General features: G+C 38.4%; 1 protein-coding gene and 1 pseudogene across 3 annotated transcripts; both read right to left on the reverse strand.

The window, feature by feature from the left end:
- Positions 1 to 12766: 12766 nt before the first annotated feature.
- Positions 12767 to 23334, reverse strand: LOC100847153 (UDP-glucuronosyltransferase 2B31-like; annotated as a pseudogene).
- An 8185-nt stretch (positions 23335 to 31519) lies between these two features.
- On the reverse strand, positions 31520 to 52675 carry LOC100140261 (UDP-glucuronosyltransferase 2B17). Of its 3 annotated transcripts, none has more exons than XM_015471665.3 (6): positions 51921 to 52675; positions 50958 to 51106; positions 44572 to 44667; positions 38881 to 38968; positions 34963 to 35182; positions 31520 to 32160 (listed from the first exon to the last, which is right to left on the reverse strand). In XM_015471665.3, the coding sequence occupies exons 1-6, from the start codon at positions 52648 to 52650 to the stop codon at positions 31881 to 31883; spliced, it is 1563 nt and encodes a 520-aa protein (XP_015327151.1). In that variant the 5' UTR covers positions 52651 to 52675; the 3' UTR covers positions 31520 to 31880. The 3 variants fall into 3 exon arrangements, with proteins under 3 accessions (XP_015327151.1, XP_002688369.2, XP_015327152.1); XM_002688323.6 differs by having other exon boundaries at positions 44536 to 44667; XM_015471666.3 differs by lacking the exon at positions 44572 to 44667.
- Between the last annotated feature and the right edge of the window lie 19414 nt (positions 52676 to 72089).

Genomic DNA, 72089 nt, shown 5'->3' on the forward strand with positions numbered 1-72089 from the left:
CAGCACCACTTGTTAAAGTGATTGTCTTTAATCCATTGTATATTCTTGCCTCCTTTGTCAAAGATAAGGTGTCCATAGGTGCGTGGATTTATCTCTGGGCTTTCTATTTTGTTCCATTGATCTATATTTCTGTCTTTGTGCCAGTACCATACTGTCCTGATGACTGTGGCTTTGTAGCAGAGCCTGAGGTCAGGCAGGTTGATTCCTCCAGTTCCGTTCTTCTTTCTCAAGATTGCTTTGGCTATTCTAGATTATTTGTATTTCCAAACAAATTGTGAAATTATTTGTTCTAGTTTTCTGAAAAATACTGTTGGTAGCTTCATAGGGATTGCATTGAATCTATAGATTGCTTTAGGTAGTATACTAATTTTCACTATATTGATTCTTCTGATCCATGAAAGTGGTATATTTCTCCATCTATTTGTGTCACCTTTGATTTCTTTCATCAGTGTTTTGTAATTTTGATATATAGGTCTTTTGTTTTTTAGATAGATTTATTCATAAGTATTTTATTCTTTTCATTGCAATGGTGAATGGAATTGGTTCCTTCATTTCTCTTTCTGTTTTCTCATTGTTGGTGTATAAGAATGCAAGGGATTTCTGCATGTTAATTTTATATCCTGCAAGTTTACTATATTCAGTGATTAGCTGTAGTAATTTTCTGGGGGAGTCTTTAGGGTTTTCTATGTAGAGGATCATGTCATCTGCAAACACTGAGAGTTTTACTTCTTCTTTTCCAATCTGGATTCCTTTTATTTATTTTTCTTCTCTGACTGCTGTGGATAAAACTTCCAAAACTGTGTTAAATTGTTGTGGTGAGAGTGGGCACCCTTGTCTTGTTCCTGACTTTAGAGGAAACGTTTTCAATTTTTCACCATTGAGGTTAATGTTTGCTGTTGGGTTTATCATATTTGGCTTTTATTATGTTGAGGTATGTTCTTTCTATGCCTGCTTTCTGGAGTTTTTTTTTTTTTTAATCATAAATGGATGTTGAATTTTGTCAAAAGCTTTCTCTGCATCTATTGAGATAATCATACGGTTTTTATCTTTCAATTTGTTAACGTGGTGTATCACATTGATTGATTTGCAGATATTGAAGAATACTTGCATCCCTGGGATAAAGCCCATTTGGTCATGATGTATGATCTTTTTAATATGCTGTTGGATTCTGTTTGCTAGATTTTTGTTAAGGGTTTTTGAATCTATGTTCATCAGTGATATTGGCCTGTAGTTTTCTTTTTTTGTGGCATCTTTGTCTGGTTTTGGTATTAGGGTGATGGTGGCCCCATAGAATGAGTTTGGAAGTATATGTTTCTCTGCAATTTTCTGGAAGAGTTTGAGTAGGATAGGTGTTATCTCTTCTCTAAATTTTTGGTAGAATTCAGCTGTGAAGCCATCTGGCCGTGGGTTTTTGTTTGCTGGAAGATTTCTGATTACTGTTTCGATTTCTGATTACAGTTTCGATTTCCATGCTTGTGAGGGGTCTGTTAAAATTTTCTATTTCATCCTGGTTTAGTTTTGGAAAGTTATATGTTTCTAAGAATTTGTCCATTTCTTCCAAGTTGTCCTTTTTATTGGCACATAGTTGCTGATAGTAGTCTCTTATCCTTTGTATTTCTGTGTTGTCTGTTGTGAGTTCTCCATTTTCATTTCTAATTTTGTTGATTTGATTCTTCTCCCTTTTTTTCTTGATGAGTCTGGATAATGGTTTGTCTATTTTATTTATCTTCTCAAAGAACTAGCTTTTAGCTTTGTTGATTTTTGCTATGGTCCCCTTCATTTCTTTTTCATTTATTTCTGCCCTCATTTTTATGATTTCTTTCCTTCTACTAACCCTGGGGTTCTTCATTTCTTCTTTTTCTAGTTGCTTTAGGTGTATAGTTAGGGTATTTATTTGATTTTTCTCTTGTTTCTTGAGGTAACCTTGTATTGCTATGAATCTTCCCCTTAAGACTGCTTTTACTGAATCCCACAGGTTTTGGGTTGTTGTGTTTTCATTTTCATTCGTTTCTATGCATATTTTGCTTTCTTTTTTGATTTCTTCTGTGATTTGTTGGTTATTTAGAAGCATGTTCTTTTGCTCCATATGTTTGTATTTTTAATAGTTTTTTTTTTTTTTTTTTTTCCTATAGTTAATTTCTAATCTTACTGCATTGTGATCAGAAAAGATGCTTGGAATGATTTCAATTTTTTTGAATTTACCAAGGCTAGATTTATGGCCCAGGATGTGACCTATCCTGGAGAGGGTTCCGTGTGCACTTGAAAAAAAGGTGAAATTCATTGTTTTGGGGTCAAATGTCCTATCAGTTCAGTCACTCAGTCGTGTCCAAATCTTTGTGAGCCCATGAATAACAGCACACAGGGCCTCCCTGTCCATCACCAACTCCCAGAGTTCACTCAAACTCATGTCCATCGAGTTGGTGATGCCATCCAGCCATCTCATCCTCTGTCATCCCTTTCTCCTCCTTCCCCCAATCCCTCCCAGCATCAGAGTCTTTTCCAATGAGTCAACTCTTCGCATGAAGTGGCCAAAGTATTGGAGTTTCAGCTTCAGCATCAGTCCCTCCAATGAACACCCAGGACTGATCTCCTTTAGGATGGACTAGTTGGATCTCCTTGCAGTCCAAAGGACTCTCAAGAGTCTTCTCCAACACCACAATTCAAAAGTATCAGTTCTTCAGCGCTCAGTCTTCTTTATAGTTCAACTCTCACATACATGCATGACCACTGGAAAAACCATAACCCTGAGTAGACAGACCTTTGTTGGCAAAGTAATGTCTCTGTTTTTTAATATGCTGTCTAATTTGGTCATAATTTTCCTTCCAAGGAGTAAGCATCTTTTAATTTCATGGCTGCAGTCACCATCTGAAGTGATTTTGGAGACCCCCAAAATAAAGTCTGACACTGTTTCCACTGTTTCCCCATCTATTTCCCACGAAGTGATGGGACCAGATGCCATGATCTTCGTTTTCTGAATGTTGAGCTTTAAGCCAACTTTTTCACTCTCCACTTTCACTTTTATCAAGAGGCTTTTTATAGATATCAATTATATATAACTAGTCCATTGTATCATTTACAGTTTGTGTTTCCTTGTTAATTTTCTGTTTAGTTGATCTATCCATAGGTGTGAGTGGGGTATTAAAGTCTCCCACTATTATTGTGTTATTGTTAATTTCCCCTTTCATACTTGTTAGTATTTGCCTTACATATTGCAGTGCTCCTACAGTGGGTGCATATATATTTATAATTTTTATATCTTCTTCTTGTATTGATTCTTTGATCATTATGTCATGTCCTTCTTTGTCTCTTTTCACAGCCTTTATTTCAAAGTCTATTTTATCTGATATGAGTATTGCTACTCCTGCTTTCTTTTGTCTCCATTTGCCTGAAATATCTTTTTCCAGCCCTTCACTTTCAGTCTGCATGTGTCCCTTGTTTTGAGGTGGGTCTCTTGTGGACAACATATATAGGGTTCTTGTTTTTGTATCCATTCAGCCAGTCTTTGCCTTTTGGTTGGGGCATTCAACCTATTTACATTTAAGGTAATTATTGATAAGTATGGAGAAGGCAATGGCACCCCACTCCAGTACTCTTGCCTGGAAAATCCCATGGATGGAGGAGCCTGGTAGGCTGTAGTCCATGGGGTCGCTAAGAGTCAGACATGACTAAGCGACTTCAGTTTCACTGTTCACTTTCCTGCATTGGAGAAGGAAATGGCAACCCATTCCAGTGTTCTTGCCTGGAGAATCCCAGGGACGGGGCAGCCTGGTGGGCTGCCGTCTATGGGGTTGCACGGAGTCGGACACGACTGAAGTGACTTAGCAGTAGCAGCAGCATGATCCTGTTGCCATTTACTTTGTTGTTTTGGGTTAGAGTTAATACACTTTTTCTGTGTTTCCTGTATAGAGAATATCCTTTAGCATTTGTTGAAGAGCTGATTTGGTGGTGCTGAATTGTCTCAGATTTTATTTGTCTGTAAAGCTTTTGATTTCTCATTCATATTTGAATGAGATCCTTGCTGGGTACAGTAATCTGGGTTGTAGGTTTTCCTCTTTCATCACTCTAAGTATGTTCTGCCATTCCCTTCTGGCCTGAAGAGTTTCTACTGAAAGATCAGCTGGATCCTTATGGGAATACCTTTGTGTGTTATTTATTGTTTTTACATTGCTACTTTTAATATTTTTTCTTTGTGTTTGATCTTCATTGATTTGATTAATATGTGTTTTGGGGTGTTTCACCTTCGGTTTATCCTGTTTGGGACTCCCTGGGCTTCTTGGACTTGGGTGGCTATTTCCTTCCCCATTTTAGGAAAGTTTTCAACTATTATCTCCTCCAGTGTTTCCTCATGGCCTTTCTTTTGGTCTTCTTCTTCTGGAACTCCTATGATTCGAATGTTGGGGCATTTGACATTGTCCCAGAGGTCTCTGAGGTTGTCCTCATTTCTTTTAATTATTTTTTCTTTTTCCCTCTGTGCTTCATTTATTTCCACCACTCTATCTTCCATCTCACTTATCCTATCTGTGGCAGAGCCTCAGTTATTCTACTATTGGTTCCCTCCAGAGTGTTTTTGATCTCATTTATTGCATTATTCATTATTCATTGACACTATTTATTTCTTATAGGTCCTTGTAAAACATTTCTTGCATCTTTTCAATCTTTGTCTCCAGACTATTTATCTGTAAGTCCATTTTGTTTTCAAGATTTTGGATCATTTTTCCTATCATTATTCTGAATTCTTTTTCAGATAGACTCCTTATATCCTCCTCTTTTGTTTGGTTTGGTGGGCATTTATCATGTTCCTTTATCTGCTGAATATTTCTATGCCTTTTCATCAGATTGCTGTGTTTGGGGTGGCCTTTGGGGTGGCTGGAAGTTTGTGGTTCCTCTTTATTGTTGAGGTTCCTCCCTGTGGGTGGGCTTTGGATGAGTGGCTTGTCAAGATTTCCTGGTTAGGGAACCTTGCATCAGTGTTCTGGTGGGTGGAGCTGGATCTCCTGTCTCTAAAGTGCAATGAAGTGTCCAGTAGTGAGTTTTGAGGTGTCTGTGGGTTTGGTGTGACTTTTGACCACCTGTATTTTAATGCTCAGGTTATGTTCCTGAATTGTTGGGGAATTAGCTTGGCATGTCTTGTTCTGAAACTTGTTGGCTTTTGGGTGGAGCTTGGCTTCAGTGTAGGTATGGAGACTTCTGGATGAGCTCTTGTCGATTAATGTTCCCTGGAGTCAGAAGTTTTCTAGAGGTCTCAAGTTTTGGATTTAAGCCTCCTGCCTCTGGCTTTCAGTCTTATTCTTACAGTGGTCTCAAGGCTTCTCCAGCTCTCCTTTCAAAGAGAATGGGCTGCCTTTCTGGGTGTCTGGTGTCCTCCGCCAGTGTTAAGAAGTTGTTTTGTGGAATTTGCTCAGCATTCAGATGATCTTTCAATGAATTTGTTGGGGAGAAAGTGGTCTCCCTGTCCTATTCCTCTGCCATCTTCAGATCACTTCCAGATTTTATTTTCTTGGACTCCAAAATCACTGCAGATGGTGACTGCTGCTGCTGCTAAGTCACTTCAGTCGTGTCCGACTCTGTGTGACCCCATAGATGGCAGCTCACCAGGCTCCCCTGTCCCTTGGATTCTCCAGGTAAGAACACTGGAGTGGGTTGCCATTTCCTTCTCCAATTTAGGAAAGTGAAAGTGAAGTTGCTCAGTCGTGTCTGACTCTTAGCGACCCCATGGACTACAGCCCACCAGGCTCCTCCGTTCATGGGACTTTCCAGGCAAGATTACTGGAGTGGGGTGTGATTGTCTTCTCCGCAGATGGTGACTATAGCCATGAAATTAAAAGATGCTTGTTCTTTGCAAGGAAAGCTGTGACAAACGTAGACAGAGTATTAAAAAGCAGAGTCATCACTTTGCTGACAAAGGTCCATCTAGTCAAAGCTATTGTTTATCCAGTGGTTATGTACAGATATGCGATTTGAACCATAAAGAAGCTGAGGGACAAAGAATCGATGCTTTCAAACTGTGGTTTTGGAGAAGACTATTGAGAATTCCGTGGAGACCAAGGAGATCCAACCAGTCAATCCTAAAGGAAATCAGTCCTGAATATTCATTGGAAGGACTGGCACTGAAGCTGAAGCTCCAATACTTTGGCAACCTGATTTGAAAGAGTCAACTTATTGGAAAAGACCCTGATGCTGGGAAAGATTGAGGCTAGGCAGAGAAGGGGGCAACAGAGGACAAGATGGTTGGATGGCATCACTGACTCAACGGACTTATGTTTGAGCAACCCTGGAGATAGTGAAGGACAGGGAAGCCTACTGTGCTGCAGCACATGGGGTTGCATAGTCAGACATGACTTCGTGACTGAATAACAACAAATTATCGTGGGTATTATTAAGGGAGAACAGTAATTCAATATAATCAAGGCTTTGTATGGGAAATGTCTTTACTCCTTTTAACCAAAGATTTTACTCTTTATTTTTAGGTAGCAAGTCAGTTAGTGCCATTCAGAATTTCTGAAAGAAACAAAAGTTACATGAAAAAATGTTTTGTGTTTCTTGAGGTGTTTGAACTCTAAACTCCTATACAGAACAAAGAAGCCGCTTAAACACTTTGTTAAGAGATTTGACCAACTTCAGCCTCACTTTAACCTGTACTGGATTGTAGATTGTATCTGTAAAGATAACCCCAACCATTATGCTGAGTTTTGTTCAAGAAAATGTGATCCCACAAACCACAAAATGCACATTGTCTAATGCACCTTAGCAAACCATTTTTAGTACTTTTCTCACTTACCCTTGTAGTGCTAGTGGTAAAGAACCCATCTGCCAATGCAGGAGACATAAAGAGATGCAGGTTCCATCTCTGGGTCAAGAAGATCCCCATTTAGAAGGAAATGCAACCCCTACAGTATTCTTGCCTGGAAAATCCCACAGACAGAGAGGCCTGGCAGGTTACAGCCCATGGGGTCGCAAAATGTTGGATATGACTGAAGCGACTTAGCATATAAGGCACCACTTACCCTTTTTGTAATTTTCCATTTCTACATAGCACCTCATCTCTTTTTTTTCCTTTTCTCACTTCCCCATAGTCTCTTTGTTCCTTATCTGTTCATCCTTTAAAGACCTCAGTCACTGTGTCTAATTTGAAGCAGAATCTCAGTTTATAGTGGAATCTCTCTCTCTCCCCTACTTTAGCAGTCTGAATAAAATTTGTCTTGTTGTTCTTCAATGTGTCTAGCTCTGTTTTTCTTTGACAAGGACATCTATCTTATAGTTTTGAATTTTTAATGCAGAAGATGTTTCTGAAAATATGTAGTGAAAACAGTCTGCTCAATCTTTTTAAATCAACAGACTGAGATCCTAGCCAGTCTAATTTTTTCATAGTTATGAAATTATATGTAAATCGATATGAAAAGCAGAATTGATCACTGAAAGATTTATAAAGTTAGAATTATAAATTGAATATAATCCACTTATATCTTCAGTTACCACTTTTCTTTGTTTTCATGAACAGAACTGACTATTTCAAGAGGAATACTTAAGTATTTATCAAAAATTGCACAGAATTATTTCCATCCATGGAGTTGAATGGATTAACAAACACAATATGTATAAGAAAGAACACAATCTTGGGGGTAAATCAGGAAAACACATTTCTTGTTAAATGTGAAGGAAAATCTTGGCACAACTTGATCCATAGTAGTTGAATTAAATGGAATAATCTTCCCTATCATGCCTACTAGCCTGAGGTCTCAAAATCTACTTCTTCTTTTTCTTCTTTCCTGTCTTAATAAACTTTTGATAGCAAAGCAAGCAATATTTTATGACAAAGAAAATAGCAGTTGCCACACAGGCTGGCCGGAACCCAATCACATCCAGAGAATGGTACTGGTACAAGGTGAGGTCATGGGTGGCTGGTCACAGGTGCTTAGCTCCTTTGTGGTGCATGACAAACTCGAACCAGAAGACTGCTCAGTCCAGGGACTTCATAGGCTGAGTGGTTGATAATCACATAGCATTCTCTTTATACCCGAATGGAAAACAATGTGATATCAATTTATATATTAAATTAGAAAAGATAAATATGTGAAAGTTCCGTGCAGATAGAAGAAATATGTGCCTCTTAGAGAGGAAGAATGATAGATTATTTTCTTCAGACACTTAATCTTATGGGATAAAATTTGTTAAATGAAAAGAATTTCAAGCTATGAAGAAAAGAGAGAACATGGGAGAGGAGAAGTATTTATAACCCAAAGAATGGGATGAGTGAAGGCTCACAGATGGCAAGAAGAATATAGAAAAGAAATGAGAAAGGAAAAGAAATACATGATCTGAGTGTTCAAAGCTTGAGTTATCCAGTAAGGTTTTGTTAACAGACCTAAGAGACAAGTTTTACAATACAATCATAATCAAGAAATAGGAGGCAAATTCATGATGAGGTTCAGAGATGCATCCACTCAGAGCTGATCAGGAGTTGGTACTGACCAGGAATTGATTCTGACCTTATTTTAGGTAGTAGTAGTAGTAGTTTTAGTCACTCAGTCGTGACTGACTCTTTGTGACCCCATGGACTATAGCCTTCCAGGTTCCTCTGTCCATGGAATTCTCCAGGCAAGAATACTGGAGTGGGTTGCCATTCCTTTCTCCAGGGGAACTTCCTGACCCAGTATCGAACGAGAGTCTTCTGCATCGGAGGCAGATTCTTTACCATTTGTGCTAAGTTTGGGTTTAGCTTATTTCAGTGAAGTAGAGGTCGAAAGTGTGGAAGTGGATTGTCTTGGTTTGAAGATACTTATCTTGTTGCCTACATTTTAATTCTTTCTGTTCCTTACTTTTTCCTTTTTAAATGGAGTGCTTAGGAATAGTTTCTTATCTGAATCTTTGGAGGATTAATAAATTGATTCTTAGAGGTATTCCTAGAATATAGTAGCCTTTTAGAAAATGTTTGCTAGTTTTATTGTTTTTACTGTCAATCACTTTAGAATCTGGAGAAGGCTCAACATTTCACTTTCAGCCTTTGCAGTTACATTTGTTTCTACTGTTGAAATGATGATGGACTAGCAGACAAGGAAGAAGGGGTAAAAAAGAAATATGGCTCAGGAACTCTGGATCAAAAAATGCTACAACATGACACTGTAGTGAAAACTATTGAGTTAATTTCTCTCCATATTCTGTAGAAAACACAGAGAGAGCACTAGATTTTTGGGAAGAGGGCAGTAAACCAGAAACATTTTTGTTTTACCGTAGGAAAAGACTTGGGGCTACCTGGTGGCTCAGCAGTAAAGAATCCGTCTGCAATGCAGGAGATGGTGGGGTCACCAGTTCGATCTCTGGATTGGGAATATCTCCTGGAGGAGGGCATGCAACTCACTCCAGTATTCTGACCTGGAGAATCCCATGGATGGAGGAGCCTTGTGGGTTATAGTCCATGGGGTCGCAAAGAGTTGACACTCCCTGCATGCACACAGGTAATAACTATAATGAGAAGTTACTTAGTATATGCAAAAGACTTAGTACAGAGTGTAAAGTTTCATAAACATTCAGTATATATCAGGTAATAATGTATTTTCATTTTTGGACACCACCTTTACAGTATTAAAGATTAAGAAATGTAAAAGATACCTAGAGAGATGTACTTCTAATAAAAACCACCATATGAAAGCTGTATCTCTTAAAAAAAGAATAAAATGTGTTTCTTATGGTACTCATTTAGTCTAATATTTATGCTGAAATACAAATTAAATAGCACTGATTTTAAGAGAGAAATGTTGATTGTGCTATTATTACCAATATATTCTCAAAATGTTTTTTTTTTTTTCAAAGTCATTATGAAACAAATGGGGGAAAATATATATCACAGTTATGATATTAATACTAAGAGTATTGCTGAAATTAATGTGTATCTTTAAATGATTTGGTAACCCAATATTCCTGGTTTCAAAATATCTGATTTTTCTACAGGAATATCCCAATGTATCTCTTCAAGTCAATTGCTTTTTGATTTTACATTCTTCCAAATAAGACAAAACAAGCACAATGAAAAGAATCAGAATATATTTTCACTTATAAATAGTATCTACATAGTTGTAGTTGGGTAAATAGAAAAGTTCTAGCTTTTTGCCACTTATTAGAGATGGGGTCAAAATCATAGTACATAATACTTGGGATGTCTTAGATGTAAAGGGAATTTGAAGTTGACCAAATCATGGTGGCTTACTGAGAATAAACAATCTTAGAAGAGTTGAAAACATTTGAGGAGCTCATTTGCTAAAAGAAATCTATGACTGTGCAGGTGAGTACTCTTATAATATTAATTGTTCCTGCTCTAATCTTGTTCTCAATATTTCCTGTTACCTTTGTTAATCCTCCTGTTACCATTGCAGTGATTCATCACATTCTAATGATTAGCTCTTTCAAAATTTCTCCACTATCCTTAAAACTCTGACAAACCTTTTCCCTAAAAGCACCAGAAAAACTTTTGTGACCCTAACAGTAAGTTACTGATTACTGTTTCAAAGTATTGAGCAAATCTTACTCCTCATTGTGTTTATATGAAGACTCACTGCTGGCTTCCTGGTATTCCTATGAAAACTTCTCTAGAAATAGTATCTAATAAAGAAAAAATTATATTCACAAAGGATTATCAGTGGCTTGCTTCAATGCATTAAGAAAATCTGATCTTGACATTGTTTCCAAGCCTAATCTAACAGCTGTTCCCTTGACCTTCATTTGAAGGATGTTATCAGGTTGGTCAACAAACATAAGCAGTCTCACCATAGAGATCCCATGGTACATTGGGTAATAAATGCCATTTGTTCTACCATATAAAGGCTTTGGTTTTTCAATGTCTTAGGATTGAATGAATTTCAGTAAAATTATTAATTATAATAGTGAGAAAATGAGATATGAACATTATAAAGTAACTGAAATAAGCAATGTCTTTTAGATAACAGATGATTATACATATGAAAGCCTGTTTAAATTGCTTCACAACACAAAGCAAGAAACCCCTAAGTCTGCCAAAGAGGTAAGTTAAGACTTCATGGAAGAAGTGCTTTGTCAAATAACTTCACAAATGAATTCATGATTGACAGGTGAACACCTTAAAAGAACATTCTGGGTAAAAGAAATCACATATGCATAAAAAGGGAACATTCAGAAATACAGTTCTTAAAGAAATAGTGAAATCATTTAGTCTTATAGGAATGGTGTCAAGGCCACGGGAAAGGTAATGGTAGTGGCAGTAGAACCAGAGAAAGGAAAAATATTTTCTCGTGAAATGTGTAATTGCCTTGAAAAAATGATTGAGGATTTTTTTTTCTGAAAAAAAAGAGTCATTAGTAATAAAAAAGGAGCTGTTTTTATTTTTATTTATTTTAAAAAATACCCCTACACAGTAATGGACAAAATTCTCCAAGCCAGGCTTCAGCAATACATGAACCATGAACTTCCATATGTTCAAGCTGGTTTTAGAAAAGGCAGAGGAACCAGAGATCAAATTGCCAACATCCACTGGATCATTGAAAAAGCAAGAGAGTTCCAGAAAAACATCTATTTCTGCACTATTGACTATGCTGAAGCCTTTGACTATGTGGATCACAGCAAACTGTGGAAAATTCTGAAAGAGATGGGAATACCAGACCACCTGACCTGCCTCTTGACAAACCTGTATGCAGATCAAGAAGCAACAGTTAGAACTGGACATGGAACAACAGACTGGTTCCAAATAGGAAAAGGAATATGTCAAGGCTGTATATTGTCACCCTGCTTATTTAACTTATATGCAGAGTACATCATGAGAAACACTGGCCTGGAAGAAACACAAGCTGGAATAAAGATTGCTGGGAGAAATATCAATAACCTCGGCAATGCAGATGACACCACCCTTATGGCAGAAAGTGAAGAAGAACTAAAGGTCGTCTTGATGAAAGTGAAAGAGGAGAGTGAAAAAGTTGGCTTAAAACTCAACATTCAGAAAACTAGGATCATGACATCTGGTCCTATCTCTTCATGGGAAATAGATGGGGAAACAGTGGAAACAGTGTCAGACTTTATTTTTTTGGTCTCCAAATCACTGCAGATGGTGACTGCAGCCATGAAATTAAAAGACGTTCACTCCTTGGAAGGAAAGTTATGACCAAACCAGACAGCATATTAAAGAGCAGAGACGTTACTTTGCCAACAAAGGTCTCTAGTCAAGGCTATGGTTTTTTCATTAGTCATGTATGGATGTGAGAGTTGGACTCTAAAGAAAGCTGAGCACTGAAGAATTGATGCTTTTGAATTGTGGTGTTGGAGAAGACTCTTGAGAGTCCCTTGGACTGAAAGGAGATTCAACCAGTCCATCCTAAAGGAGACCAATCCTGAGTGTTCATTGGAAGAACTGATGTTGAAGCTGAAATGCCAATACTTTGGCCACCTGATGCGAAGAGCTGACTCATGTGAAAAGACCCTGATGTTGGGAAAGGTTGAGGGCAGGCAGAGAAGGGGATGACAGAGGATTAGATGGTTGGATAGCATCACTGACTCAGTGGACATGAGTTTGGATAAACTCCAGGTGTTGGTCATGGACAAGGAAGCCTGGCATGTTGCGGTCCATGGGGTGACAAAGTCAAACACAACTGAGCAGCTGAACTGAACACAGGAGAAAAAAGAGATATAAGGAAAGAATTCAGATATAGAACAATAATTCATGAAGCTACTGAATATTTCACTGTGAGAAGTAATTACAGGCAAAGTAAAGATATTTTTTTATTTTGAACATAAGGGACATGACCAGTTATAATACAGTGCCAACTGTCACATTTTCTCCTTTCCCCTTCTAGGGTTGGGAGTGAAAATACAGAGCTAAAGTTTTCTCTTTGAGTGTTTCAATAATAAACAGTTGATAAGTTTGTTTCCTAATGAAGTACTATCACTCTGCTCAGCTGTTATTCATGTTTATAGCATTTGTTCTGCCAATTTTTACCAAGATGGTCGTTCTGGAGGATTCAGCTACACAGCCAAATATTGGGTCCTAAGGTGTCTGGCTTCTTGCCATTGTATCTCTGTAGAACCTGTTGGGGTAAAGGAAATACCTTATTCAGTGAGTTTAAAGTTATAGCATTAGAATTCTGAAGAGATTAAAAGACAACTAGTTGAATGTCTTCCACATGGTGTGTCAGGAAACAAGTACAAGAGCTCTTAAGTCATGACAACTACTAATGCACTGACATTAGTAGAAGTACCCATATTTTACATACTTATTACTATGTTCAGTCAGGTATGGAATATAATCATGAATTTCTACACATGATGGCATAGACAAAAGAAATTTTCAATGCCAAATTTAGATATTTAAAAAAATTGCTAGATGGTCTTTATTCTAATATAAAAAGACTGGGAAATTTCTAATAATCTATATACTTTATTGCTTTATTTTATTTTCTTCTAAATTTCTTAATTTTTATATTTAATTTTCTTAGTTTTCTTAATTTCTTAAATTTTATGTCTTCTACCCTCAACCCTCATAGTTTTACACACATTATTGACAAAGTTTCAGAATTCATAAGTTTTATAATGCTTAGATGTTCATTATATATATATATATTTCCTTGGTGGCTCAGACAGTAAAGTGTCTGCTTACAATGAGGGAGACCCAGGTTCAATTCCTGGGTTGGAAAGATCTTCTGGAGAAGGAAATGGCAAACCACTCCAGTACTCTTGCCTGGAAAATCCTCATGGATGGAGGAATCTGGTAGGCTACAGTCCATGGGGTCGCAAACAGTTGGACACGACTGAGTGACTTCACTTTAATACACTGTCGTTTTCAAATATGATACTCACTGACATGCTACAGAAAAGAGTTAACTTATATTCACTTGTTAATATATCTTTTCATAGATATATTTTACTCTTTTGATATACAAGGAAAATGCATGTGTAATTAGCCATTCAAGAGAAATAACTTTCTGTTCATTTATAATTTAGCAATAATAAGTTAATGCTACTTAGAAAGCATACCTTCTTAGATTACAGATTGTAAGCATTACTTCCAAAAAAATAAAAACTAGCAAGTTTTGTCATGAACCCAGAGTATTACCACATTTATTAGGTTTGGAAATAGTTTAAATTTAGAAAAGAAGAGCTTGTTGGTAATTTATACATATGAATAAGGTTATTGAAAATATCCAACCTCATGATAATAAAATTTATTCAGCTGACCTTGAATGCTTTAACAACAAACACAAAGCATTGAAAGTAGCAATCATTTAGTTTCTATGCTGCTGCTGCTGCTGTTGCTAAGTCGCTTCAGTCGTGTCTGACTCTGTATGATCCCATAGACAGCAGCCCACCAGGCTCCCCCGTCCCTGGGATTCTCCAGGCAAGAACACTGGAGTGGGTTGCCATATCCTTTTCCAATGCATGAAAGTGAAAAGTGAAAGTGAAGTTTCTTACTTTCTACAAAGTAAGGTACCAGTTTTGGAATTCCCAATCAATTCTCATACACTGGATTATAATTTATTGTTTTTAACCTCTATTTGCTATGTGAATATAAAGTAAGTTTAGTTTCTCAGCAAAATAAAAAGAGCATAGGTTATTAGGAGAAGACTGCAATATCAGATGTCAAACTAAAAGAGTAGTTCACAAATATCCAAAGACCCCCGGGGTATTTTATACATTAGAAAATAAGGTATCACTCTATTTTATGGAGAAAGTGGCTGCTAAATATTTTCCATGCCAGTCTTCCTTGTGCCTCATGCCTTCTTATAATCCTTTCTTCCTTCTCAATCAGGAGGGACAATGTGACAGGTTAGAAGCAGAGTCCATTAAGGGCCAGACCTTACAATGCACAGGGTTAACTAAACGGCAAAGACCCATCTTCTCACTTTCTCTTTGATGTTCCTGCTTCAGACTTTGGCAGGGTTCAGTCAACCAGGGAGGCCGATATTTCTCTTTTTCTAAGTCTTTGCGCTGGTTGGGTATCTGGAGGCAACTTGGGGAGCCCTGGCCATCCTTTCTCTGTTCAGGACCCTGAGAAGCACACTGATAGGGCTATTCTAAAATTTGGGGGAAATGAAAGGGGCCAGGGCAAATACAATCTGCATAATGCATTCCAGACTTTTATCACTATTGCATAATATCATTGTGTTACTGCACGTACTGTTAAAATTTAACTCTTGAGAACATCTGTGTGTGTACTGTCCTCAGGAGTCCTTCATTCAAGAGGAACAAATGACAAAGCAGAATTTGGTGATTTACCTTTCAGTCCACAATCCCATTATATTTCACACAGTATCTCTTAAATATTTTTCTTTATAATAATGTTAATCCACAGTGTTGTTAATAAAAGACACTGTACTACTGTAGCACTTGCCATGTATATTTTGGCTTTTATAAATATCTGAGATAAGTTGGAGCTGTCATAGTAGTTTACCTTCTTGCAGAAATTGTCTGTAATCTGACTTTTTACATTATTGAAACAAGTTATTAAATAGTTTTTAACTATTAAGCTACTTTGCCTACCTTATGTGGAATCTGGGCAAGAGCTGATGCAATCATATTGGCTCTTTCTTCTTTTATGTTAGTGACCATTGACCCCAAAGAAAATACCATAATACCTTTTTCTCCAGAGCTCTTGGCAAACTCTTCCATATCCTGGGAGGAAAGAATTTGCTTCATCACAAAGGATCAATAGCATAGCAACCAATATTGGAATGATTGCTGCAAACAATTAAAGAGAGAAAAATCAGATATGGTCTGGAATTATTAGAGTTGTAGATTTTTTTTTAAACTTTACAATATTGTATTGGTTTTGCCATACGTCAACATGCATCCACCATGGGTGTACATGTGTTCCCCATCCTGAACCCCCATCCCACCTCCCTCCCCATACCATCCCTCTGGGTCATCCAAGTGCAACAGCCCCAAGCATCCTGTATCCTGCATCAAACCTGGACTGGCGAATCGTTTCTTATATAATATTATACATGTTTTAATGCCATTCTCCCAAATCATCCCCCCGCCCCCCACCACAGAGTCCAAAAGACTGTTCTATACATCTGTGTCTCTTTTGCTGTCTCGCATACAGGGTTGTCATTACCATCTTTCTAAATTTCATATATATGCGTTAGTATACTGTATTGGTGTTTTTCTTTCTGGCTTACTTCACTCTGTATAATAGGCTCCAGTTTCATCCACCTCATTAGAACTGATTCAAATGTATTGTTTTTAATGGCTGAGTAATACTCCGTTGTGTATATGTACCACAGCTTTCTTATCCATTCATCTGCGGATGGACATCTAGGTTGCTTCCATGTCCTAGCTATTATAAACAGTGCTGTGATGAACACTGGGGTACACGTGTCTCTTTCGATTCTGCTTTCCTCGGTGTATATGCCCAGCAGTGGGATTGCTGGGTCGTATGGCAGTTCTATTTCCAGTTTTTTAAGGATTATCTCAATAGATGCAGAGAAAGCCTTTGATAAAATTCAACATCCATTTATGATAAAAACTCTCCAGAAATCAGGAATAGAAGGAACATACCTCAACATAATAAAAGCTATATATGACAAACCCACAGCAAACATTATCCTCAATGGTGAAAAATTGAAAGCATTTCCCCTAAAGAGTTGTAGATTTTTAAAAGATATTACCATCTTAACCATTCCTAAATGTGTGGTTCAGTAGTGTTAAGTGTATTCAGATTGTGCAACCAATAACCAGAACTTTATCACCTGGCAAAACTGAAAATCTATGTCATTAAGAAATGCTCTGGCAACCATCACTCTGCTTTGTGTTTCTACAAATTTGACTAAGCCATATACTTTTGAATTTTAGAGTACTTTTCCTTCTGGACTGGCTTATGGCACTCAGAGGAAGGTGCATCCAAGATGTGTAGTGTTTCAGAATTTCCTTATAAAGGTTGAATAATCGCTTATTGCTTTATTGGTTGAGGGACACTCGGGTTGCTTCAGCCTCTTGGCTCTTGTGAACAGTGCTTTCATGAACATGATGTACAAATATCTCGTTGGCATCCTAATTTGAATTCTTGTGAATACATTCCCAGAAGAGTAATTGCTGGACTATATGTAAATTCTATTTTTAAGCTTTTTAGGAAACTCCATAGTGTTTTCAATAATGACTATTTTTTAACAGACTTAATGCCTGAGATTCTTGAGGTCTTGGTATAAGGTAAATGTCTTCTAGTGTTATGTGTATTTGTGCACTTGTGTGTATGAGTTAGGAAAGAAAGGAGACAGAGGCAATACTCAGTGGTGAAGAGGAACGGTGTTGGACTTAGACTCTTCATCAATATTGTCATTGGTTACTACATAGATTATTGGAAGAAGACCACATAGCAACATAGCAACTCATATTTAATTGTTTATTAGTATAGTCCTGCTAAATAATTTCTTTAACTTATTCCAGGGAGATGTTCTGAATACTTTTTAAAAATAAGTCATTAGTATTTCACTTCCTTATTAACACTAAGAAAAATTATAATTTGAATGATTTATTATTTTCTCATCTCTATACTTTACATTATCTTCAGCTCAGTTCAGTCACACAGTCATGTCCGACTCTTTGTGACCCCATGTACTGCAACACATCAGGCCTCCCTGTGCATCATCAACACCGGGAGTTTACCCAAACTCATGTCCATAGAGTCGCTGATGCCATCCAACCATCTCATCCACCGTCGTCCCCTTCTCCACCTGCCTTCAATCTTTCCAGGCACTAGGATCTTTTCAGGAGTCAGCTCTTCGCATCAGGTGGCCAAAGAATTGGAGTTTCAGCTTCAACATCAGTCCTTCCAATGAAAACCCAGGACTGATCTCCTTTAGGACGGAGTGGTTGGATCTCATTATAGTCCAAGGGACTCTCAAGAGTCTTCTCCAACACCACAGTTCAAAAGCATCAATTCTTCAGCATTCAGCTTTCTTTATAGTCCAACTCTTACATCCATACATGACTACTGGAAAAACCATAACTTGACTAGGTGGACCCTTGTTGACAAAGTAATATCTCTGCTTTTTAATATGCTGGCTAGGTTGGTCATAACTTTCCTTCCAAGGAGTAAGCGTCTTTTAATTTCATGGCTGCAGTCACCATCTCCAGTGACTTTGGAGCCCCCCCAAAATAAAGTTTGGCATTGTTTCCCCATCTATTTGTCATGAAGTGATGGGACCAGATGCCATGATCTCAGTTGTCTGAATGTTGAGCTTTAAGCCAACTTTTTCACTCTCCTCTTTCACCTTCATCAAGAGGATCTTTCGTTCTTCTTCACTTTCTGCCATAAGGGTGGTGTTATCTGCATATCTGAGGTTATTGATATTTCTCCCAGCAATCTTGATTCCAGCTTGTGCTTCTTCCAGTCCAGCTTTTCTCATGATGTACTCTGCATATAAGTTAAATAAGCAGGGTGACAACATACAGCCTTGACATACTCCTTTTCCTATTTGGAACCAGCCTGTTGTTCCATGTCCAGTTCTAACTGTTGCTTCCTGACCTGTATGTAGGTTTCTCAAAAGGTAGGTCAGGTGGTCTGGTATTCCCATCTCTTGAAGAATTTTCTACAGTTTGTTTTGATCCACACAGTCAAAGGATTTGGCATAGTCAATAAAGCAGAAATAGATGTTTTTCTGGAACTCTGTTATTTATTTGATGATCCAGCAAATGTTGGAAATTTGGTCTCTGGTTCCTCTGCTTTTTCTAAATCTAGTTTGAACATCTGGAGTTTCACAGTTCACGTATTGCTGAAGCCTGGCTTGAAGAATTTTGAGAATTACTTTGCTAGTGTGTGAGATGAGTGTAATTATGTGGAAGTCTGAGCATTCTTTGGCATTGCCTTTCTTTGGGATTGGAATGAAAACTGACCTTTTCCAGCCTGTGACCACTGCTGAGTTTTCCAAATTTGCTGGCATATTGAGTGCAGCACTTTCATGGCATCATTTATTTTGGGATTTGAAATAGCTCAACTGGAATTCCATCACCTCCACTAGTTTTGTTCATAGTGATACTTCCTAAGGCCCACTTGACTTCATATTCCAGGATGTCTGACTCTAGGTGAGTGATCACACCATCGTGATTATCTGGGTCGTGAATATCTTTTAGGTACAGTTCTTCTGTGTATTCTTGCCACCTCTTCTTAATAACTTCTGCTTCTGTTAAGTCCATACTATTTCTGTCCTTTATTGAGCCTATCTTTGCATGAAATGTTCCCTTGGTATCTATAATTTTTTTGAAGAGAGCTCTAGTGTTTCCCAGTCTAATGTTTTCCTCTATTTCTCTGCACTGATCATTGAGGAAGGCTTTCTTATGTCTCCTTGCTATTCTTTGGAACTCTGCATTCAAGCGTGTATATCTTTCCTTTTCTCCTTTGCTTTTGGCTTCTCTTTTTTCACAGCTTTTTGTAAGGCCTCCTCAAATAGCCATGAGAATGTGATCCTATCTCTTCCTTTCTTAACTCTTTAACTTTCTCCTAATTCTTCTATTAGATCTTTCAAATTCCTTATGATGATCTCTCTTCAACTCATCTCTTCAACATCATCTGCCTCTTACTCAGCCACTTCCCATTTAGACTAAGCTTGAACTTCTTGGAAACTGTCATTACTATTCTACCTGCTTTTCTTTCATGTTTTCCTCCACCCCTACCCTATCCCTTTTACTTATTCCTGAACATCCTTAAGATTTCACCTGACTTGTCAGTGCTTCAGAGATAATTTCCATAATTCCTACTGGATATTTCAATAGCATGTGTGAAAGTGAAAGTGTTAGTCAATCAGTCGTGTCCCAGTCTTTGTGACCTCATGGACTTCAGCCTGCTAGGCTCCTTAGTCCATGGGATTCTGAGGCAAGAATACTGGAGTGGGTTGCCATTCCATTCTCTAAGAATTTTCCCGACCTGAGAATTGAACCCAGGTCTCCTGCATTGCAAGCAGATTCTTCACCATCTGAGCCACCAGGGTAGGAATTTCCATATTATGATACTGAGAATGAAGTTTTTATGACTTTCTTGTATTCTGAGTTTCCAGGTAGAGTGCCAAGTGGCACAAGCTGGCTTAACACCATTTCTCTATATTAGCACTTACTTCTGGAATATGCTAATCATTGTACAATTATTCTTTTAATGAATGTCATATATTTTATTATGTGTTGAATAATGAAGACTTTCATTTTTTTCATATATTCTCAAAGTTTCCCAGGTATCCCATTTGATTCTGTAATGATAATTAAATTCAGATACTTGAGTTGGTATAGGAATTTCTTTGAGTTTCTAATTGGTAGTTTTATCAAGCTTTACACATCCAACTCACTCTCATCAAGCATTCTAAATTAAGAATGCAGAATTATTTCTATTGAAAATGCAAAGTAAACAAAGCAAAATGGGAATACCTTAGACAGAGATTTGGCAGGTTTGCAGAGGAGGCCTCCATCAAATTCAAAATTTGGTAGCACTGGGAGAGGAAATTCTAAATCCCAGTAGGCTCAAATGAGCCATATTTCACCTTCCAATCATTGTCTCATATGTTGTAGTGGGTCTTCCTGAAAGGAGAACAAAAACAAACAAACAAAAAATCTGAGAGGAAGTGACAATATTGTCAAATGCATATATTAGGTAATTTTTGGAAAAGAGCTTGGAGTGTTTTAGCCAAAGATGTTTGGAAGTGTTTTTTGATAAAGGAAACATATATGTGCATGTACAATATACAATATGCACGTGCCTGGCAAGTTGCTTCTGTCGTGTCTGATTCTTTATGACCCTGTGGACCATAGCCAGCCAGGCTCCTCTAGGATTCTCCAGGCAAGAATACTGGAGTGGATAGCTATCGTTTCCACCAGAGGATCTTCTGGACACAGGGGAGACAGTGGGTGGTGGTGGTGGCGGGGACTTTTGGGGGTAGGATGGGCAAAGTACTATCTGGTTTTTGCCCTCAGTTTTTAAAGACAGCTTTGTTTGACATAGAATTTTTGGCTGATGGTTTTGTCTTTCAACACTTTGAATATATCATCTCACTGCCATGGAGCATCCACTGTTTCTGATGAGATATAAGTAGTATCTTATTGGAGTTTACTGGTATGGCTGTATTATCTTCTATTAGTGCTTGAAGATTTTCTATCTTTAGCTTTCAACATTTCACTAGTGTCTGTGTATGACTCTCCCATGTTTATCCTGCCTGGAATTGATTGAAACCCTGGGATATGTAGACTGATATCATTCATCATATTTCGGATGTTTTCTGCCATTATTTTTTGAAGATTTTGCTTTGCCTATCTTTCTTACAGCACTCCTATTTTGTGTATGTTAGTGTATTGGATTATGTCCCACAATTTGCTGCCCTTGTGTTCATTTCTCTTTATTCTTTTTTATCTCTGTTCTTTTGATTGTATTATTTTATTGATCTATATTGAATTTGCTGGCTTTTTCATCTGTGGCTTCAACTTGACTACTGACTCCTTCTAGTGAATTTTTTCCAGTATTGTAATTTTCAACTCTAAAATTTTCATTTGATACTTTTGAAAACATGATTTCTATCCCCTACGTTGTATCTCTTACTTTCTTGGGCTCCAAAATCACTGTAGGTAGTGACTGCAGCCATGAAATTAAAAGATGATTGCTCCTTGGAAGAAAGGCTATGACAAGCCTAGACAACACATTCAAAAGCAGAGACATTGCTTTGTTGACAAAGGTCCATATAGTCAAAGCTATGGTTTTTCCAGTAGTCATGTATGGATATGAGAGTTGGATGGTAAGGAAGGCTGAGTATCCAAGAATTGATGCTTTTCAACTGTGAGAAGGCTCTTTAGAGTCATTTGGACAGCAAGGAGATCAAACCAGGTAATCCTAAAGGGAAATCAACCCTGAATATTCATTGGAAGGACTGATGCTGAAGCTGAAGCTCTGATACTTTGGCTACCTGAGGTGAAAAGCTGACTCATTGGAAAAGACCTTGATGCTGAAAAAGATTGAGGGCAGGAGGAGTAGTTGGTGATAGAAGATGAGATGGTTGAATGGCATCACCACCTTGATGGACATGAGTTTGAGCAAGCTCTGGGAGATAGTGAAGAACAGGAAGCCTGGCATGCTGCAGTTCATGGGGTCACAAAGAGTCAGACATGACTGAATGGCTGAGAAACAACAATCTCTGACTTATAGATTCAATTGGATGGGACATTAATTTATACTTCTCTTTACATCTTAAGAATGGTTTACTGAAGGTGGGTTGCATGCTTTTAGGAATTCAGAGCCCTCCATTTTGGTGTAATATAAGGATTCACAATGGCCTCATGGTCATTTGCTTGTGTGCCTCTTATGTTGCTTCAGTCATGTCTGACTCTTTGTGACCCAATGGACTCTAGCCTGCCAGGCTCCTCTGTCCATTGGATTCTCCAGGCAAGAATACTGGAGAGGGTTTGATGCCCTTACTCCAGGGGATCTTCCCAATTTAGGGACTGAATGCACATCTCTCATGTCTTCTGAATTAGCTGTTGGGTTCTTTACCACTAGTGCTACCTTGGAAGCCTGTGACTGTTTATATATGTATACACACACACACACACACACACACACACACATCAATGTATATATTTAGTTTATAATTTCTTTTATTTGAGTGTTTTGCATTTCTCATAGTTTCCTTTGGGTCATTGAATACAATTTACAATAGCTAATTTGAAGTTTTTCCCTGTTTGAACAATTAGTCTCTCTCCTAGTCAGTTTGTACTGTGTTTTTTCCCCCACATGGAGGTCACATTTCCATTTTTATTTATATGTATGGCGAAATATTTGTTAAACTGTAACATTTATATAATAAGAGTATAGCAAGTCTGAATATTGATCCTCTGCAGGTCCATGTATTTTTACTGCTATTTGTTCAGTAACTGAATGGACTATTTTAGTGAAGTCTTTTTCCTCTACTATGTTAAAGCTATGATATGACTACTTGGAGAGTGCAGTCTTGGGCATACTCACATTCCCTGGGCTGACAGCAGTTATAGTGGGACACTCCTTTTGACTGTCTCTTTTTTTAACTGTTAGCCCTCACCAGTTGTTGGGTGATTGTGCTATAGTTTTGGATAATATCTTGGAAGTATAAATTGCTCCAGCATCTGACCCCAAAAAGTTCAGATTTTTTTTGCAGGGATGCTTTGGAAGTCAGTGTCTGATGTGTGTTCTGACCTCAGAAAGTCTCTTCTCAGCTGTGTCTGCCATTGGTTTTCTAGGGTTTCTGGTAACTTCCCAGTGGTTTAGCTTGTATCTGTCATGAAGCAACCAGCTTCTTCTTAGCTTCTTAGCAACAAATTTGTTCATAGCTTGTGGGCACTCATAGGTGTGAACTTCCCACTAAGTGCAAGTTGCACAGTCATGTTGACTCTTTGTGACCCCATGGACTGTAGTCCCTGGAATTCTCCAGGCCAGAACACTGGAGTGGGTAAGCCTTTCCCTTCTCCAGGGGATCTTCCCAACCCAGGGATCAAAGCAAAGTCTCCCTTATTGCAGGCGGACTCTTTACCAGCTGAGTTACAATGGAAGCCCAAAAATACTGGAGTGGGTGGCCTATCCCTTCTCCAAGGGATATTCCTTACCCAGGAGTCAAGGTGGGGTTTTCCTGAATTGCATGTAGATTCTTTGCCAACTGAGCTATCAGGGAAGCCCCGACCTTCCCACAATCTGATTCAAATAAAATGAATGCATTGAGACTAGGTTGGGGCTCTGTGTTTTATGCTTCGAATCTCCCTCTGATCAAACTCTCTGAACCTTGGCTTCCAGAGCTGGGGATATGGACAGTGGCACACTGCTCTCTCTGTTACATCCTTCTTTTAGGTGTAAATAATAGTGTCTATTTTTAGTTTGCCTCTTTCATCATGGAAGCTGCATTCTATGAATGAGCTGAGGAAATGACTATCTGCAATTCACTATACTCAATATGTTGTACCTAAATAGAATCTTTACCCTTTGAGTGTGGCTGAGTGGAAGAAGGCAATGGCAAGCCACTCCAGTACTCTTGCCTGGAAAATCCCATGGACAGAGGAGCTTGGTAGGCTGCAGTCCATGGGGTCGCTAAGAGTGGGACACGACTGAGCGACTTCACTTTCACTTTTCACTTCCATGCATTAGAGAAGGAAACGGCAACCCACTCCAGTGTTCTTGCCTGGAGAATCCCAGGAATGGGGCAGCCTGGTGGGCTGCCTGCCGTCTATGGGGTCGCACAGATTCGGACACGACTGAAGCGACCTAGCAGCAGCAGCAGCAGCAGAGTGGAAGAAGGGAGAACCTCGTTGACCACTCTTGCCTGGAACTTAGCCTCTGTAACACACAGCTGAGATATATGTGTGTGTGTGTGTGTGTGTGTGTGTGTGTGTGTGTGTGGAATTCAAGTGGCTTGACCCTTCTAAGGAGATACTATAGCACTCAAAAGGAATTGTAGGAGTGCGAGCTTTGTGTTCTTTCTGAACCTACTTAGAGTGGAATCTATTTTTCTGACTAAGGATAGTGAGAGAGGGAAAAATTTGAGGTTTAAATAGCACAGGATTTTGGTGGTTTTACTGTTGTAATTTTTTCTGGAATAAATGTGTCTTTACTGTATGTCTTCAGGAAAATTTCTAGACACTTTAAATAGCTGTTTAAAACACAATTTCCATTAGTTATTCTTGTTTCAGGTAAGAGCTGGCCCATGGAATATGTCATGCTGCCATTTAAGAAGAGGGAGGTTCAAGGTGTTGTGAAATTTCTCTACATTCTGCTTCTTTAATATATTCAACGGAATGTAGATGTCAATTTGCTAGGGCTGAGGAATGAGTGAGTGGGAAGTAACTACATAGCTGCTTTTGGGAGATGAAAAGACTCCAGATCTAGCTAGAGGTGATAGTTGCACATCGTGTAATTCATTAACTGAATTATACAATTTATAATGGTTAAAAAGGTGAATTTTGTGTTATATAAATTTAGCCTCACTGGTAGAATAACAAATGGGTGCCACCAGGATTTGGCTCAGAGGCCATGGTTTAATAGCCCCTGGTTTGTAATGTAAACCTATCTATTATCTCTCTATGTATCTCTAAGTGTAGTTTTATAATTTTGTCTGAGTTTTAGGTGCATAGCATCATGATTCAGGATTTTTTGTAGATTATACTCATCATCATTTATTACAAGATATTGGGTATAATTCTCTGTGCTAGTCAATAGATTTTTATTGCTTATTTTATGTTTAATAGTTTATATTTGTAGCACTGTACTCCTAATTTGTTCTTCCCCTTCTGCAGTTTGGTAATCATAAATTTATTGTCTATGTCTGTGAATCTGATTCTGTTTTATATATAGATACATTTGTATTACTTTTTAGATTTCACATATAAGTGATATAGTATTTTTATGAATGACATATTTCACTATGAATTTTATTTTCTAGGTTCATCCATGTTGCTACAAATGGCAAAATTTTATTCTTTCTAAGGGTGAGTAATATTCCTTTGTATATACATCCCACATCTTAAGACAATTATCTGTTGTTGGGCACTTAGTTGGCTTCCATGTTTTGGCTATTGTAAATAGTGCTGCTATGAATATTGCAATTCATGTAGTAATTTTTCAGTGACTTAAATCCACACTGTCTGTGTTCAGAGTGCAACCTCTTAACCATTATGGTATGGTGACTCCCTTTTCTGGGTTACAGTTACTTTCAAAATGTAACATTAACAGTTTCCCATTATTAAGATATATCATCACTATGATATTATAATAAAAGCATGATTATTGTTTAGGTTATGTATTAGTGCAAAAAACTGTCCTTAGAAGAGAAATATTTATTTTATTTTTATCTCTCATAGTTCTGAGTGTTGGTGGGGCTCATTCAGGTGATTCTTGTAATAGGTTTCTCTGGGACTATAAGCATGAGGACCTCTGGTGATTGCTTTTAAAAGACTCAAATTGCTGGAGGGCTGGAACTACTGGGACTTCTTAGGCATTCGTATGTATCTTTCCACAAGTGGTCACTTCTCATGGAAACTTTGAGTGTGTTACAGACCTCCATGGTGAGTAGGCAGACAGAGAGATGAAATGGAGATAGTGAGATAGATAGATAGATAGACAGATAGAGACATAGACAGGCTGAACGACCAAGACAGAGAGGCAGAGAGAGATCTGTGTTGTGTTCTGTAACTGAGCCTTGGAGGTTAGTCTGAAACATTTGTGAGACAGCATCTAGATTTACTAAAGTTCAAGAGAGAGGGAATTACTTGATGGGAGAGCTGGCAGAGTATTTGTAGTCATGACTCAAAAACACTATTATAAGTATAGATGTAATCCAGCAGAGGTCCCTTAACTATTGTAAAATTCATATAATACTGCTGTTAAACCACAGTAAAATCAGTAGACTATGTGAGTTAAGATTTCAAAAACTATTGGAATTATAAATATAAGGTGTTCTAAAAAAAAAAAAGAAAGAGTCATTGTTTGACATATTGGATAGTATGCCAAATTTCCAGTAGCTTTTTTTAAAAGAATTTATTTTACTTTTGGCCCCAGCATGTGGGATGGGGATCTTTATTCCCAGCCCAGGGATTGAACATGTGCTTCCTGCAGTGGAAGCTGGAGTCTTAACCACTGGACCACCAGTGTAAGTACATGCTCAGTCACTCAGTTGTGTCCAAGCAGGTTTGTCTGTTAATGGGATTTCCCAGGCAAGAATATTGGAGTGGATTGTCATTTTTCCTCCAGGAGATCTCCCGGACCAAGGGATCAAACCTAGGTCTCCTGCATCAGTAGGCAAATTCTTTACCACTGAGCCACCTGGGGAGCCCATTAGACTAACAGGGAAGTCCTCAGTTCAAGGATTCTGAGTGAAACTAATACACTGATAACATGATATGAAAATCTTATGATTTAATATCTTAATAACTGAATATTTTGAATCTATATGTTTATTTCACTAATTATTTAATATCACAAAATAAATAAATGAAAGGATTATTGTGAAAGGTCAAGTAATGAAGAAGTATATAGAATAAAAAGTTAAATTGTTTTCATTGGAAATTCAGTTCAGTTCAGTTCAGTTCAGTCGCTCAGTCGTGTCTGACTCTTTGTGACCCCATGAACTGCAGCATGCCAGGCCTCCCTGTTCATGACCAACTCCCAGAGTCCATCCAAACCCATGTCCATTGAGTCAGTGACGCCATCCAACCATCACATCCTCTGTCATTCCCTTCTCCACCTGCCCTCATATTTCCCAGAAATAGGGTCTTTTCCAATGAGTCAGCTCTTTGTATCAGGTGGCCAAAGAACTGGAGTTTCAGCTTCAACATCAGTCCTTCCAGTGAACACCCATGACTGATTTCCTTTAGGATGGACTGGTTGAACTTCTTGCAGTCCAAGGCTCAAGAGTCTTCTCCAACACCATAGTTCAAAAGCATCAATTCTTCTGTGCTTTGCTTTCTTTATAGTCCAATTCTTACAACCATACATGAACACTGGAAAAACCATAGCCTTACTACATGGACCTTTGTTTTCAAAGTAATGTCTCTGCTTTTTAATATGGTGTCTAGGTTGGTCATAACTTTCCCTCCAAGGAGTGTCTTTTAATTTCATGGCTGCAGTGACCATCTGCAGTGACTTTGGAGCCCAGAAAAATAAAGTCAGCCACTGTTTCCACTGTTTCCCCATCTATTTGCCATGAAGTGATGGGACTGGATGCAGTGATCTCAGTTTTCTGAATGTTGAGCATTAAGCCAACTTTTTCACTCTTTTCTTTGACTTTCATCAAGAGGCTCTTTAGTTCTTCTTCACTTTCTGCCATAAGGGTGGTGTCATCTGCATATCTAAGGTTATTGATATTTCTCCCGGCAATCTTGATTCCAGCTTGTGCTTCTTCCAGCCCAGCATTTCTCATGATGTACTCTGCATATAAGTTAAATAAGCAGGGTGACAATATACAGCCTTGACATATTCCTTTTTCTACTTAGAACCAGTCTGTTGTTCCATGTCTAGTTCTAACTGTTGCTTCCTGACCTGCATATAGGTTTCTCAAGAGGCAGGTCAGGTGGTCTGGTATTCCCATCTCTTGAAGAATTTCCCATAGTTTATTGTGATCCACACAGTCAAAGGCTTTGGCATAGTCAATAAAGCAGAAATAGATGTTTTTCTGGAACTCTCTTGCTTTTTTGATGATACAGTGGATGTTAGCAATTTGATCTTGGTTCCTCTGCCTTTTCTAAAACTGCCTTGAACACGTGGATGTTATTGGAAATTCAGTGTATTCTAAAGATCATTTCCTCTGTGGTGTACAAATTTACATATATTTACATAAAATATGTTTAAATTTATTTCCAAAGAATGCTTCTTTGGAAGTCATTGGAAGTCATGCTTCTTTTTTTTTAGAATTTCTGGAACTTTATATTTGTTTAGTAATGTGAAATAGAGAATATTTAACAATATTGCCCATAATTTAACTGTTCCAGAGAAGGCAATGGCACCGGACTCCAGTACTCTTTCCTGGAAAATCCCATAGTGGGAGAAGCCTGGTAGCCTGCAGTCCATGGGGTTGCTAAGAGTCGCACATGACTGAGCTACTGCACTTTCAGTTTTCACTTTCATGAATTGGAGAAGGAAATGGCAACCCACTCCAGTGTTCTTGCCTGGAGAATCCCAGGAACTGGGGAGCCTGGTGGGTTGTCATCTATGGGGTCACACAGAGTTGGACACGACTGAAGTGACTTAGCAGTAACTGTTTTCTTTCATGGCTGTATAACTCATACCTATGTTGTAGATAAGTGTGTTCACAAATTGATAGCCATTTAAGTGCTAGTGGGAATATTCAGTATGTAATTATGAACATGTGCAAGTATTTCTGCATGACACATAACTAGATGATGAGTTGCTATATAAAACAGTGTGCATAAATTTTATTTAAATGGTATTTCCATATTCAGTTCAGTTCAGCCACTCAGTCGTGTCCGACTCTTTGCGACCCCATGAATCGCAGCATGCCAGGCCTCCCTGTCCATCACCAACTCCCGGAGTTCACTCAAATGCACGTCCATTGAGTTGGTGATGCCATCCAGCCATCTCATCCTCTGTCATCCCCTTCTCCTTCTGCCCCCAATCCCTCCCAGCATCAGAGTCTTTTCCAATGAGTCAACTCCACATGACGTGGCCAAAGTACTGGAGTTTCAACTTTAGCATCATTCCTTCCAAAGAACACCCAGGACTGATCTCCTTCAGAATGGACTGGTTGGATCTCCTTGCAGTCCAAGGGACTCTCAAGAGTCTTCTCCAACATCACAGTTCAAAACCATCAATTCTTCAGTGCTCAGCTTTCTTCACAGTCCAACTCTCACATCCATACATGACCACTGGAAAAACCATAGCCTTGACTAGATGGACTTTTGTTGGCAATACTTCCTCAAAGTTAGTCCTACCAGATTATTTATTCTACAAATTATTTGTAGCAATATTACTTGTTGACAATTTCAATTTCCCAAATTTTCCATACCACCTTTTATCTGTCATTGACCATTTTGCTTCTGTGAATTTCCTGTTCATACTTTTCATTTAGTTTCATACTGGAGTGCTAGACTTTTCATTGGAGATTTGTAGTCCTTCTTATTGCACAGTGACTACCAACCCTTTGTCTATTACAAGTGCCCCTGTATAGATTTGAAGAAAATTTTGTAAGCCTATATGCTTGATTTAAAAACATTTTCTACTATGGAAACATATAGTTCTACCTTCTTACTTCCTGTTAGTTCTACTTTTCTTTAAATGTATTTCAGTCATCTAGGTGGTTTCTATGGAAAATTCTATGGTAAATTTTCCTGCTGCTGCTAAGTCACTTCAGTCATGTCCGACTCTGTGCGACCCCATAGACAGCAGCCTACCAGGCTCCCCCATCCCTGGGATTCTCCAGGCAAGAATGCTAGAGTGGGTTGCCGTTTCCTTTTCCAATGCATGAAAGTGAAAAGTGAAAAGTGAAACTGAAGTCACTCAGTCGTGTCCAACTCCTAGAGACCCCATGGACTGCAGCCTACCAGGCTCCTCCATCCATGGGATTTTCCAGGCAAGAGTACTGAAGTGGGGTGCCATTGCCTTCTCCAAATTTAGGTAAATTTTTCTATAATTCCTATAATTTTCCTATAATTCCCCAAACATCAATGTTTCATTTTTTAAATAAATTATCCCTAAGGCTGATGAATGTTTTGTTATATGTTGTGGATGGTGGGCCCCTTGACCAATAAGACGAGATTCATTCCCTCACCTGGACATTTTGATTATAAACTGCTTTCCTGATGTACAGTTTTCATCAGTACCTTCAGATTGTTTTCATTTGATTCACCAATATTTTACAAAATTTATGTGATTTTTGTATTGTGCTCATTGTTTCTGATTATTTCAGTCATAGTGGACCTAGGTTTAAAGAAAATATGTCTATAATATTTTCTGTCATGATAAAGGCTTGAACGTTTACATGTAAGTGTTATGGGAGGGACAATGCAATATCTTCCCAAGGAAAGAGACAAAGGAATGATAAATGCTGAACTAAAGTGTGGTTATGATATAATATAATATGAAAGTGAAAGGTGCTCAGCCATATCCAGCTCTTTGGGACCCCATGGACTGTAGCCTACCAGGCTCCTCTGCCCATGGAATTCTCTAGGCCAGAGTACTGGGGTAGGTAGCTATTCCCTTCTCCAGGGGATCTTCCCAACCTGGTATCAAACCCAGGTCTCCCCCTTTGCAGGCAGATTCTTTACCATCTGAGCCACCAGGGAAGCCCAAGAATACTGGAGTGGGTAGCCTATCCCTTCTCCAGGGGAATCTTCCCAACCCAGGAATTGAACTGGGGTCTCCTGCATTGCAGGTGGTTTCTTTACCAGCTGAGCTACCAGGGAAGCCCATATTATAATATAATAGTAAATAATTCAGTCTGTGTTCAACAAACCCATTGAATTTTTCATCATATCTGCAAGTAGCTATGTGGTGCTGTGTCCTGAATTGTAAATATATACATAGATTTAGATATGTATATAGATATAGATAAGATCATAGATATATTCAGGTAGCTTTGGCAAGAATGAAAATTCAAAAGTCTCTTTTGAATTTAGAGTTCAACCTGAATATAGAGTTCGGGTTATAATTTTCTTAACATACAGTTGAGAACTTATATCCATTAGCAAAGGCTGATTATGGGAGTGAAAATAATAGGTGAATAAAAGGTGGATGACAAAAAGAGAATTAGGTCATGAAATTAAAGGTTTTTGCAAATATCTCAATTTTATAAAAGGAAGCATGTAGCAGTTGCTATACTTCTAGTTCCACAAACACTCCAAAGGCAAATGAGATTAACTGGACGAAGGCAAGTGTCTTGCCATGGCTTTAGGTAAGAAGTGATGTTGAGGCTGAATGCACAGTAAAAATGAAGAACTATTAGTGGTCTCACAAATAAAATTAAAGGGTGAATTTTTCAAAAGAATTCCAATTATTGAACAATTTCTATAGCAAGGAAAAGCTATAAAATTCTATACAAAAATCAAGGTAAAATTCTGAATATCTACAAAATAATATGGATACTATGAATAGACTTTTATTGTTCTTGTTTCTACATGCAATATGTGAAAACCAGTTAAATTCAATCATATCTTTTTAGTATACTTTTGCATTAAAACAATAAATTTCAATACATATCGACATAGTTTTATGGAGAGTTCTACTCATGAGGCAGAACTGCTAGTGCAGCAGTACCCAAATTTTTAGGCTCCAGGAGCCAGTTTTGTGAAAGATAATTTTTCCATGGACTGGGGTAGGAAGCAATGGGTTTGGGACGATTCAAGCACATCACATTTATTGCTCACTTTGTTTCTATTATTGCATCAGCTCCACCTCAGATCATCAGGGGACACCTGCACTGAGGTCTCAGATACAGCTAGTCTCTTTTCTCCTTCTTTCCTAATTTAGCAAACTTCAAGCAACAAAATAGACAACACTTTGTGATGACAAATATGGCAGTTGCCACACAGGCCAGTAGGAACCCAATGACATCCAGAGAGTGGTACTGGAACCAGGTGAGGTCATGGATAGCTGGCCGCAAGTGCTTGGCTCCTTTGTGGCGCATGACAAACTCGATCCAGAAGACTGCTCTGTCCAAGGGCTTCATAGGCTGATCATGTTGAATGGCTGATAATCTCATCACATTCTCTTTGTAGCTGAAGGAAAATCAAACAGTTATCATTTATGGAATGAGCTATAATAAATAAATATGTGAAATTTTCTTGCAGATGGTAACAGAGTGCAACACAGAGTGGAAGAAAACCATAATTTTCTCCGAGGTGATTATTGAGGTATTAGCTTATGGGCTAGGATTTCTTAAATGCATAATGTTTCAAGCTGCAAAGAAAAGAAAGAAAATGGGGGAGAACAAGATTGTGTATTCTAAAGAATGGGATGAGCTGTCCCAAAGGGAAAGAAAAGAAAAGAAATTCATAATGTTTGTCCAAAGTTTGAATTATCTCATAAAGAATTGTTAATGGACCTGATAGATGTATTTCAAAATGTTATAATCTAGATATAGCAGGTAAATCAGTGATGAGGTTTGGAGACATGTCCAGACAATGCTGATCTTACATTAGTGAAGTGGTGGTTGAAAATGTGGAAGTAGATTGACTCAGTTTGATTCCTGTCTCTTACTTTGTTGGCTGCTTTTTTATTCTTTCTGTTCTTCAAATTTTTTAAAAAATTAATTTTATTAACATTTTAAAACTTTTTTATTTTTTAAACTTTTAATTTTACTTTGGAGGGCTCAATCATGATAGAATCTGTTTCTCAGTTTTTCATTGTACTATAAAATGTCTAGGAATAGTACCTTATCTAATTCTTTTGATAATATTGTATTGATTCTTAGAGGCATTCCTGGCATGCAGTAGACACTCAGTAAATGTTTACTAGTTTTGTTGTTCTGGTTCTTGTTCTAAAATTCTGGAGAAGGCTCAGCATTTTACTCTCAGGCATTGCAGGCACACTTGTTTCTACTGCTGAAATGATGGCAGACTAACAGATAAGAAAGAAGGATAAAGAGATATAGCACATGAACTTTAAATCACAAAATGCTATAACATGGCAATGTAGTAATAACAATGGAAGTAACTTTTCTCCCTTTACTGTCAAAAACACAGGAGGAGCACTGGGTTTTTGCAAAGACTGCAGTAATCCTGGAAATATATTTTTAATACAATAGGAATAGACTACAATAAAGAAGTTACTTAATATGTGTAAAGTAACACTGTTTTACTAAATACAACATGTAGCATATCATGAACAGTCAGTATATCTTCATTTTTGACCCCAACATTACATTATTAAAAATTAAAAAGACATACCAATATACTAGAGATATGTACATTTACATAAAAACAGCAAATGAAAGATTTGTTTCTTTAAAAAAAAGAAAAATAGTGCTTTTTATGCTGCTCACTTAGGACAATAGCTGTGCTAAAATTAAATTTAAATAACACTGCTTATAAAACACAAAATGATTTTTGCTGCTATTACTGACACATTCTCAAAATGTTTTCTTTACAAAGTCATTATGATAAAAAAGGGGGAATATATACATCATATTTGTGATATTAATATAATTGTGTCATTGGAATTCATGTATATCCTGAAGTGATTTAGACATAAAGTATTTCTGTTTTCAGAAAATGTGGCTTTTAAATAGGAATATCCCAACATAACTATCTATTCCAAATAAGACAAAAACAAGCACAAGTAAAAGAACTCTGAAGATACTTACATTTATAAGCTGTATATACATAGTTGTAATTGAGTAAATTAGAAAATTCTAGTTGTTTACCATTTATCAATGATGGGATCAAAATATTATTACAGACTAGCAGATACAGAAAACAATCTATTGGTTACCAGATTCGGGGTAGTAGAAACACACAGGTGGGGGAGTAGGAGGCAAAATTACTGGGAATAATATAAGCTCAAGGAGGTGTTGTACAACACTGGAAATTTAGCCACTCTTTGGTAATTACTTTAAATGGAAAATAACCTTTAAAAATTGTGTAACATTTAAAAAAAAAAAGGAATATCCCAACATATGGGATTCCCCGGTGGCTCAGATGTAAAGAATCTGCCTGCAATACAGAGACCTGGTTTGATCCCTGGATCAGCAAGATCCTCTGGAGAAGAGAATGGCTACCTATTCCCATGTTCTTGCCTGGAAAATTCCATGGACTGAGGAGTGGTGGGATACAGTCTATGGGGTCCCAAAGAGTCAAACACAACTGAGAAACCAAAACTTTCACTTTTTCATATCAACATACTCCTCCCGAGTCCATTATGTTTAGATTTATAAGTCTTCCAAAGAAGACAAAATGACCACAGTAAAAAAAATAAAAAAAAAAACAACCCTAGAATACACCCACATTTATAAATAGTATATACATTGTTGAAACTGGGTAATTAGAAAGTTATAGCTGTTTATCATTTATCAGAGATGGAGTCAAAATATTAGCATAGAAAAGTTGGAAAATATAAATGTAATTGGAATTTGAAGTGGATGATGTCATGATGGTTTAGTGAAAATAAACCATCTTTAAGGGTTTAAAACATTTGAGAAGTTCACATGCTGAAAGAAAGTGGGCAGATGAGTATCCATCGCATTCATGGTTCCCTACAATAACTTTGTTCTCAATGCTTCTTAATCCTTCTATTACCATTTCAGTGGTTCTTCTCATTCTAATGATTAAGTTTTCAACATTTCTCCACTATCTTTAAAACACTGACAAACTTTTTCCATAAAACCATGAAAAAATCTTAATGTGACATTCACAACCCGTTATTTTTGTCTGTTTTCAAAACATTGAGCAAATCTTACACCTTCTTGTGCTTATGTGAAGACTCATCACTGCCTCCCTGGCCTTCAGATGAGAACTTCTCTAGAAGGATTAGCTAGTAAAGAAAAAAAAAAAAAAAATATATATATATATATATATACTCACGAAGGATTATTAATGACTTCCTTCAATGCGTTGAGCAAATCTCTTGTTGACATTGTTTCCAAGTCCAACCTGACAGCTGTTCCCTTGGATTTCATTCGAGCAATGTTATCAGCTTGATCAGCAAACAAAGGAGTGCCCACCATAGGGATCCCGTGATAGATGGCCTCATAAACACCATTGCTTCCACCGTGAGTTATAAAGGCTTTGGTTTTTGGATGGCCTAGGATTGAGTGAATTTCAGTAAGGTTATTAATTATAACTCAGAATAAAATGAGAAACTGGCATTATAAGGCACTGGATTGAGGAGTATCTTTTAGATAACAGATTATTACGCATATGAAAGTGCTTTTATTTGCTTTCAGAATTCAGAGAAGAAACGACTATGTCTGCTGAAGGAGTAAATGAAGACTTTGTGAAAGAAGTGCTGAGTCACTTGAACGTCACAAATGAATCCAGGATCGGCAGGGGAACAACTTGAAAGAGCATTCTGGGTAAAAGAAACCACATGTGCAAAAAAAGAAGAGGACATGCTGGAATTTATTCACCTAAAGATATAGTGAAGCCATTTAGCTTGATAGGAATGGTGTCAGGGGAAAAGAAGGATAATCGTAGTGGCACCGGAACCAGAGGAAGGAAAAGCTAAATTTTATCATGAAGTGTGTTATTGTTTCACAAAAATGATTGTGCTTTTTTTTTTTCTTTACAGAAAATTGAGAGTCATTGGTAATGGCACAAGAGTTCTTTTCATGCTGTAAAGAGCAATATTGCATAGGAACCTGGAATGTCAGGTCCATGAATCAAGGCAAATTGGAAGTGGTCAAACAAGAGATGGCAAGAGTGAATGTCGACATTCTAAGAATCAGCAAACTGAAATGGACTGGAATGGGTGAATTTAACTCAGATGACCATTATATCTACTACTGTGGGCAGGAATCCCTCAGAAGAAATGGAGTAGCCATCATGGTCAACAGAAGAGTCCGAAATGCAGTACTTGGATGCAATCTCGAAAATGACACAATGATCTCTGTTCGTTTCCAAGGCAAACCATTCAATATCACAGTAATCCAAGTCTATGCCCCAAACAGTAACGCTGAATAAGCTGAAGTTGATGAAGACCTACAAGACCTTTTAGAACTAACACCCAGAAAAGATGTCCTTTTCATTATAGGGGACTGGAATGCAAAACTAGGAAGTCAAGAAACACCTGGAGTAACAGGGAAATTTGGCCTTGGAATAAGGAATGAAGCAGGGCAAAGACTAATAGAGTTTTGCCAAGAAAATGCACTGGTCATAACAAACACCCTCTTCCAACAACACAAGAGAAGACTCTATACATGGACATCACCAGATGGTCAACACCAAAATCAGACTGATTATATTCTTTGCAGCCAAAGATGGAAAAGCTCTATACAGTCAGCAAAAAGAAGACCAGGAGCTGACTGTGGCTCAGACCATGAACTCCATATTGCCAAATTCAGACTTAAATTGAAGAAAGTAGGGAAAACCACTAGACCATTCAGGTATGACCTAAATCAAATCCCTTATGATTATACAGTGGAAGTGAGAAATAGATTTAAGGGCCTAGATCTGATAGATAGAGTGCCTGATGAACTATGGAATGAAGTTTGTGACATTGTACAGGAGACAGGGATCAAGACGATCCCTGTGGAAAAGAAATGCAGAAAACAAAATGGCTGCCTGGGAAGGCCTTACAAATAGCTGTGAAAAGAAGAGAAGCGAAAAGCAAAGGAGAAAAGGAAAGATATAAACATCTGAATGCAGAGTTCCAAAGAATAGCAAGAAGAGATAAGAAAGCCTTCTTCAGCGATCAATGCAAAGAAATAGGGGAAAACAAGAGAATGGGAAAGACTAGGGATCTCTTCAAGAAAATCAGAGATACCAAAGGAACATTTCTTGCAAAGATGGGCTTGATAAAGGACAGAAATGGTATGAACCTAACAGAAGCAGAAGATATTAAGAAGAGATGGCAAGAATACACAGAAGAACTATACAGAAAAGATCTTCACGACACAGATAATCACGATGGTGTGATCACTGACCTAGAGCCAGACATCCTGGAATGTGAAGTCAAGTGGGCCTTAGAAAGCATCACTATGAAGAAAGCGAGTGAAGGTGATGGAATTCCAGTTGAGCTATTTCAAATCCTGACAGATGATGCTGTGAAAGTGCTGCATTCAATATGCCAGCAAATTTGGAAAACTCAGCAGTGGCCACAGGACTAGAAAAGGTCAGTTTTCATTCCAATACCAAAGAAAGGCAATGCCAAAGAATGCTCAAACTACCGCACAATTGCACTCATCTCACATGCTAGTAAAGTAATGCTCAAAATTCTCCAAGCCAGGCTTCAGTAATATTTGAACCGTAAACTTCCTGATGTTCAAGCTGGTTTTAGAAAAGGCAGAGGAACCAGAGATCAAATTGCCAACATCCGCTGGATCATGGAAAAAGCAAGAGTTTCAGAAAAGCATCTATTTCTGCTTTATTGACTATGCCAAAGCCTTTGACTGTGTGGGTCACAATAAACTGTGGAAAATTCTTCAAGAGATGGGAATACCAGACCACCTGACCTGCCTCTTGAGAAACCTATATGCAGGTCAGGAAGCAAAAGTTAGAACTGGACATGGAACAACAGACTGGTTCCAAATAGGAAAAGGAGTTCGTCAAGGCTGTATATTGTCACCCTGTTTATTTAACTTCTATGCAGAGTACATCATGAGAAACGCTGGACTGGAAGAAGCACAAGCTGGAATCAAGATTGCCAGGAGAAATATCAATAAGCTCAGATATGCAGATGACACCACCCTTATGGCAGAAAGGGAAGAGGAACTACAAAGCCTCTTGATGAAAGTGAAAGAGGAGAGTGAAAAAGTTGGCTTAAAGCTCAACATTCAGTAAATGAAGATCATGGCATCTGGTCCAACCACTTCATGGGAAATAGATGGGGAAACAGTGGAAACAGTGTCAGACTTTATTTTTCTGGGTTCCAAAATCACTACAGATGGTGACTGCAGCCATGAAATTAAAAGACGCTTACTCCTTGGAAGGAAAGTTATGACTAACCTAGATAGCATATTCAAAAGTAGAGACATTACTTTGCCAACAAAGGTTCGTCTAGTCAAGGCTATGGTTTTTCCTGTGGTCATGTATGAATGTGAGATTTGGACTGTGAAGAAGGCTGAGCGCCAAAGAATTGATGCTTTTGAACTGTGGTGTTGGAGAAGACTCTTGAGAGTCCCTTGGACTGCAAGGAGATCCAACCAATCCATTCTGAAGGAGATCAGCCCTGGGATTTCTTTGGAAGGAATGATGCTAAAGCTGAAACTCCAGTACTTTGGCCACCTCATTCGAAGAGTTGACTCATTGGAAAAGACTCTGATGCTGGGAGGGATTGGGGGCAGGAGGAGAAGGGGACGACAGATGATGAGATGGCTGGATGGCATCACTGACTCGCTGGACGTGAGTCTGAGTGAACTCCGGGAGTTGGTGATGGACAGGGAGGTCTGGCGTGCTGCAATTCATGGGGTTGCAAAGAGTCGGACACGACTGAGTGACTGATCTGATCTGAACATACCTCTACAGAATGGAAATGATGAGTATAATGAAAGAATTCAGAGACAGAACAACAATCCAGGAAGTTATTGAAAAGTTCACTGCGAGAAGTAATTACAGCTAAAGTAAAGATTCTGGCTGTAAGGGATGTGACTACGTAGAATAAACTGACAACTTTTATATGTTCTCCTTTTTTTCTCATAGCAAAGACAATTATAATAGACTAGTAAAGTTTTCTTTTTCAGTGTTTCAATAATTAATTGCTTTCTAAGTGTGTTTCCTGTTGAAGCACTCTCACTCTGCTTGGCTGTTACTCATATTTTCATTATTTGTTCTGACAAGTCTCACCAAGAAGGTCATTCTGGGGAAGCCATTTATACAACCGGGTGTTGGGTCCTAAGGTATCTGGTTTTTTGCCATCATATCTCCATAGCACCTGTTAAAAGCAAAGGAAATACCTTATTCTATGAGTTGAACTTCCAAGTTATAATAATAATTTCTAAATTGACTAAGATACATATAATTACATATCATCCATATGACATGTAAGGAAATGAAGACATATTAAGTAATGGTAACTAGTAATAGAAGGACATACATAGGAATACCTACATTTGATGTATTAATTATGTACACATGATGGCAGAGACAAGTGAGATTTTCAATGACCAATTCAAATATTTTTTAAAAAAACTGTTTTATTGTTGCTTTTCAGTCACTAAGTTCTGTCCAACTCTTTGCATCCCATGGACTGTAGCATGCTAGGCTTCCCTGTCCTTCACTATCTCTCAGAAGTTGCTCATATTCATATCCATTGATTCTGTGTTGCTATCCAACCAACTCATCCTCTGTCACTCCCTTTTCCTCCTGCCCTTAATCTTTCTCAGCATCAAGGTCTTCTTCAATGAGTCATCTCTTTGCATCAGATGGCCAAGGTATTGGAGCTTCAGCTTCAGCATCAGTCCTTCCAATGAATATTCAAGGTTGATTAACTTAGGATTGACTGGTTTGATCCTGCAGTCAGGGGACTCTCAAGAGTCTTCTCCAGCACCACAATTCAAAAGCAACAATTCTTTGGCCATCAGCCTTCTTTATGGTCCAACTCTCACATCCATGCACAACTACTGAAAAAGCATAGCTTTGACTATATGGACTTTTCCGGGCAAGTGCTGCTTTGCTTTTTAAAACACTGTCTGTGTTTGTCATAGCTTTTCTTCCATGGATAGGTGGTTTTGTTTCCAATACAACAAGCCAGTGGCAGATTACACATAACCTACACATTCATTTATTTTCTTTATATGCTAGTGCTCATTTTCAAATTCGTTATTCAGTGATTTATTTATTTTTGACTGTTGTAAAAGAGTTTACTTATATCAAGTAGTTAAAAGGGGAAATTATTTATTAGAATTTTATACATTTTGATTATAGAGAGGAAAAAGTATGCAGTCAATCACCTAAGATAAATATTTTGGCTTATTTATAATTTATTAATCCCCTTCATAGATCACAGCCTTGTCACGGTAAAGGGGCTTGTGTAACTCAATGAAGCTATGAGCCATGCTCTGCAGGGCTGCCCAAGGGCAGATGGGTCATAGTGGAGTGTTCTGACAAGCTGTGGTCCACTGGAGGAGGGAATGGACAACCACTCCACTATCTTTGCCATGAGAACCACATGAACAATATGAAAAGGCAAAAATATATGACACTGGAAGATGAGTTGTCCAGGTCAGAATGTGTCCAATATCCTGCTGAGGAAGAGTGGAGGGCAATTACTAATAGATCCAGAAAGAATGAAGTGACTGGGCCAATGAAGAAATGATGCTCAGTTGTGGATGTGTCTGGTGGTGAAAGTATCATGCTGTAAAGAACATAAGATCCTGGAATGTTAGGCCAATGAAATCGAGGTAATGGACATGGTCAAGCAGTAGATGGCAAGAGTGAATATCAACATCTTAGGAATCCATGAACTAAAATGGACAAGTTCGATGAATTTAATTCAGATGACCATTATATCTACTACTGTGGTTAAGAATTCCTTAGAAGAAATGGAGTAGCTCTCACAGTCAACAAAAAGTTCTGAAATGGAGTGCTTGGGTGCAATCTCAAAAACAACAGAATGATCTTGGTTCATTTCCAAGGCAAACCATTCAACATCACAGCAATCCAGGTCTATGCCCCAGCCACTAATGCTGAAGAAGCTAAAGATTGATTCAGCAAGATCCACAAGACCTTCTAGAATTAACACTAAAAAAAAAAAAAATAATAATAATAATGAAGAAGAAGAAGTCTTTTTCATCATAGGGATTGGAATGTAAAGGTAAGAAGTTAAGAGATATCTCGGGTAACAGGCAAGTTTGGCCTTGTAGTACTAAAAGAAGCAGGCAAAGGCTAACAGACTTCAGTCAAGAGAACACACTGGTCATAGTAAACATCCTTTTCCAACAACTGATGACTCTATACATGGACATAACCAGATGGTCAATACCGAAATCAGATTGATTATGTTATTTATAGCCGAGGATGGAGATGCTCTATACAGTCAGCAACACAAGACCTGGAGTTGACTGTGGTTCAGATCATGAGCACCTGAGTGCAAAATTCAGATTTGAATTGAAGAGAGACTTAAATTGAAAGTGGGGAAAACTGCTAGCCATTCAGGTATGACAGAAATCAAATCCCATATAATCACACAGTGGAGGTGATGAATAGATTCAAGGGATTATATCTGGTATACATAGTGCCTGAAGAACTGTGGATAGAGGTGTGTAACACTGTACAGGAGGCAGTGATCAAAACAATCTCAAAGAAAATGAAATGCCAGAAGGCAAAGTGGTTATCTGAGGAGGCTTTATAAATAATGCAGAAAAGAAGGGGAGTGAAGGCCAAGGGAGAAAGGGAAAGAAAAATATACTCAACTGAATGCAGAATTTCAGAGGATAGATAGGAGAGATAAGAAGGCCTTCTTAAGTGAACAATGCAAAGAAATAGAGAAATCAATGGGATGTGAAAGACTAGAGATCACTTCAAGTAAATTAGATATCCCAAGGGATCATTTCATGCAAAGATGGGCACAATAAAGGACAGAAATGGTATGGACCCAACAGAAGCAGAAGATATTAAGAAGAGGTGGCAAGAATACACAGAAAAACTATACAAAAGAGGTCTTAGTAACCTGGACAACTAGGAAGGTGTGGTCACTCATAGAGCCACACATCTTGGAGTGTGAAGAAAATGGGACCTTAGGAAGTATTACCATGAAGAAAGCTAGTGGAATTTAGCTAAGGTATTTCAAATCCGAAAAGATGATACTGTTAAAGTGCTGCACTCAGTATGCCAGCAAATTTGGAAGACACAGCAGTGGCCACAGGACTGGAAAAGGTCAGTTTTCATTCCAAACCCAAAGATGGGTAATGCCAAAGAATGATCAAACTACTGTAAAATTATGTTCCTTTCACATGCTAGCAAGGTAATACTCAAAAATCATTTAGCTCAGCCTGAGCAGTACATAAACCAAGATTTTCCAGATGTGCTATCTGGGTTTAGAAAAGGCAGAAGAACCAGAGATCAAATTGCCATCATTCATTACATCATAGAAAAAGCAAGAGAATTTCAGAAAAACATCTGCTACTGCTTCATTGACTATGCTAACCTATATGCAGGTTGGGAATCAACAGTTAGAACTGGACATGGAACAACAGACTGGTTCCAAATAGGTAAAGGAGTACGTCAAGGCTGTATATTGTCACCCTGGTTATTTAACTTATATGCAGAGTACATCATGAGAAACGCTGGACTGGAAGAAACACAAGCTGGAATCAAGATTGCCGGGAGAAATATCAATAACCTCAGATATGCAGATGACACCACTCTTGTGGCAGAAAGTGAAGAGGAACTAAAAAGCCTCTTGATGAAAGTGAAAGAGGAGAGTGAAAAAGTTGGCTTAAAGTTCAACATTCAGAAAACGAAGATCATGGCATCTGGTCCCATCACTTCATGGCAAATAGATGGAGAAACAGTGGAAACAGTGCCAGACTTTATTTTCTGGGGCTCCAAAATCACTGCAAATGGTGACTGTAGCCATGAGTTTAAAAGACGCTTACTGCTTGGAAGGAAAGTTATGATCAACCTAGACAGCAATATTGAAAAGCAGAGACATTACTTTGCCAACAAATGTCCGTGTAGTCAAGGCTATGATTTTTCCATTAGTCATGTATGGATGTGAGAGTTGGACTGTGAAGAAAGCTGAGTGCAAAAGAATTAATGCTTGTGAACTGTGGTGTTGGAGAAGACTTTTTTTTTTTTTTTTTTTTACTTTACAGTATTGTATTGGTTTTGCCATGCATGAGGAGAAGGGGACAACAGAGGATGAGATGGCTGGATGGCAACATCGACTCGATTGACATGAGTCTGAGTGAACTCCGGGAGTTGGTGATGGACAGGGAGGCCTGGAGTGCTGCAATTTATGGAGTCTCAAAGAGTCGGACATGACTGAGTGACTGAACTGAACTGAAAGAGACTCTTGATGAGGGTGAAAAATGAAAGTGAAAAAGCTGTCTTAAAACTCAGCATTCAAAACAATAATTTCATGGCATCTGGTCCCATCACTTCATGGCAAATACGTGGGGAAAATGTGGAAGCTGTGACATATTTTATCTTCTTGGGCTCCAAAATCATTGTGGATGGTGACTTCAGCAATGAAATGAAAAGACACTTGCTTCTTGGAAGAAAAGCTATGACAAATCTAGATAAAGTATTAAAAGCAGAGACATCACTCTGCCAAAAGAGGTCCGTATAATCAAAGCTATATTTTTTTCCAGTAGTCCATTCCATATGTATGGATATGAGAGATGGACAGTAAAGAATATTAGGTAGGGTAAGATAAGGTGAAGTCACTCAATTGTGTCCAACTCTTTGCGGCCCCACGGACTGGGCCTTACGAGGCTTCTGTATCCATGAGATTTTCCAGGCAAGAGTACCTGAGTGGGTTGCCATTTCCTTCTTCAGAGGATCTTCCCAACCCAGGGATCGAACCCAGGTCTCCTGCATTATAGGCATACGCTTTACCGTCTGAGCCACTGGGGAAGTCCTTAAAGAAGGTTAAGCACTGAAGAATTGATACTTTTGAATTGTGGTGCTGGAGAATATTCTTGAGAATCCCTTGAATGGCAAGGACATCAAACCAGTCAATCCTAAATGAAACCAATTGTGAATATTCATTGGAAGTACTGATGCTGAAGTTCCAATACTCTGGCCACCTGATAACTCATTGGAAAGACCCTGATCTGGGAAAGGTTGAAGGCAAAAGGAGAAGGGCTGGCAGAGGATGACATGGTTAGATAGCATCACTAAATCGATGGACATGACTCTGGGCAAACCCTGGGTAATAGTGAAGGACAGGGGAGCCTAGCATGCTGTAGTCCATGGGATTGCAATGATTCAGATGACTTAATGACTAAACAACAGCATAATTTTTTAAAAATAAGTTAATCAGTGCTGCTGAAGAAGTATGTTCTCTTAAATTACAAATTATTAAGCCCTACTTTCAAAAACAATGAAAAGTATTGTTTGACTTGAATCAATGTTGCATGACTACCTTTATTGTTAAAGTTTAACTCCCGAGAGCATCTATATGTGTGTTGTGTCCTCAGAAGTCCTTCAAAGAAAAGGAACAAGTGACAAAGCAGAATTTACTGGTTAATCTTACTGCTCATGCTACCATTGTATTAATAATACCAAAATTCACACTGTGTCTCTTAAATACCATTCTTTTTGATTACTATGTTGAGTAATTAAAATTATTATGGATGAAAGGCACTCCCTGTACTGCCGTAGCACCTGCCATGTATATTTCGGTTTATATATACACATATATATGTATATATATGAGATAAATTGCTGCTATCATATTATTTACCTTTCTGATAGAAAATGTCTATGATCAGATCTTTACAGAGTTTAACAGACTTATTAAAGAGTTGTCCATGATTAAGTTATTGCATCTACCTTTTGTGGAATTTGAGCAAAGGCTGATGCAATCACCTTGGCTCTGTCTTCTGACACGTTACTGACCATTGACCCCAAAGAAAACACCACAATACCATTTTCTCCAGAGCTCTGCACAAACTCTTCCATTTCCTGTGAAAAAAGAATGTGCCCATCACAAAAGAGCAGCAGCATAACATACATTATTGAAGGGATTGCTACAAGCAACTAAAGAGAGAAAACAGAAATTGTCTTGAGATATCAGAGTAGTGATTTCTTACAAAAATATTGTGGTAAGATACACATGGCATAAAATTTACTTCTTAATTGTTCCTAAGTGTGTAGTATAGTAGTATTAAGTATACTCACATTGTGCAACCAATCTCCAGAACTTTTTCATCTGACAAAACTGGAAGTCTATGATCGTTAAGAAACTCTACTTTTCTCTTTCTCTAGCCTTTGGCAAGTTTCATTATACTCTGTTTCTACAAATGAGATTAGTCTGGATACTTCTTAAAAGTTGAATTGCACAGTATTTTTTTTTTTTTTTCTGACTACTTATTTTCACTTAATGTAAGATTCATTCATGCTGTGACGTGTCAGAATTTCCTTTTAAAGGTGAGTAATATTCCGTTGTTTGTATACATGACATTTTGTTTATTGCTTGCTTTGTTGATGGACATTTGGGTTGCTTCAACCTCTTGGCTCCTGTGAATAGAGCTTTCATGCATATGTTGTACAGGTATCTCATTGGGAACCTAATTTCAATTATTTTGGAAACAAACCCAGAAAAGGAATTGCTGAGCTATATGTGTAGACAGGTTTTATATTAGAAAGTTCACATTATTCTTTTCACATACTATACAGTTAGCTAATAGAGTGATTTCCCTCTCTCACCCGCCCCACTCCCCCAATTTTCTTGAACATGTTAACTTCACATCTTGGACTTTGGTCAGTTGTACCTATAAATATTCAACACTAAAAAATCATTAAAAATTTTTTTTGCGGAACTTTATATTGTTTTTTATAATGATGCTTTTTTTTTTTTTTTTTAAACATTTTTCATCCTTGAGATCCTGGGAAAAGAATGGGTGATATGAGGTCAATGTCTTCCATTATACATATTTGTGCAATGTTTTTCTGTATAAGCAGGAAATAAGATAGAGCCAGTACTCAGTACAAGGAGGTACTATTAAACTATATTATCCTCAGACTCTTCATTAATCTTGATGTTAATTACTAACATAGATTCTTGGAAGGAAGTTACTTTCCGGATTCAACTTGCTTTGGTTCTTTGTTATTATAATTCTGCTAACTTATTTATTTATTCCAGACATACTTTTTGAGAATTATTTAGATTATTCATTAATATTTTGTTTCCTGACTATGAGCACTATGAAAAAAAATATGATCTGAATCACTTTATGTCATTCATTCAGCTCTGTAGTCCTATTCTTCACCTTAAACTTTGTCATAATGACTTGAGGAGTCAAGTATTATAGTTTGGAAGTTGTATGAAATAGTTCTGTGAGTTCTATTTATAATCCAAAGTTACCCTTGCATAGTTACTTATTTGAGTGACCGTATTGCTGTGTTTCTTTACATATGATGCCTTTGTCCTGAACTTGCATAATTAATGTCACAGATGGATGTGCTATGTCTAACTGTGGTGAAGAACCTTCAATATGACTTCAATGAGTCCCCCTGGGAGCACCTACTCTACAGAGGAAGAGGTGCCCAGAGCTTTCTGCAAAACAGGTCTGGTCAGCTTTTGAGTAATTCACTTCTAACTAAATAAAGCTCCTGGTGAATCTGTATTTGCCTGGAATTGTTTTTGAATTATTTTGCTTTGTGGTCCTTGATCCTTTCTGATTAAAAAAAAAGTTACTTTCTATACCAGAATAATTCCAAATTTTAAATGGCAACCCACCCCAATATTCCTGCCTGGGATATCTGATCGACAGAGGAGACTGGCTGGCTATAGTTCACAGGGTCACGAAGAGTCAGACATGACTGAGCATGTATGCATATTCACTATTCTGAACCTGAGATCTCTAGTATTTATTTACTAAGAAATGCAAATTTGTATCCTTAAACAACATTTCTCCTGTTCTTCCACCTCTCAGTCCTGGCAACTACCATATTACTCTCTGTTATTACAAGTTTGGCATTTTTAGATTTCATATACAAGTGATATCTTACAGTATTTGTCCTTCTCTGTCTTTTCCAAAAGATAAACAAAATTGAAAACCTTTAGTTAGACTAATCAAGAAAAAAAGTGACTCAAATAAATAAGATTAGAAATGAAATGGAGACATTACAACTGATACTTAAAAATTAGATAGCATCCCGAGACTACCATGAATAATTATAAGCTAAGAAACTATTAATACATATATGAGAAGAATGGAGAACTTAAAAACAGAACCTACCAAGACTGAATCAGGAAGAAGTAGAAAATCTGAACAGTCCTAATAAGTAAAGAAATTGAATTGGTAATCAAAAACTTATCAACACACAAAAGGCCCAGGGCCTGATGGCTTCACTGACGTATTCTATGAAATATTATAGAATAATTAATGCCAGTTCTTCAAAAATCTTTAAAAATTAAAGAGGAGGGTAGGAACATTTCCAAACTCATCCTACAAGGTCATCACCACAATCATGATACCAAATAGATAAGGACATTGCAAGGAGATAAAACTAAAGTCAATATCCAGATTGAATATTAATGCAAAAATTCTCAACAAAATATCAACAAGCCAAATTCAAGAGCACATTAAAAGAATTGTATACTAAGACCAAGTGAGATTTATCTTTGTGATGCAAGGACAAATAGAATGAACTATAAAATAAGTTGATTATCTCAACAGATGTCCAAAAAACATTTGACAAGATATGACATTCTTTTATGATAAAACCCTCAACATGTAGGGTGTGAAGGAACATACCTCAGTGTAATAAAGAACATATATAAAAAACCCAAAACTAACGTTATACTCAGCAGTGAACACTTGAAAGCTTTTTCTCTAATCAGAAACAAAATAAGATGCCTAATCTCGCTATATAGAATTCAGTTTCATTACTGTGTACTAATAATGAAACATCTGAAAAAAAACTATCCCATTCACAACAGCATCAAAAGCAAGAAAATACCTAGAAATAAATTTAATTAGTGAAGTGAAAGATCTGTACAGTGATAACTATAAGAAATTGTAAGAAATAGAAGAAAACATAAAAAATGGAAAGGCATCATGTGACATGGACCAGAAGACTAATACTGTTAAAATGTTGACATTATCAAAACCCAAAAGAATCACACCTTGAAATTTCATATTTACCACAAAGTTTCAATATTTCAAATAATAGTGTACTGGCCCCCAAATAGACACATAGACCATGGAACAGCATACAGGGTTCAACTAATATTCAACAAGGGAGCAGGGGAGACAAGAACACCAATTGTGGAAATATTAGTCACTTTCTTTTCTGAGAAAACTGTATAAACATATGAAAAAAACAAAAAAGCAAAAAACAAGACCTCTATCTTATACCACTCATAAAAACAACTCGAATCAATGACTTAAACATAAGACCAGATACCATAACATCCCTAAAAGAAAATATAAGGATGAAACTCCTTGGCACTGGTCTTGAAAACGATGTTTTTATATATGACATCAAGACCACAACAAAAGGAAAAAATCACAAGTGGGACTACAACAAGCTTAAAAGCTTCTGCACAGCAAAAGAAATAATCAACAAGACGAAAATGCGATCTACAGAATGGAAGAAAAGTTTTGTAACCATATATTGAATGAGGGGTTAAGATCCAGAATATATGCACAACTCATAACAACAAAATTCAGTTAAAGAATGGGCAGATGAACAAAATAGACACTTTACAAAGAAGATTTCCAAATGGTCACCAGGTATAGGAAAAGGTACTCAACATCAGTAATCATCCGGGAAATGTATTTCAAAATCACAATCAGATATTACCTCACCCTTATTAGACAGTCTATAACCAAGAAGAGAAAAGTGTTGTGAGAATGTGGAGAAAAGTGAATGCTTGTACACTCTCAGTGGGAATGTAAATTGGTTTAGCCCTTATGGAACATAAATTGAAGGTTCCTAAAACAATTAAAGATAGATCTATTGTAAGATCCAGCAATTCTACTTCTGGGTATACAGTCAAAGGAAATAAAAACAGGATATTGAAGAGGTATATGTGCTCCATGTTGACTGCAGCATTATTCACAATTAGCTAAGGGAAGAAACTTAAGTGCCCACCAATGGATGAATTATTTAAAGATGTTTCATAGATACAGAGACATGCACACACACACACACACACACACACAAACAGACACACGTGCTCAGAATGAAATGTTATTCACCCATGAGAAAGAAGGAAATCCTGCCATTTTCGACAAAATGGGTGGACTTTGAAGATGTTATGCTAAAATGTGTGCTGTCATTTTAATCCTTACTCTATCCTATAATCAAATAATACACTATGATATATATCCTGAAAATTGTAATTCTAGCTTATGCTTTTTTAATCTTCAAGAAAACTGTGATCTTATTATATTTGTTATTTTCTAAGTAAATATTTTATTGTATCTGATTTAGCATAATTTAGCATTTCCTAGTGGCTCAGATGGTAAAGAATCTGCCTGGAGTGCAGGAAACCAGGATTTGATCCCTGGGTCGAGAAGATCCCCTGGAGAAGGGAATGGCTGCCTACTCCAGTATTTTTGCCTGGAGATCCCATGGACAGAGGAGCCTGGTGGGCTACAGTCCATAGTGTCACAAAAAGTCAGACATGACTGAAGTGACTTAGCAGCAGCAGCATTTAATACAAACTCTTGTAATGTTGGGAATTTTTAAGGTTTTGATGATCAGGTGAAGAAGATGAAATACTAAAGTATTTTTGTAAGTTTTAAGGCTTTTCACCACAGCACTAGCTAAAATAAATGCCTATTTCCAACAATATAAATGAATGTACATATAAATGTATGTTTTTATTCCCAACCCAGAGATTTATTTAAATTTATTTAAAGTAAATCGTCCTGATTCATGTCAATGTATGGCAAAACCCACCACAATAATGTAAAGTAATTATCCCCCAATTAAAATAAATTAATTAAATTAAAATAAAGGAAAAAATGTGTTAATGTGATATCTCTGTGAACACCATACTCTAGTTTCCACTCATTATTGTCTATATCTAGCAATAATCTGCTAAATGGTCTCTTCCTACACTTCACCATTTACAGTCCAACCCAGTGACTACATATTGCTTTTAATTTTTAAATAATATATGACTATCTCTTTCTCAGGGCTTTCGTCATAGCTCAGTCGGTAAAGAGTCTGCCTGCCATTCAGGAGACCTGGGTTCGATTCCTGGGTTGGGAAGATCCTCTGGAGAAGGAAATGGTAACCCGCTCCAGTATTCACACTGGAGAATCCCATGGATAGAGGAGCCTAGCAGTCTACAGTCCATGTGACTGCAAGAGTCGGATGCAACTTACAGACTAAACCACCGCCGTCATCTCTTCCTTTCTTAATCCTTTCACTATTCTTCCCAATGGCCCTACTAGATGTTTCAAATGTTTATAATTATCTGTTTCCAACTTACCTCTACAGCATCATCTTCTTCTTTATTCAGCCTTTTTCTATCTAGACTAAACTTGGACTTTGGGCAACTGTCATTACTACTCCACCTGCCTTTCTTTTATATCTTCTTCCAACTGAGCTATGAGGGAAGCCCATATCTTCTTCCACCCCTGCCCTATTCCTCTGTTTATTCCTGAGCATCCTTCAGATCTCCTAATTATCTATGGATCAGAGATACTTTATATGATTCATGCTGAATATTTCTTTAGCACTCTGGTCTTGCCATATTATAACATTTTTTACAACTTGATTGTGTTCTGCCATTCAGGTAGACTGTCAGATGAGAGAAACTGTGCCTACACCATTTGCCTATATTAGCACTCACTTCTGGAATATGCTATATACAAAATTATCCTCTAATAATGATAATACAATTATAATGTAACTTATTATAGTGAGATAGGATGACTGGGTGGCATCACCAGGTGATAATGTAACTATTATTATTGATACAAAATATATATTTTTATACTAAAATATGTGTCCTTTAATGAATGATGCTTCTCTATGTGTTGAATAATGAAATTGTAATTTAATTGATGTATTTTCAAAGTGTCCCATGTTCTCTAGTTTATTCTGTAATGATAATGAAATTCAGATAGTTGTGTTGATACAGAAATACATCACTTTCTAGGTGGAAGGTCACTTTATCCAGGTTCCCATATCTGACTACCTGTAATCAAATATTCTAAATAAACAATACAGAATGTTCCTATTGAAAACACAAAGTTCACAAAGAACAACAAGGAGGAGTAGGTGACCTTAGGCAGGGGCTTGGCAGGTTTGCAGTGGAGCCCTCCAACAAATTCAACATTTGGTAGTCGTGGACGAGGAAATGAAAAATCCCAGTAGGTTCGAATGAGCCACATTTCGGCTTTCCCCATCGTCTCTGATAAGGTAGTAGGTCTTCCTGAAAGTAAAAAGAAAAACAACAACAAATGTTTGATCAAATGAGACTACTGTCATGTGTGTATATAAGATAATTTTTGTAAAGGAATTTGGGATGTTGTGGCCAAGATGTTTGAATGTGTCTGTTGCTTGATAAATACATACCGTAGCATAGTATAGGATAATTATTATATCTGGAATACATCTGTTTCTACACAAGCAGAAACAATTTCTAAAAGCTAACTGGATACTTATACTACAAATATGTGTATAACTCTCCGTGTACATGTCTTCATCTATCAAGACAGTTTATGAGATTCGTAATGACTTTAAGTTAAAAAAAGAAGTTTTGTAAGTTGGATAGTCACTTGCAGATGTCCTGGGTACTTCAGTCTGTGGTAAATGACTTCCTGGTATCTGATACAAGTAATGGGCTTTACTCTACCCTATAATTTAAGTGTTTGCATAATATTTGTTAGATTGAGGGTCATTTCATATTTTTATTTCACTGTTTCACTTATTTGAGATAAATTTTTGTGAATTTCTATTTAGACAAACTCAACTTCCAAGGTACTAGGATAAATAGGACTTAATGCTACCAACTAAAAACATGACTTACCTAGTAGTTTGGTTGCTAAGTGGTAACTGACTCTTTCAACTCCGTGGACTATAGCTCAACAGGCTTCTCTGTCCATGGGATTTCACAGGCAAAAACACTGGAATGGAATGCCATTTCCTTTTCCAAGGGATCTTCCTGACCAAAGGATAAAACCTGTGTCTCCTGCATTGGCAGGTAGATTCTTTACCACACTGAGCTATCCGGAAGCCCAACTTACCTAGTACTTCACTGTAAAACTGATTCCACTTCTTCTCTTTGTATGTCATAAAGAAAAGGTCAAAGTAAAGTGCATATAACATATTTTTTATCCTCTCTAAGAATGTCATGCGATCACTTAATTCTGAAAACATAACAGGTACATAAGATGGTGGGAATGGAAGTCTTCCACTCTTCTTCTCAATTATGTGGCCAGGTGAGGTGTAATGACTGTACACGAATGGTATTTTAAGTAATTCAGCCAGCAATTCACCACAGGGTCCAACAGCATCTGCAATAAGGATATCAAACCTTGATTCCTGCAGTTTTGTCATTAATTTCTTGTTGGAAACAGCATCTTCACACATATGTAAAGCAATATCAAAAAATTCCCAAAATACATTTTTCACTGTTGAAAGATAGGACCAAAAGGAATCTTTTGCCACATATGTCAGTTCCTCAAGAATACGTTCCATAAAATTCTCATAATCACTTTTTGTTAAAGATACAGGAAAAGTCTCAAATTTCATAGTAGATGGTTTGCTGGAATTAGGAATAGTGGAAGCTGAAGATATCAGAACAGTCACCTCATGACCCCTCGTGACGAGTTCCTCCAGAATTGTCTTTATATTCAGCCAGGGACTAAATTCCACTGGCCATACCAGCACCTTTCCACAACTCCCACCGCTAAAGTAGCAAGTCAGCTGTAGCAGCAGCAGAAGCGAGAGCCTTTTCATAGACATCTTGCTCATAGGCAGTCCTTTAAAATTAATTACTGCAAACTTTTGCTATTGCTCAGGCTTATATCCAGAAGTCATCAACCAGAAGTTAAAGTATAACTCCTATTCCTTAAAAAAGTAGATTACATGAATAGTCAGCAGATGTGGAAATCAAGTGAAAAGGCAAAGTGCAGAACACTTCGAGATTATACAGTGTGTTTAGTATTCATTTGCCAGTGCTGTCACCCATCTTGTACACACACATCAATTATATTCTGTGAGAAAGAAGACTAACTAGTGTAAAACAATAGCAAGTGAGAGGCTCTTGAGTCTGCAGTGGCTTTGACACAGAATTAGAGATAAGGTGACATCAACAAGGTGGAGGGTTATGAGGTCACAACAATTGTGTCCTGCACAGAAACAGCAAAAACAATAAATGACCAAGTGCAAACCCATGTAAAGTATTTTGGGAAAGTTCTGGACTAAAATGAAAAAGCAGCAGAAATCCTGCAGTTTGCAAAGACTGAAGATGTGTGTACCGATTTTTTTAGTGTAATGTATTAATACTAAAGATATCAATTAAGTTTGACTGGTCAATTGTATAATTTATGATCACTATTGCCATACTGATTTTTTTGTCTGAATGATCTGCCTACTGATGACAGTGGGGAGTTAAAGCAGAAGGAGACGACAGAAGATGAGATGGTTGGATAGCATCACTAACTCAATGGACATGAGTTTGAGCACACTCTGGGAGATGGTAAAGGACAGGGAAGCCTGGTGTGCTGTGGTCCATCAGGCAAAGTTATCGGGTTGATCAGCAAACATAGGAAAGCCCACCATAGGGATCTCATGGCAGATGGCCTCGTAAGTGCCGCTGGTTCCACCATCAGTTATAAAGCCTTTGGTTTTTGGATGACCTAGCGTTGAGTGACTTTCAGTAAAATTATTAATTATAATTCAGAATAAAATGAGAAATGGGCATTATAAGGCACTGTAAAAAGCAATGTTTTTAAGATAACAGATGGTTACACACAGGAAACTGCATTTAATCAGCAGATGAATGGATAAGAAAGCCGTGGTACATATACACAATGGAGTATTACTCAGCCATTAAAAAGAATACATTTGAATCAGTTCTAATGAGATGGATGAAACTGGAACCTATTATACAGAGTGAAGTAAGCCAGAAAGAAAAACACCAATACAGTATACTAATGCATATATATGGAATTTAGAAAGATGGTAACAATAACCCTGTGTACGAGACAGCAAAAGAGACACTGATGTATAGATCAGTCTTATGGACTCTGTGGGAGAGGGAGAGGGTGGGGAGATTTGGGAGAATGGCATTGAAACATGTATAATATCATGTATGAAACGAGTCACCAGTCCTGGTTCGATGCACGATACTGGATGCTTGGTGCTGGTGCACTGGGACGACCCAGAGGGAGGGTATGGGGAGGAAAGAGGGAGGAGGGTTCAGGATGGGGAACACAGGTATACCTGTGGTGGATTCATTTCGATGTTTGGCAAAACTAATACAATATTGTAAAGTTTAAAATAAAATAAAATTAAAAAAAAAAAAAAAAGAACACACAGCCAGAAACTCCTGTCTGCTGGAGAGATAAGTGAAGACTTCATGAAAGAAGTGCTTTGTCACTTGGACTTCACAAGTGAATTCAAGATTGGCAGATGAACAACTTAAAGAACACCCTGGGTAGAAGAAACCACCTATGCATAAAAAGGGGGCATTCAGAAATATATTCTCTAGAAGATTAAGGAAGTCATTTAATCTGATAAGAATGGTGTCAAGATCACACAAAGGGTAATGGTAGTGACTGTGGAACCAAAGAAAAGAGAATCTTCATTTTATTAAGAAATATGCTACCTATTCATGGAAATGATGTGGATTCTATTTCTGTAGAAGATGGAGAGTCACTGGTAATAAATAAGGAGCAGTTATTTATCAGTAGTATTTAAAATACTCCTACACAGGAGAACCAATAGGTGTAAGGAAAGCATTCAGAGGTAGAACAATAACCCATTAAGCTACTCACTGTTAGAGGCAATTATAGGCAAAATGAAGAGATTTTAATTTTGGGCATAAGGGAGGTGACCATGTAAAATACAGTGCCAACTATGATATGTTTTCCTTCTCCCCTCTAGTGTTGGAAGTAAAAACACAGAAGTTTTCTTTCTGAATGTCTTTATAATAAACACTTGATAAGTTTATTTCCTATTGAAGTACTATCACTCTGCTCAGCTGTTAATCATGTTTTTAGGATTTGTTCTGGCAATATTTACCAAGAAGGTCATTCTGGGGGAATTCAGTGATACAGATGAGTATTGGGTACTAAGGTGTCTGGCTGTTTGTCATCATGTCTCCATAGACCTTGTTAAGGTAACAAAAATACCTTATTCAATGAGTTTAAAGTTATAGCATTAGAATTCAAGAGATTAAAAGATAACTAGCTAAACGTCTTCCATATGGCATATAAGGAAGAAAGGATGTGTGATCTTAAGCAACGAAAACTACTAATGCTCTGACACCAGTAGGAATACTTACATTTTACATACTTTTTACTGTATTCAATCAGCTATGGAATATAATCATGACCATTCACACATGATGGCATAGACAAATGATGTTTACATTTATAAAAGAAGACTTTTTTTTTTGTAATTTCTAAGTATCAGTAAGGCTGTTGTAAAAGTTCCAACTTTGTGATAATAAAATTGATCCAGAGGACCATGAACATATTAACAGTGAACCACAAAGGAGTGAGAGTGGCAATCTGTAGTTTCTATGCCCAGTACAAAAGTAAGGTATGGGTTTTGGAATTCCCAATCAATTCTCATACACTGGGTTATAATTTATAGTGTTTAACCTCTATTTTCTCTGGGACTGTAAAGTAACTCTACCAGCAAAGAAACAGCATAGGCCATTAGGAGAAGATTACAATATCAGAAAACAAATTATAAAAGTAGTTCAAAATATACAAAGACCCCAGGGGAATTTTATGTATTAGAAAATAAGGTACCACTCTATTTTATGGAGAAAGAGGCTGCTGAATCTTTTCCATGCCACTTTCCTTATGCTTGATTCCTTCTTACAGTCCCTCTCCCTCCTCAATCAGGAGGAGCAATGTGACAGGTAGGAAGCAGACTCCATTAAGGGCCAGACCTTACGATGCACAGGGTTTACTTAAGGGCAGGACCCCATCTTCTCTTCAATCCTCCTGATTCAGACTTTGTCAGGACCAAGTCACCAGGGAGGCTGATGTTTCTCTGTCTCTAAGTCACTGTGCCTGGATGGGATCTGGAGGTCTCTTGGGGAGCCCTGACCATCCTTTCTCTGAATAGCACTGTGCAAAGCACACTGATAGGGCTACTTTAAAATTTAGGGGAAATGAAAGGGGCCAGGATTATCTGGCAAGTACAGTCTGCATGATGCCTTCCAGACTCTTATCACTATTGCATAATGCCTTTGTGCTACTACACTTACTGTTAAAATTTAACTCTTGAGAATATTTGTATGTTTACTGTGTCCTCAAGAGTCCTTCAATGAAAAGGAGCAAATGACAAAGCAGAATTTGATGGTTTATCTTCCTGCCCATAATCCCATTATATCAAAATTCATACTGGATCTCTTAGATATTTTCCATTTTGATAATGTTAATCCAAAGTATTGTTAATAAAAGATACTCTAAACTACTGTCAATCAGTCAGTTCAGTCGCTCAGACTGTCCCACTCTTCACGACCCCATGAATCGCAGCACGCCAGTCTTCCCTGTCCATCACCAACACCTAGAGTTTACTCAAACTCATGTCCATCGAGTTGGTGATGCCATCCAGCCATCTCATCATCTGCCGTCCCTTTCTCATCCTGCCCCCAATCCCTCCTAGCCTCAGGGTCTTCTCCAATGAGTCAACGGTTCTCATGAGGTGGCTAAAGTATTGGAATTTCAGCTTCAGCATCTGTCCTTCCAGGGAACACCTAGGACTGGTCTCCTTTAGGATGGACTGGTTGGATCTCCTTGCAGTCCAAGGGACTCTCAAGAGTCTTCTCCAACACCACAGTTCAAAAGCATCAGTTCTTTGGTTGCTCAGCTTACTTCACAGTCCAACTCTCACATCCATACATGACCTCAGGAAGGACCATAGCCTTGACTAGATGAACCTTTGTTGGCAAAGTAATGTCTCTGCTTTTTAATATGTTGTCTAGGTTGGTCATAACTTTCCTTCCAAGGAGTAAGCATCTTTTAATTTCATGGCTGCAATGACCATCTTCAGTGATTTTTGAGCCCCCCAAAATAAAGTCTGACACTTTTCCCACTGTTTCCTATATATTTCCCATGTAGTGATGGGACCAGATGCCATGATCTTAGTTTTCTGAATGTTGAGTTTTAAGCCAACTTTTTACTCTCCTTTTTGACTTTCATCAAAAGACGTTTTAGTTCCTCTTCACTTTCTGCCATAAAGGTGGTGTCATCTGCATTGCCAAGGTTATTGATATTCCTCCCAACAATCTTGTTTCCAGCTTGTGCTTCTTCCAGTCCAGCGTTTCTCATGATATACTCTGCATATAAGTTAAATAAGCAGGGTGACAATATACAGCCTTGATGTACGCCTTTTCCTATTTGGAACTAGTCTGTTGTTCCATGTCCAGTTCTAACTGTTGCTTCCTGACCTGCATATAGGTTTCTCAAGAGGCAGGTCAGGTGGTCTGGTATTCTCATCTCTTGAAGAATTTTCCACAGTTTATTGTGATCCACACAGTCAAAGGCTTTGGCATAGCCAAGAAAGCAAAAACAGATGTTTTCTGGAACGATCTTGCTTTTTCCATGATCCAGCAGATGTTGGCAATTTGATCTGTGGTTCCTCTGTCTTTTCTAAAACTCGTTTGAACATCTGGAGGTTCACGGTTCACGTATTGCAGAAGCCTGTCTTGGAGAATTTTGAGCATTACTTTACTAGCATGTGAGATGAGTGCAATTGTGCGGTAGTTTGAGCATTCTTTGGCATTGCCTTTCTTTGGGATTGGAAGAAATACTCACCTGTTCCAGTCCTTTGGCCACTGCTGAGTTTTCCAAATTTGCTGGCATATTGAGGACAGCACTTTGAAGGCATCATCTTTTGGGATTTGAAGTAGTTTGACTGGAGTTCCATTAACTCCACTAGCTTTGTTGGTAGTGATGCTTTCTAAGGCCCACTTAACTTCACATTCCAGGATGTCTGGCTCTAGATGAGTGATCACACCATCGTGATTATCTTGCTCATGAAGATCTTTTTTATACAGTTCCGTGTATTCTCGCCACCTCTTCTTAACATCTTCTCTTCTCTTAGGTCCATACCATTTCTGTCCTTTATCGAGCCCATCTTTGCATGAAATGTCCCCTTGGTATCTCTAATTTTCTTGAAGAGATCTCTAGTCTTTCCCATTCTGTTGTTTTCCTCTATTTCTTTGCATTGATTGCTGAGGAAGGCTTTCTTATCTCTTCTTGCTATTCTTTGGAACTCTGCATTCAGATGCTTACATTTCCTTTTCTCCTTTGCTTTTCACTTCTCTCCTTTTCACAGCTATTTGTAAGGCCTCCTCAGACAGCCATTTTGCTTTTTTGCATTTCTTTTCCATGGATATGGTCTTGATCCCTGTCTCCTCTACAACGTCACGAACCTCCATCCATAGTTCATCAGGCACTCTATCTATCAGATCTAGGCCCTTAAATCTATTTCTCACTTCCACTGTATAATCATAAGGGATTTGATTTAGGTCATACCTGAATGGTCTAGTGGTTTTCCCTACTTTCTTCAATTTAAGTCTGAATTTGGCAATACGGAGTTCATGATCTGAGCCACAGTCAGCTCCCACTCTTGTTTTTTTCTGACTGTATAGAACATCTCCATCTTTGGCGGCAAACAATATAATCATCTGGTTTTATCTGGTGATGTCCATGTGTAGAGTCTTCTCTTGTCTTGTTGGAAGAGGGTGTTTGCTATGACCAATGCGTTCTCTTGGCAAAACTCTATTAGCCTTTGCCATACTTCATTGTGTATTCCAAGCCCAAATTTACCTGTTACTCCAGGTGTTTCTTAACTTTCTACTTTTGTATTCCAGTCCCCTATAATGAAAAGGACATCTTTTTTGGGTGTTAGTTCTAAAAGGTCTTGTAAGTCTTCATAGAACCGTTCAGCTTCTTCAGCGTTACTGGTTGGGACTAGACTTGGATTACCGTGATATTGAATTGTTTGCCTTGGAAATGAACAGAGATCATTCTGTTGTTTTTGAGATTGCATCGAAGTACTGCATTTCCAACTCTTTTGTTGACCATGATTGCTACGCCATTTCTTCTAAGGGATTCCTGCCTGCAGTAGTAGATATAATGGTCATCTGAGTTATATTCACACATTCTAGTCCATTTTAGTTCGCTGATTCCTAGAATGTTGACGTTCACTCTTGCCATCTCCTGTTTGGCCATTTCCAATTTGCCTTGACTCATGGACCTAACATTCCAGGTTCCTATGCACAGCATTGGACCTCGCTTCTATCACCAGTCACATCCACAGCTGGGTATTCTTTTTGCTTTGGCTCCATCCCATCATTCTTTCTGGAGTTATTTCTCTACTGATCTCCAGTAGCATATTTGGCACCTACCGACCTGGGGTGTTCCTTTTTCAGCATCGTATCATTTTGCCTTTTCATACTGTTCATGGGGTTCTCAAGGCAAGAATACTGAAGTGGTTCTCCATTTCCACCTCCAGTGGACTACATTCTGTCAGACCTCTCCACCATGACCTGCCCGTCTTGGGTGGCCCCACATGGCATGGGTTAGTTTCATTGAGTTAGACAAGGCTGTGGTGTGTGTGATTAGATTGACTAGTTTTCTGTGATTATGGTTTCAGTGTGTCTGCACTCTGATGCCCTCCCGCAACACCTACCATCTTACTTGGGTTTCTTTTACCTTGGATGTGGGGTATCTCTTCATGCTTCTGCCGTGTGGTCTGTCGCAGCCGGATCCAGGGTCGGGCCAAGAGGAGCTACTCCAGGTTCAACGTCAGGAGGGGTGGCAGTGAGGAGATACCCCTTGTCCAAGGTAGGTCTTCATAGAGCCGTTCAATTTCAGCTTCTTCAGCATTACTGGTTGGGACATAGACTTGGATTGCCATGATACTGAATTGTTTGCCTTGGAAACAAACAGAGATTATTCCGTCATTTTTGAGATTGCATCTAAGTACTGCATTTCTGACTCTTGTTGACCATGATGGTTCCTTCATTTCGTCTAAGATATTCCTGCCCATAGTAGTAGATATAATGGTCATCTGTCATCTGAGTTAAATTCACCCATTCCAGTCTATTTTAGTTTGCTAATTCCTAGAATGTCAGTGTTCACTCTTGCCATCTCCTCTTTGACCACTTCCAATTTCCCTTGATTCATGGACCTAATATTCCAGGTTCCTATGCAATATTGCTCTTGGTAGCATTGGACTTCACTTCCATCACCAGTCCCTTCCACAACTGGGTGTTGTTTTTGCTTTGGCACATTCCCTTCATTCTTTCTGGATTTATTTCTCCACTGATCTCCAGTAGCATATTGGCCACTTACTGACCTGGGGAGTTCATCTTTCTGTGTCCTATCTGTTTGTCTTTTCATAGTTTTCCTGGGGTTGTCAAGGCAAGAGTACTGAAGTGGTCTGCTATTTCCTTCTCCAGTGGACCATATTTGGCAGCTTCTGGTTACCAGCATACTACTCTCTGCTTTTACATTTTGACTATTTTAGATTCCACATATAAGTGATATCATGTGGAATATATCTTTCTCTGCCTTTTCAAAAAGATGAAAAGAAATGAGAATCTCTAACTAGACTAACCAGGAAAAAATTACAATCTTGTTGTAATTGAAAACCAATTTTGATTCAGTTAATAATTAGGCACAGATGGCTAGCACACATTAGGTTTAGATAGTATCTAATAGTAAAAAAAAAAATAATAATAATAGTAATAACAACAGTTAGTATTTCTTCTAGATCCTTGAATATGTGCCAGTGACTATTTGGATGTTTCAAATGTACTAAAAAAATTTTCCCCACAACAGCAATGGGAGCTTGGTTCTATAATTTTCAGAGTGAGTGGTTATACCTCTGTGAACACTGTAGTCTAGTTTTCCATCATTGTTGGTTATATCTAATGAAAACCTGCTAAGTGGTGTTCCTGTCTGCTCTTGGCCGTTTGCAATCCACCCCAGTGACTACATCCTGTGATTATTTAAAAAAATAAAATGTGATCCTATTTCTTCCTTTCTTAACTCTTTTAACTCTCTCCCAATTCTTCTATTAGATCTTTCAAATTCCTTATGATGACCTCTCTTCAACTCATCTCTTCAACATCATCTGCCTCTTACTCAGCCACTTCCCATTTAGACTAAGCTTGAACTTCTTGGAAACTGTCATTACTATTCTACCTGCTTTTCTTTCATGTTTTCCTCCACCCCTACCGTATCCCTTTTACTTATCCCTGAACATCCTTCAGATTTCACCTGAATTATCAGTGCTTCAGAGATAATTTCCATAATTCCTAATGGATATTTCAATAGCATGTGTGAAAGTGAAAGTGTTAGTCAATCAGTCGTGTCCCAGTCTTTGCGACCTCATGGACTTCAGCCTGCTAGGCTCCTTAGTCTGTGGGGTTCTGCAGGCAAGAATACTGGAGTGGGTTGCCATTCCATTCTCTAAGAATTTTTCCGACCCAAGAATTGAACCCAGGTCTCCCACATTGCAAGCAGATTCTTTACCATCTGAATCACCAGGGTAGGAATTTCCTTATTATGATACCGAGCATGAAATTTTTATGACTTTCTGGTATTCTGGCTTTCCAGGTAGAGTGCCAAGTGGCACAAGCTGGCTTTATGCCGCCATTTCTTTATATTAGCACTTACTTCTGGAATATTCTAATCATTGAACAATTATTCTTTTAATGAATGTCTGATTTTTTACTATGTGTTGAATAATGAAGTCTTTCATTTTTTTTCATATATTCTCAAAGTTTCCCAGGTATCCCATTTGATTCTGTAATGATAATTAAATTCAGACACTTGAGTTGATATAGGAATTTCTTCGAGTTTCTAATTGGCTGGTAATTTTATCAAGCTTCTCGCATCCAACTCACTCTAATCAAACATTCTAAATTAAGAATGCACAATTATTTCTATTGAAAATGCAAAGTAAACAAAGCAAAACAGAAATACCTTAGGCGAAGATTTGGCAGGTTTGCAGAGCAGGCCTCCAACAAATTCAAAATTTGGTAGCACTGGGAGAGGAAATTCTAAATCCCAGTAGGTTTGAATGAGCTGTATTTCAGCTTTCCAAGCATTGTCTTATGTTGTAGTGGGTCTTCCCACTCCTTTTGAAAGGAGAACAAGAACAAATCTGAGTTGTCAAATGCATATATTAGGTAATTTTTGGGAAAGAGCTTGGAGTGTTTTAGCCAAAAACTAAACTAAACTGTTTGGAAGTGTTTGTTTTTTTATAAAGCAAACATATATGTGCATGTATAATATATGATATGCACGTGCCTGGCAAGTTGCTTCTGTCGTGTCTGATTCTTTATGACCCTGTGGACCATAGCCAGGCAGGCTCCTCTAGGATTCTCCAGGCAAGAATACTGGAGTGGATTGCCATCGTCTCCACCAGAGGATCTTCTGGACACAGGGGAGCCAGAGGGTGGTGGTGGTGGCGGGGGCTTGTGGGAGTGGGATGAGCAAAGGACTATCTCTTTTTTGCCCTCAGTTTTTAAAGACAGCTTCGTTTGACATAGACTTTTTGGCTGACGGTTTTATCTTTCAACACTTTGAATATATCATCTCACTGCCATGGAGCATCCACAGTTTCTGATGAGATATAAGTAGTATCTTATAGGAGTTTACTGGTATGGCTGTATTATCTTCTATTAGTGCTTGAAGATTTTCTATCTTTAGCTTTCAACATTTCACTAGTGTCTGTGTATGACTCTCCCATGTTTATCCTGCCTGGAATTGATTGAAACCCTGGGATATGTAGACTGATATCATCCATCATATTTAGGATGTTTTCTGCCATTATTTTTTGAAGATTTTGCTTTGCCTATCTTTCTTACAGCACTCCTATTTTGTGTATGTTAGTGTATTGGATTATGTCCCACAATTTGCTGCCCTTGTGTTCATTTCTCTTTATTCTTTTTTATCTCTGTTCTTTTGATTGTATTATCTTATTGATCTATATTGAATTTGCTGGCTTTTTCAACATGGTTTCAACTTGACTACTGACTCCCTCTAGTAAATTTTTTTTCCAGTATTGTAATTTTCAACTCTAAAATTTTCATTTGATACTTTTGAAAACATGATTTCTATCACCTATGTTGTATCTCTTACTTTCTTGGGTTCCAAAATCACTGTGGGTAGTGACTGCAGCTATGAAATTAAAAGAACATTGCTTCTTGGAAGAAAAGCTATGACAAGCCTAGACAGCACATTCAAAAGCAGAGACATTGCTTTGTTGACAAAGGTCCATATAGTCAAAGCTATGGTTTTTCCAGTAGTCATGTATGGATATGAGAGTTGGATGATGAAGAAGAAGGAAGGCTGAGTATCTAAGAATTGATGCTTTTCAACTGTGAGAAGGCTCTTTAGAGTCATTTGGACAGCAAGGAGATCGAACCAGGTAATCCTAAAGGGAAATCAACCCTGAATATTCATTGGAAGGACTGATGCTGAAGCTGAAGCTCCGATACTTTGGCTACCTGATGTGAAAAGCTGACTCACTGGAAAAGACCTTGTTGCTGAAAAAGATTGAGGGCAGGAGGAGTAGTGGGTGATAGAAGATGAGATGGTTGAATGGCACCACCACCCAGATGGACATGAGTTTGAGCAAACTCTGGGAGATAGTGAAGAACAGGAAGCCTGACATACTGCAGTTCATGGGGTCACAAAGAGTCAGATGTGACTGAATGACTGAAAAACAACAATCTCTGACTTATAGATTCAATTGAACAGGACATTATTTTATACTTCTCTTTACATCTTAAGAATGGTTTACTGAAGGTGGGTTGCATGCTTTTAGGAATTCAGAGTTCTCCATTTTGGTGTAATATAAGGATTCACAATGGTCTCATGGTCATTTGCTTATGTGCGTCTTATGTTGCTTCAGTCATGCCTGACTCTGTGACCCCATGGACTGTAGCCCACCAGGCTCCTCTGTCCATTGGATTCTCCAGGCAAGAATACTGGAGAGGGTTGAATGCCCTTACTTCATGGGATCTTCCCAACCTAGGGACTGAATCCACATCTCTCATGTCTTCTGAATTAGCAGTCCGGTTCTTTACCACTAGTGCCACCTGGGAAGCCCGCAATTGTTTATACACACACACACACACACACACACACACACACATCAATGTATATATTTAGTTTATCATTTCACTTATTTGAATGGGTTGCCTTTCTCATAGTTTCCTTTGGGTCATTGAATACAATTTACAATAGCTAATTTGAAGTTTTTCCCTGTTTGAACAATTAGTCTCTCTCCTAGTCAGTTTGTATTGCGTTTTTTCCCCCACATGGAGGTCACGTTTCCATTTTTATTTATATGTATGGTGAAGTTTTTGTTAAACTGTAACATTTATATAATAAGAGTATAGCAAGTCTGAATACTTATCCTCTCCAGGTCCATGTATTTTTACTGCTATTTGTTCAGTAACTGAATGGACTATTTAAGTGAAGTCTTTTTCTTCTACTATGTTAAAGCTATGATATGACTACTTGGAGAGTGCAGCCTTGGGCATACACACATTCCCTGGGCTGACAGCAGTTATAGTGGGACACTCCTTTTCACTGTCTCTTTTTTTAACTGTTAGCCCTCACCAGTTGTTGGGTGATTGTGCTATAGTTTTGGATAATATCTTGAAAGTATAAATTGTTCCAGCATCTGACCCCAAAAGGTTCAGATTTTTTTGCAGGAACGCTTTGGAATTCAGCATTGATGTGTGTTCTGACCTCAGAAAGGGTCTTCTCAACTGTGTCTTTCATTGGTTTTCTAGGGTTTCTGGTAACTTCCCAGTGGTTTAGCTTGTATTTGTCGGCTGCGACCGGCGCGCTAAGCGCAGGCAGCTACGATGGGCGAAGCGCGGCCTAGAGGAACTACCCCACGTCCGAGGTCAGGGGCAGAAGCCAGGAGGACTCCATGCCTGAAGGGCGGCGCCCAAGAGGAGTTACCCCACGTCTGAGGTAAGGGGCAGCAGCCGAGAGTGCCAGGCTGTGATGGCGCAAGAACGGCCGAGAGGAGCTACCCCACGCCCCAGGCCCGAGTCCAGGGGCAGCGACCAGGAGGAGCAACCTCATGCCCGAAGCCAGGGGCGGCGGCCGGGAGGACCAACCCCACATTCAAGGAGCTATGGCTGCGCGGGCACAGGATGGCCCAGGGGAGCTATCCCACGTTGAAGGTCAGGAAGGGTGGTGGTGAGGAAATACCCCTTATCCAAGGTAAGGAGCAGCGGCTGCACTTTGCTGGAGCAGCCGTGAAGAGATACCCCATGCCCAAGGTAAGAGAAACCCAAGTAAGTTGGTTGGTGTTGCAAGAGGGCACAAGAGGGCAGACACACTGAAACCATACTTACAGAAAACTAGTCAATCTAATCAAACTAGGACCACAGCCTTGTCTAACTCAGTGAAACTAAGCCATGGCCGTGGGGCAACCAAAGATGGGTGGGTCATGGTAGAGAGATCTGAAAAAATGTGGTCCACTGGAGAAGGCAATGGCAAACCACTTCAGTATTCTTGCCTTGAGAATCCCATGAACAGTATGAAAAGGCAAAATGATAGGATACTGAAAGAGGAACTCCCCAGGTCAGTAGGTGCCCAATATGTTACTGGAGATCAGTGGAGCAATAACTCCAGAAAGAATGAAGGGATGGAGTCAAAGCAAAAAAAAATACCCATCTGTGGATGTGACTGGTGATAGAAGCAAGGTCGATGCTGTAAAGAGCAATATTGCATAGGAACCTGGAATGTCAGGTCCATGAATCAAGGCAAATTGGAAGTGGTCAAACAAGAAATGGCAAGAGTGAATGTCGACATTCAAGGAATCAGCAAACTAAAATGGACTGGAATGGGTGAATTTAATTCAGATGACCATTATATCTACTACTGCGGGCGGGAATCCCTCAGAAGAATTGGAGTGGCCATCAAGGTGAACAAAAGAGTCCAAAATGCAGTACTTGGATGCAGTTTCACAAACGACAGAATGATCTCTGTTCGTTTCCAAGGCAAACCATTCAATATCACAGGAATCCAAGTCTATGCCCCAAACAGTAACGCTGAAGAAGCTGAAGTTGAACGGTTCTATGAAGACCTACAAGACTTTTTAGAACTAACACCCAGAAAAGATGTTCTTTTCATTATAGGGGACTGGAATGCAAAACTAGGAAGTCAAGAAACACCTGGAGTAACAGGCAAATTTGGCCTTGGAATACGGAATGAAGCAGGGCAAAGACTAATAGAGTTTTGCCAAGAAAATGCACTGGTCATAACAAGCAGCCTCTTCCACAACACAAGAGAAGACTCTATACATGGGCATCACCAGATGATCAACACCGAATTCAGATTGATTATATTCTTTGCAGCCAAAGATGAAGAAGCTCTATACAGTTAGCAAAAAGAAGACCGGGAGCTGACTGTGGCTCAGATCATGAACTCCATATTGCCAAATTCAGACTTAAATTGAAGAAAGTAGGGAAAACCACCAGACCATTCAGGTATGACCTAAATCAAATCCTTTATGATTATACAGTGGAAGTGAGAAATAGGTTTAAGGGCCTAGATCTGATGGATAGAGTGCCTGATGAACTATGGAATGAGGTTCGTGACATTGTACAGGAAACAGGGATCAAGACCATCCCCATGGAAAAAAAATGCAAAAAAAGCAAAATGGCTGTCTGGGGAGGCCTTACAAATATCTGTGAAAAGAAGAGAAGCAAAAAAGAAAAGGAAAGATATAAGCATCTGAATGCAGAGTTACAAAGAATAGCAAGAAGACAAAAGAAAGCCTTCTTCAGTCTTCAATGCAAAGAAATAGAGGAAAACAACAAAATGGGAAAGACTAGAGATTTCTTCAAGAAACTAGAGGTACCAAGGGAACATTTCATGCAAAGATGGGCTTGATAAAGGACAGAAATGGTATGGACCTAACAGAAGCAGAAGATATTAAGAAGAGATGGCAAGAATACACAGAAGAACTGTACAAAAAAGATCTTCATGAACCAGATAACCACGATGGTGTGATCACTGACCTAGAGCCAGACATGCTGGAATGTGAGGTCAAGTGGGCCTTAGAAAGCATCACGACGAACAAAGCTAGGTAGGTGATAGAATTCCAGTTGAGCTATTTCAAATCCTGAAAGATGATGCTGTGAAAGTGCAGCACTCAATATGACAGTAAATTTGGAAAACTCAGCAGTGGCCACAGGACTGGAAAAGGTCAGTTTCATTCCAATCCCAAAGAAAGGCAAGGCCAAAGAATGCTCAAACTACCGCACAATTGCACTCATCTCATACGCTAGTAAAGTAATGCTCAAAATTCTCCAAGCCAGGCTTCAGCAATATGTGAACCATGAACTTCCTGATGTTCAAGCTGGTTTTAGAAAAGGCAGAGGAACCAGACATCAAATTGCCAACATCCGCTGGATCATGGAAAAAGCAAGAGAGTTCCAGAAAAATATCTATTTCTGTTTTATTGACTATGCCAAAGCCTTTGACTTTGTGGATCACAATAAACTGTGGACATGTCTGAAAGAGATGGGAATACCAGACCACCTGATCTGCTTCTTGAGAAATTTGTATGCAGGTCAGGAAGCAACAGTTAGAACTGGACATGGAACAACAGACTGGTTCCCAATAGGAAAAGGAATACATCAAGGCTGTATGTTGTCACCCTGCTTATTTAATTTCTATGCAGAGTACATCATGAGAAACGCTGGACTGGAAGAAACACAAGCTGGAATCAAGATTGCCGGGAGAAATATCAATAAGCTCAGATATGCAGATGACACCACCCTTATGGCAGAAAGTGAAGAGGAACTAAAAAGCCTCTTGACGAAAGTGAAAGAGGAGAGTGAAAAAGTTGGCTTAAAGCTCAACATTCAGAAAATGAAGATCATGGTATCTGGTCCCATCACTTCATGGGAAATAAATGGCGAAACAGTAGAAACAGTGTCAGACTTTATTTTTGGGGGCTCCAGAATAACTGCAGATTGTGGCTGCAGCCATGAAATTAAAATGCACTTACTCCTTGGAAGGAAAGTTATGACCAACCTAGATAGCATATTCAAAAGCAGAGACATTACTTTGCCAACAAAGGTCTGTCTAGTGAAGGCTATGGTTTTTCCAGTGGTCATGTATGGATGTGAGAGTTGGACTGTGAAGAAGGCTGAGCACCAAAGAATTGATGCTTTTGAACTGTGGTGTTGGAGAAGACTCTTGAGAGTCCTTTAGACTGCAAGGAGATTCAACCAGTCCATTCTGAAGGAGATCAGCCCTGCGATTTCTTTGGAGGGAATGATGCCAAAGCTGAAACTGCAGTACTTTGGCCACCTCATGCAAAGAGTTGACTCACTGGAAAAGACTCTGATGCTGGGAGGGATTGGGGGTAGGAGGAGAAGGGGATGACAGAGGATGAGATGGCTGGATGGCATCACTGACTCGATGAACGTGAGTCTGGGTGAACTCCGTGAGTTGGTGATGGACAGAGAGGCCTGGCCTGCTGCGATTCATGGGGTCGCAAGGTGTCGGACACGACTGAGCGACTGAACTGAACTAAACTGAACTAGCTTCCTTGTAGCTTCTTAGCAACAAATTCTTTCATAGTTTGTGGGCACTCATAGGCTTGAACTTTACACTAAGTGCAAGTTGCTCAGTCATGTTGACTCTTTGTAACCCCATGGACTGTAGTCTATGAAATTCTCCAAGTCAGAATGCTGGAGTGGGTAGCCTTTCCCTTCTGGTGAATGCGATGGAACCCCACTCCAGTACTCTTGCCTGGAACATCCCATGGACAGAGGAGCCTGGTAGGCTGCAGTCCATGGGGTCGCTAAGAGTCGGACACAACTGAGCGACTTCCCTTTCACTTTTCACTTTCATGCATTGGGGAAGGAAATGGCAACCCACTCCAGTATTCTTGCCTGGAGAATCCCAGGGTTTGGGGAGCCTGGTGTGCTGCCATCTATGGGGTCACAGAGTCGGACATGACTGAAGTGACTTAGCAGCAGCAGCAGGCCTTCCCTTCTCCCGGGGATCTTTCCAACACAGGGATCAAACCAATGTCTCCCTCATTGCAGGCAGACTCTTTACCAGCTGAGTTACAATGGAAGCCCAAAAATACTGGAGTGGGTGGCCTATCTCTCCTCCAACGGATGTTCCTGTCCCAGGAGTCAAATTGGGGTTTTCCTGAATTGCACGTAGATTCTTTGCCAACTGAGCTATCAGGGAAGCCCTGACCTTCCCACAGTCTGGTTCAAATAAAATGAGTGCCTGGAGAATAGCTTGGGGCTCTGTGTTTTATGCTTTGAATCTCCCTCTGATCAAACTCTCTGAACCTTGGCTTCCAGAACTGGGGATATGGACAGTGGCACACTGCTCTCTCTGTTACATCCTTCTTTTAGGTGTAAATAATAGTGTCTATTTTTAGTTTGCCTCTTTCATCATGGAAGCTGCATTCTATGAATGAGCTGAGGAAATGACTATCTGCAATTCACTATACTCAGTATGTTGTACCTAAATAGAATCTTTGCCCTTTGAGTGTGGCTGGGTGGAAGAAGGGAGAACCTTGTTGACCACTTTTGCCTGGAACTTAGCCTCTGTAACACACAGCTGAGATGTGTGTGTGTGTGTGTTTGTGTGTGAGGAATACAAGTGGCTTGACCGTTCTAGGTAAATACTATAGCACTCAAAAGGAACTGTAAGGAGTGAGAGCTCTGTGTTCTTTCTGACCCTACTTAGAGTGGAATCTATTTTTCTGATTAAAAACAGTGAGAGAGGGAGCAATATGAGGTTTAAATGGCACAGGATTTTGGTGGGTTTTACTGTTGTAATGTTTTTCTGGAATAAATGTGTCTTTACTTTCTAGACACTTTAAATAGCTGTTTTAAAACACAATTTCCACTAGTTATTCTTGTTTCAGGTAAGAGCTGGTCCATGGAATATGTCATGCTGCCATTTAAGAAGAGGGAGGTTCAAGGTGTTGTGAAATTTCTCTACATTCTACTTCTTTAATATATTCAACGGAATGTAGATGTCAATTTGCTAGGGCTGAGGAATGAGTGAATGGGAAGTAACTATCTAATGGGTACATAGTTGCTTTTGGGAGATGAAAAGATTCTGGATGTAGCTAGAGGTGATAGTTGTACATCGTGTAATTCATTAACTGAATTATACAATTTATAATGGTTAAAAATGTGAGTTTTGTGTTATATAAATTTAGCCTCACTGGTAGAATAACAAATGGGTGCCACCAGGATTTGGCTCAGAGGCCATGGTTTAATAGCCCCTGGTTTGTAATGTAAACCTATCTATCTATCATGTCTCTATGTATCTCTAAGTGTAGTTTTACAACTTTGTCTGAGTTTTAGGTAAATAGCATCATGATTCAAGATTTTTTGTAGATTATACTCATCATCATTTATTACAAGATATTGGGTATAATTCTCTGTGCTAGTCAATAGATTTTTATTGCTTATTTTATGTTTAATAATTTATATTTGTAACACTATACTCCTAATTTGTTTTTCCCCTTCTCCAGTTTTGTAATCATAAATTTATTGTCTATGTCTGTGAATCTGATTCTGTTTCATATATAGATACATTTGTATTACTTTTTAGATTTCACATATAAGTGATATAGTATTTTTATGAATGACATATTTCACCATGAATAATATTCTCTAGGTTCATCCATGTTGCTACAAATGGCAAAATTTTATTCTTTCTAAGGGTGAGTAATATTCCTTTGTATATACATCCCACATCTTAAGACAATTATCTGTTGTTGGGCACTTAGTTGGCTTCCATGTTTTGGCTATTGTAAATAGTGCTGCTATGAATATTGCAATTCATGTAGTAATTTTTCAGTGACTTAAATCCACACTGTCTGTGTTCAGAGTGCAACCTCTTAACCATTATGGTATGGTGACTCCCTTTTCTGGGTTACAGTTACTTTCAAAATGTAACATTAACAGTTTCCCATTATTAAGGTATATCATCACTATGATATTATGATAAAAGCATGATTACTGTTTAGGTTATGTATTAGTGCAAAAAACTGCCCTTAGAAGAGCAATGTTTATTTTATTTTTATCTCTCATAGTTCTGAGTGTTGGTGGGGCTCATTCAGGTGATTCTTGTAATAGGTTTCTCACGTGGTTCCAGTCTTATGGTGACTGGGGCTATAAGCATGAGGACCTCTGGTGATTGCTTTTAAAAGACTCAAATTGCTGGAGGGCTGGAACTACTGGGACTTCTTAGGCATTCGTATGTATCTTTCCACAAGTGGTCACTTCTCATGGAAACTTTGAGTGTGTTACAGACCTCCATGGTGAGTAGGCAGACAGAGAGATGAAATGGAGATAGTGAGATAGATAGATAGATAGACAGATAGAGACATAGACAGGCTGAACGACCAAGACAGAGAGGCAGAGAGAGATCTGTGTTGTGTTCTGTAACTGAGCCTTGGAGGTTAGTCTGAAACATTTGTGAGACAGCATCTAGATTTACTAAAGTTCAAGAGAGAGGGAATTACTTGATGGGAGAGCTGGCAGAATATTTGTAGCCATGTCTCAAAAACACTATAATTATAAGTAAAGATGTAATCCAGCAGAGGTCCCTTAACTATTGTAAAATTCATATAATATTGAATTAAAACCACAGTAAAATCAGTAGACTATGTGAGTTAAAATTTTAAAAAGTGATTGGAATTATAAATATAAGGTGTTCTAAAAAAAAATAAAGAGTCCTTGTTTGACATATTGGATAGTATGCCGAATTTCCAGTAGCTTTCTTTTCTTTTCTTCTTTTTTTTATTTTACTTTTGGCCCCAGCATGTGGGATGGGGATCTTAATTCCCAGACCAGGGATTGAACATGTGCTTCCTGCAGTGGAAGCTGGAGTCTTAACCACTGGACCACCAGTGTAAGTACATGCTCAGTCACTCAGTTGTGTCCAAGCAGGCTTGTCTGTTAATGGGATTTCCCAGGCAAGAATATTGGAGTGGATTGTCATTTTTCCTCCAGGAGATCTCCCCAACTGAGGGATCGAACTTAGGTCTTCTGCATCTCCTGCATTGGCAGGCAAATTCTTTACCACTGAGCCACATGGGGAGCCGCTTCGACCAACAGGGAAGTCCTCAATTCAAGGATTCTGAGTGAAACTAACACACTGATAACATGATATGAAAAT

This window comes from Bos taurus, chromosome 6 (genome assembly GCF_002263795.3).
Source record: "Bos taurus isolate L1 Dominette 01449 registration number 42190680 breed Hereford chromosome 6, ARS-UCD2.0, whole genome shotgun sequence".
Classification (NCBI taxonomy): domain Eukaryota; kingdom Metazoa; phylum Chordata; class Mammalia; order Artiodactyla; family Bovidae; genus Bos; species Bos taurus.

Excerpts from the sequence above, each read along its gene's own strand:
- LOC100140261 (XM_002688323.6), bottom strand. The coding sequence starts at position 52,650 with ATGAGCAAGATGTCTATGAAAAGGCTCTCGCTTCTGCTGCTGCTACAG. Across the intron at positions 44,668-50,957 it reads CTGCCAAGCCCCTGCCTAAG|GAAATGGAAGAGTTTGTGCA; the intron begins GTCACCTACTCC and ends CTTTTTTCACAG. Across the intron at positions 38,969-44,535 it reads TTGCTCAAATTCCACAAAAG|GTGCTATGGAGATATGATGG; the intron begins GTAGATGCAATA and ends TGCTTTTAACAG.